The sequence below is a fragment of the Schistocerca cancellata genome, chromosome 2 (genome assembly GCF_023864275.1).
Source record: "Schistocerca cancellata isolate TAMUIC-IGC-003103 chromosome 2, iqSchCanc2.1, whole genome shotgun sequence".
NCBI lineage: Eukaryota > Metazoa > Arthropoda > Insecta > Orthoptera > Acrididae > Schistocerca > Schistocerca cancellata.
The window spans coordinates 851396620-851468708 of NC_064627.1; the positions used below are offsets into that span (position 1 = coordinate 851396620).

At 41.5% G+C, this 72089-nt stretch overlaps 1 pseudogene; it reads left to right on the forward strand.

The window, feature by feature from the left end:
* Positions 1-45553: 45553 nt before the first annotated feature.
* LOC126163405 (5S ribosomal RNA) lies at positions 45554-45670 on the forward strand (annotated as a pseudogene).
* The last annotated feature ends 26419 nt before the right edge of the window (positions 45671-72089 follow it).

Genomic DNA, 72089 nt, shown 5'->3' on the forward strand with positions numbered 1-72089 from the left:
TACATCCTGAAAATGATCGTGCCTTTTGTAGACGTACGGCGTTGTGAAAGAAGTGAAATTTAATGTAAATGATCCGATTAAAATTACTTGATAGTTGACACTTCACGCGCCGAAGCTGGTTTACTCCAATCAGAGCGCTCAACGTCACGCCCGAAGCGTCGAGGCCCGCGAGAAAGACAGGCCGCGGCGCTTACGTCACGAAGGCAGGCCTGAGCGCGCTCGCTCAGCTGAGCAGACAAACTACGTTTCTACACTTGTAACTAGGTGCGTGCGTACAAACGAGAATCGCGTCTTCTTCTAGAATCCGGTATTATGGAGCCTTACTTTTATTAGTCCTACAAAGATAGGAAGTGTATAGGCCTTCTAATAATTTGTTTTGTACTGGGGTACAATAAAATTAAAATCATATCGAAATGATCATCAGTTGCATAAGGCATGACGTCTTATATGAAATGAGCACTGTTACACAGAAGAGACTAAACACTACAAACTAGCCGTTAATCCATTTATGTCGAGAGTTGATTTTAAATTTTGTTGTACGAGTAGTAATTAGTAATATCTCATAATACCAGATTCCAGTAGAAGATGCAGTTCTTGTTAGTATGTACGCGCCCAGCTGCGAGTTAACAGGTTTAGAAACGCATTTTGTCTGCTGAGTTGAGCGAGCGAGCGAGCTCAGACCTAAGTTCGTGACGTACGCGCCGCGGCCTGTCTTTCTCGTGGGTCTCGACGCTTCGGGCGTGACGTTGAGCGCTCTGATTGGAGTAATTGCCCTTGCACTTGCCCGCGAAAGGCAAAGGTCCCGAGTTCGAGTCTCGGTCGGGCACACAGTTTTAATCTGCCAGGAAGTTTCATATCAGGGCACACTCCGCTGCAGAGTGAAAATCTCATTCTGGAGACTACTACTGGATGTTTCCACACAAGACTCGATTCAGTGTCACATATACAGTCTTTATAATCACACAGCTCAGCTTACATTAGATAACTTTTTTGGTAAACATTTTTGGAAACAGTGATCAATTAATTATATTTTGACTAAAGTTCAGTCTTGATCACTCATGTATGTTTTAATGATACAGGTAACCGGTTTCGGTTCTTTCTACAGAACCATCATCAGACCTGTGGATAAATTTTAAGAAATACTAGATACCAATCTTTAAATAAAATGAAAGTATCTAATGATGTTAAAATTTAACAAGATGAGATAAAATTAATTATACCCATGGCTCCCTTAGGATGATAGGCGGAGCTCTCCTCGCTGCTACGCAGTCAACTGATGGTTTGAGTGCTGAGCACGAGCTTAAATATGCAGAGGCTCCGCCTACTTCCTGTCACACTACTTCACAACTGCCAATCAGCGTTCATAATATGACGCCATCGTCAAAGTATAAAAGTAGGAAGTACACTAATAACATAAAATAGATTCATTTAAATGTCTGATTAAAAGATAGTTAGTATATCTACAGCTTATTTATGTTTTGGATAAAAACAGTGAACTACGATGTGTAATAGTTGTGCCCTCTATGGGCAACCTTAGTACTATTACAGTGCCGGTTACATCAAAGATGTGAAAGTCTTTGGCGTTGTGGTATATATCGATTATACCGAGTCGCCTGCATCATAATTACATCTTTGTTGGATGTTGCATAATCGTCTTACTTTAACTGCAGTTTTTATAGCAATATTCTTTATAGTTGTAGGGTAGCAGCCAAGAGTACGTTCCACATTATGTATATCTAAATAACTGATGAGACTGGTGATTAAAATTTTTTTTAAAACATCGATCTAAAAGTTCTTATAATAATCAATGTCAATTTAATATATTTTTTTTATGTTGTGATGTATATTTTACATACATTGCTTTTTCCATGGGTATAACTAGTGTTATATTTTATAAAGAACTAAAGAGTAGATGCTTTTTTTTTTATAAAATTTCGTCAAACAGGTCGTAATAATATTTTTCGCGAAAATCTAATTGTTCATTGAGCAGCACTGATGATTTGGTTTTCAAATGAGCATATATCTCGATTTCTTCTAGGATATTCATAAGTAATCCTTTATTTGCATAATGCAGAACTTGTAAATTCTGTTCTACTGTCCCCTCGACATGATTATTGAATGCTATATGATGGCCAAATACAGACTTTGTTCGTGAAGTACCCGACGTATGTTCTTTGTACCTTACTGCAAAATTTCGACCTGTTTGGCCGATATATATTTTCTCACAGTCTCTACATTGGATCTTGTACACTCCTGATCTGGAAGATTTTCCATTGTCTTTACTTACTGTATGTCTTAATTTTTGTTGTAAAGTATTATCAGTTGTAAATGCTATTGTTATTCCAGTATTTTTGAATAAATTAGTAATTCTATCCGATATGTTTCCCATATATGTCATCTTCATATATTTTGGATTACCTATTAGTGGAGTACTTTGTGATTGTTGTACTTTATTAAAAATGATATCTACCTGTCGTGTGTCAAAAGAGTTGGTTTTTGCAATTTGTTTTAAGATAGTCATTTCGTTTTTGATTTCATTAGCTTCTAGCGGTAATTTTAGTATTCGGTGTATCATAGACTTAAAGAATGCTTTTTTATATTTGTCAGGATGACATGATATGGCATTAATAATAACATCAGTGGTTGTAGGTTTCCTGTATATGGCAAATAAATGTTTCCCATTGTTAGTAGTTATAGTGAGATCTAGGTAGTTGATAGATTTTCGATTTTCATGCTCAACTGTAAATTGTAACTTCGGATGCGTAGAGTTTAATTTTATAGTAAGTTTCTCAATTTCATCTTTTGAGCCATTATAAAGCAATAATGTATTGTCTACATATCGCTTGTAATATATGATTTTATTTGCGATATCAGGGTTATTTTTCAGGAATTGCGTCTCAATGTGGTTCACGAAAATGTCTGCAACTGTCCCAGCCAAAGAATTTCCCATTGCTAAGCCATCTTTCTGACAATAGATTTTAGTATTAAAAGAGAAATAATTGTAATCTAAAGTGCATTCAAGCAGTTCTATAAATTCGATTATTTCGTCTTTAGTCATATTTTTGTGTTGTATTAAGTTATCCCTAATTATATTAATTGTCTCATTAATGGGTATATTTGTATATAAATTTTTAATATCTAATGAGGCGAAACTTGCACTAGTTGGAATGTCTATATTGTGGATTTGTTGTGCTAGTTCATAACTGTTTTTGATACTGAAATTGCTGTCATATGTGCTGCTCAATGAACAATTAGATTTTCGCGAAAAATATTATTACGACCTGTTTGACGAAATTTTATAAAAAAAGCATCTACTCTTTTGTTCTTTATAAAATATAAGACTAGTTATACCCATGGCAAAAGCAATGTATGTAAAATATACATCACAACATAAAAAAAATATATTAAATTGACATTGATTATTATAAGAACTTTTAGATCGATGTTTAAAAAAAAATTTTAATCACCAGTCTCATCAGTTATTTAGATATACATAATGTGGAACGTACTCTTGACTGCTACCCTACAGCTATAAAGAATATTGCTATAAAAACTGCAGTTAAAGTAAGACGATTATGCAACATCCAACAAAGATGTAATTATGATGCAGGCGACTCGGTATAATCGATATATACCACAACGCCAAAGACTTTCACATCTTTGATGTAACCGGCACTGTAATAGTACTAAGGTTGCCCATAGAGGGCACAACTATTACACATCGTAGTTCACTGTTTTTATCCAAAACATAAATAAGCTGTAGATATACTAACTATCTTTTAATCAGACATTTAAATGAATCTATTTTATGTTATTAGTGTACTTCCTACTTTTATACTTTGACGATGGCGTCATATTATGAACGCTGATTGGCAGTTGTGAAGTAGTGTGACAGGAAGTAGGCGGAGCCTCTGCATATTTAAGCTCGTGCTCAGCACTCAAACCATCAGTTGACTGTGTAGCAGCGAGGAGAGCTCCGCCTACCATCCTAAGGGAGCCATGGGTATAATTAATTTTATCTTATCTTGTTAAATTTTAACATCATTAGATACTTTCATTTTATTTAAAGATTGGTATCTAGTATTTCTTAAAATTTATCCACAGGTCTGATGATGGTTCTGTAGAAAGAACCGAAACCGGTTACCTGTATCATTAAAACATACATGAGTGATAAAGACTGAACTTTAGTCAAAATATAATAATTAATTGATCACTGTTTCCAAAAATGTTTACCAAAATTGTGCAAAGTTTGTCTAGTCAGGCAATTGGAAATTACAAAAGGTTTAGAAATATTAGAACCAAAATTATGAAACTTGGTATGAAAATTAAATTTAATAAAACTTGCCTCATGGAACATCTCATACCAAAATATGCTAGAATCAATATCCAATCCAAATCTAGTAATGTAACATATGTACAACAAAAGAGTAGTATTTTATGGATTAAATCTGAAATTAGAGAAGCTTTTAAGATAAAAGATCTTTTAAATGTCGAAATGTATAGTCTGCATTTATTGCTAAGTAATGAACTCTCACCTTTGATATTTTCTATTTTACTAAGCAGCATTGATGAAAAAATAGACTTTTTACGTAAAGCAATTACCCAAAGACATCAGAGAAAAATTGATTTACTCGTAGCTAAACAACAAAATAACCTTTTAGAAAAGGTCAACAATATACATCAATTTTATCCAAGGACAATGAATCTTACAGATCTTCAGTTCACAAAGTCCGAAATGTCGCTACTTGACAAAGGCTTAAAATATAACTTAACTCCCCCACTAAATAATACGAATGTTAAACACATAATTGCTGATGTTATAGCAACAAGCAAAATATCGATAATAAATAAACCCGAAGCATGTAAGATAGCCCTAAAAACGAAGGATTTAATTTTAAAAGAGAAAAATAAACTGCATAGAAGAACTGAAGATAAAACACTTAAAAATATCAATTATAAACTACTAGCAGAGAAAGCAATTGTGGTAAAGGCAGATAAAGGAAATACCCTTGTTATTATTAAAGAAGACGATTATATATTTAAAACACTCTCATTTTTTAATGAAAATGGGATTGTTGAAGTAACTAAAGACCCCACTCCAAAGTTCCAGTTAAAGATCAAGAAATTAGTCGATGAAAATAATCACCTCTTGACCCCTGAATAAAAGAATATGATGAAAAATATGAATCCCCAAATACCTAAATTAAGATCACAGATTAAACTGCATAAAAGAGAAATCTATACGACCTATTGTCAACTACAAAAGCAGTCCTTCATATAAACTAAATATGAAACTTAATAAAATTTTGAAAGCATTCTATACATATGACAGCAATTTCGGTATCAAAAACAGTTATGAACTAGCACAACAAATCCACAATATAGACATTCCAACTAGTGCAAGTTTCGCCTCATTAGATATTAAAAATTTATATACAAATATACCCATTAATGAGACAATTAATATAATTAGGGATAACTTAATACAACACAAAAATATGACTAAAGACGAAATAATCGAATTTATAGAACTGCTTGAATGCACTTTTGATTACAATTATTTCTCTTTTAATACTAAAATCTATTGTCAGAAAGATGGCTTAGCAATGGGAAATTCTTTGGCTGGGACAGTTGCAGACATTTTCGTGAACCACATTGAGACGCAATTCCTGAAAAATAACCCTGATATCGCAAATAAAATCATATATTACAAGCGATATGTAGACAATACATTATTGCTTTATAATGGCTCAAAAGATGAAATTGAGAAACTTACTATAAAATTAAACTCTACGCATCCGAAGTTACAATTTACAGTTGAGCATGAAAATCGAAAATCTATCAACTACCTAGATCTCACTATAACTACTAACAATGGGAAACATTTATTTGCCATATACAGGAAACCTACAACCACTGATGTTATTATTAATGCCACATCATGTCATCCTGACAAATATAAAAAAGCATTCTTTAAGTCTATGATATACCGAATACTAAAATTACCGCTAGAAGCTAATGAAATCAAAAACGAAATGACTATCTTAAAACAAATTGCAAAAACCAACTCTTTTGACACTACAGGTAGATATCATTTTTAATAAAGTACAACAATCACAAAGTACTCCACTAATAGGTAATCCAAAATATATGAAGATGACATATATGGGAAACATATCGGATAGAATTACTAATTTATTCAAAAATACTGGAATAACAATAGCATTTACAACTGATAATACTTTACAACAAAAATTAAGACATACAGTAAGTAAAGACAATGGAAAATCTTCCGGATCAGGAGTGTACAAGATCCAATGTAGAGACTGTGAGAAAATATATATCGGCCAAACAGGTCGAAATTTTGCAGTAAGGTACAAAGAACATACATCGGGTACTTCACGAACAAAGTCTGTATTTGGCCATCATATAGCATTCAATAATCATGCTGAGGGGACAGTAGAACAGAATTTACAAGTTCTGCATTATGCAAATAAAGGATTACTTGTGAATATCCTAGAAGAAATCGAGATATATGCTCATTTGAAAACCAAATCATCAGTGCTGCTCAATGAACAATTAGATTTTCGCGAAAAATATTATTACGACCTGTTTGACGAAATTTTATAAAAAAAAAGCATCTACTCTTTAGTTCTTTATAAAATATAACACTAGTTATACCCATGGAAAAAGCAATGTATGTAAAATATACATCACAACATAAAAAAATATATTAAATTGACATTGATTATTATAAGAACTTTTAGATCGATGTTTAAAAAAAAATTTTAATCACCAGTCTCATCAGTTAATTAGATATACATAATGTGGAACGTACTCTTGGCTGCTACCCTACAACTATAAAGAATATTGCTATAAAAACTGCAGTTAAAGTAAGACGATTATGCAACATCCAACAAAGATGTAATTATGATGCAGGCAACTCGGTATAATCGATATATACCACAACGCCAAAGACTTTTACATCTTTGATGTAACCGGCACTGTAATAGTACTAAGGTTGCCCATAGAGGGCACAACTATTACACATCGTAGTTCACTGTTTTTATCCAAAACATAAATAAGCTGTAGATATACTAACTATCTTTTAATCAGACATTTAAATGAATCTATTTTATGTTATTAGTGTACTTCCTACTTTTATACTTTGACGATGGCGTCATATTATGAACGCTGATTGGCAGTTGTGAAGTAGTGTGACAGGAAGTAGGCGGAGCCTCTGCATATTTAAGCTCGTGCTCAGCACTCAAACCATCAGTTGACTGCGTAGCAGCGAGGAGAGCTCCGCCTACCATCCTAAGGGAGCCATGGGTATAATTAATTTTATCTTATCTTGTTAAATTTTAACATCATTAGATACTTTCATTTTATTTAAAGATTGGTATCTAGTATTTCTTAAAATTTATCCACAGGTCTGATGATGGTTCTGTAGAAAGAACCGAAACCGGTTACCTGTATCATTAAAACATACATGAGTGATCAAGACTGAACTTTAGTCAAAATATACATTAGATAAGTTTCTCACAACATAAGCGAAGCCGAATTTTCGAAGGCTGCCATTCATAGTAGCAACTGGGGTAGCAGTCATAAATGAAACATTACGTTGCATTGTGTCGCAACACAGCGGCTAGCGCATTAGCTTTTTTTTTTTTTGCAGAAGACCGTAGGTTAGAATCTTGTGAAATATAGCGAAAACTTTTTTATTTCTAAGTGTAATCAAAAGATTTTCATTATTATTTTTATCCAGTTACTTGATTAAACGTAATTTTTTTATAATTTATAATACTTTGCCTCGTCATTTTCGTTATCATATTGACTTTTTTATTTGCTAATATTTTTCTTCCTATCATTCTTCTTTCGTTTGGAATCTGCCTATATCGTCAATAGAGATAAATATAATGCTTTTCTCAAGACTTTTCTCGTGCTCTTTGAAAGTTGCTTTCCGTTAGAACGTTCAAAACAGGGTACTAGCACAAACAGGCAGCCTGCGTGGCTGACTGGAGGGATAAGAATATCTTGTAGAACAAAGTGGCAATTATATCAAAGCGTTAGAAACAGTCAAAATCTAAATGCAGCAGCCCATTACAAACATTATTGTAAGGTGCTTAAAAATGTTTTTAGGAAGGCAAAAAGTATGTGGTATGCAGGTAGAATATCTAAGTCTCAGGATAAAATTAAAACCATATGGTCAGTCGTAAAAGAAGTGACTGGAATGCAGAGACAGGTCGAGGATATAGAATCAGTGCGTAGTGGGAATGTCCGTGTTACTGATAAGTCGCATATATGTACAGTATTTAATAATCACTTTCTGAATATAGCAGGTGTACTAAATAGAAACCTAGTCCCAACAGGGAATCATATAGTGCTCTTAGAAAAAGGTTACCTGAAATACTCCCTCCATAATACTGACAAGAGGGAGATTGAGTTAATAATTAAATCACTAAAGACCAAGAACTCTCATGGATATGACGGGGTATCTAGCAGAATACTGCAGTATTATTGTATGTATGTTAGCCCAGTACTTAGTCATATCTGTAACTTTTCCTTTAGGAGTGGTCGGTTTCCTGACCGATTAAAGTACTCGGTAGTGAAGCCACTTTATAAAAAGGGAGACATTGATAATGTTGACAATTTTAGACCTGTTTCTATGTCATCGGTGTTTGCTAAAGTTATCGAGAAGGTTGTATATACAAGGTTAGTGGAGCATTTAAATTCACATAATTTGCTGTCAAATGTTCAGTTTGGTTTTAGAAATGGTTTAACAACTGAAAATGCTATATTCTCTTTTCTCTGTGAGGTTTTGGGCGGATTAAATAAAAGGTTGCGAACGCTAGGTGTTTTCTTTGATTTAACGAAGGCTTTTGACTGTGTTGACCACAAAAAATTACTGCAGAAGTTGGACCATTATGGACTAAGGGGAGTTGCTTACAATTGGTTCGCCTCTTACTTTAAGAACAGAAAGCAGAAGGTAATTCTTCTCAATATTGAGAGTGGTAGTGATGTTCAGTCCCAATGGGGCACTGTTAAGTGGGGTGTTCCCCAAGGGTTGGTGCTGGGGCCACTGCTGTTTCTTATTTATATAAATGATATGCCTTCTAGTGTTACAGGTGATTCAAAAATATTTCTGTTTGCTGATGACACCAGCTTGGTAGTGAAGGATCTTGTGTGTAATATTGAAACAGTATCAAATAATGTAGTTCATGAAATAAGTTTGTGGCTTGTGGAAAATAATTTGATACTAAATCACAGTAAGACTCAGTTTTTAGTTTCTAACTCACAATTCAACAAGAACCGATATTTTGATCAGACAGAATTGGCATATTATAAGCGAGACGGAACAGTTCAAGTTCCTAGGCGTTCGGATAGATAGTAAGCTGTTGTGGAAAGCCCATGTCCAGGATCTTGTTCAAAAACTAAATGCTGCTTTATTTACCATTAGAACAGTATCTGAAATAAGTGACACTTCAACATGAAAAGTAGTCTACTTCGCATATTTTCATACGGTTATGCCGTATGGTATTATTTTTTGGGGTAATTCTTCTGATTCAAAAAGGGTATTTTTGGCTCAGAAACGGGCTGTTCGAGCTATATGTGGTGGAAGTTCGAGAACCTCTTGTCGACCCCTATTCAATAGTCTGGGAATTCTGACATTGCCCTCACAGTATATATTTTCTTTACTGTCGTTTGTTGTTAGCAATATTAGCCTATTCCCAAGAGTTAGCAGCTTTCACTCAGTTAATACTAGGTAGATATCCAATCTGCATGTGGAATGCACTTCCTTGACTCTTGTGGAGAAAGGAGTGCAGTATTCTGCTGCATCCATTTTCAATAAGAACTCAAAAATCAACTCTTTTAAGTCTAAACTGATGAGTTTCCTCATGGCTCACTCCTTCTATTCTGTCGAGGAGCTCCTGGAAGAGCTAAAAATTAAGCAAATTCCAGTGTTACATTGTTGATTTTCTTTATTTAAAGTTACGACTTGTCACCTGAATGTTTTTTTGTATTTCATTTTATCTGTTTCTAATATCGTGTTATAATTTCATGTATTGACTCGTTCCATGACCATGGAGACTTCTCCTTAATTTTGTCCCACGGAACAATAAATAAATAAAATAAATAAATCTACAATCAAGTGCTAACCAGGACTGCTCATCCGTTATAAAGTAGGAGTTCGTGTAGCCAGTGTGAGGATAGTTTCAGGTAACCAATGAATGATAGCGACAAGTTACTGTTTGTTTTCTAGCGCTGAAAGTGAAATTCTTCTGTCCTGAGTTTGCTCGTAGAGGTTAGATTTAATCGCCGTGAACAAAGCGATCGTGACTAGTTCTGCCACTGACTGCTCACCACCGCTTTCTCTGATACATTGCACATCACGAGGTTGTGGTTAGGCTAGGACGCGAGTTTAAATTCAGGGCTACAAAACCTGTCGTCTGCTGCACTTCAGTCATTGGTCACTTAAAATCATTTGTCGACACAGCACCTCGCATTTCCGTCATGCCTCGCGGTGTCCGCTTCCAACATTGCACCGCGTTACACTTTAACGGCATTTGTGAAGTGGATTACCACGTTCATGTGTCACCATAGCCGGTAGTCGATGTGGCAGCTCTGTAGTGGCAAATGACAGGCGTCAACTATCAAGTAATTTTAATGGGATTGTAGTAAAAACAGCTAACGGCCTTACCGCAGTGCTAACACCGTTTCCAATCAGATCATCGAAGTTGAGCGTTGTCGGGGCTGGGTGGGTGGCCATCCAGTCTGCCGAGTGCTGTTGGCACGCGGGGTGCATTCAGCCCTTGTGAGGGCAAACTGAGGAGCTACTTGATTGAGAAGCCGCAGCTCCGGTCTCGGAAACTGACATACGGCCGGGAGAGCGGTGTGCTGACCACATGCCCCTCCATATCCGCATCCAGTGACGCCTGTGGGCTGAGGATGACACGGCGGCCGCTCGGTATCTTTGCGCCGTCGTGGCCTGTGCGGGAGGAGTTTAGTTTTAGTTTAGTTCAATAGTAAACACAACAGCAGATAACATCGGCTCTTGACTTGATTGTCCTTTAGCTCCTACAAAAACCGGTGCTGTATGAAGGTGTCCACATGATTAGCTGCGTGGTAACGTTCTTGCCTTCCGTGCAAGCGGTTCTGGGTTCGATTCCAGGCCAGATTGGAGATTTTTCTCCGCTCGTGGACTGGGGTCTTGTGTTGTCCTCATTACCGGCACGCAAGTCGCCCAATGTGGCGTCGACTGAAATGAGACTTGGCGGCCGGAACTCCCCGGATGGGGGCTTCCGGCCAACAACGCCACACGCTCATTTCATTTTTCTGTATAAGGATGATTCAAATGAAAATCTTAATTATTTACTGTTGCGCAAAAGACTAATGCAGAAAAATTGCAGGTATACAATTTTTCGACATAGTTTCCATGACGTGTAATCCATTCATTCCAAGCTTCAGAAGCGCATAAATATCTCATGCGAAGACTTATTTTGCTTGTGAATGCAAATGGTGCATCGCAGTTTTCACCTCTTCGTCACTTCTGGAACGCTTGCTTCCCAACGCCTTTTTGAGCCATCCCAGTACATGAAAAAAGATTGTATGGTGAGTGAGGCAGGTGTTCGGCACATTCAGACTTCATATCATGAATTGCTGCTATAGTTGAAAGTCTTTCTAGTACGGAGACGAGAAATGTCACTAGTCAGAAGCCCTTGTCCTTTACTCCCGACTGTAGGCCGACAGTGATTTCATACTGGTCACTATTAATCCCCTTTCCGTGTGATATGCTGCAACCCTTTTGTATCCTAAACGACGACGAGGATGAGTTTTCCTGCGAATGACCCTTTTTTTTTTTTTTTTTTTTTTTTTTTTTGCGAAAGCTCTGGCACCATTACTTGCTCGATCTTTTCGTTTCACGTCGAGAAATTCATTATCTTAGAGCTGGAAACGAAGTGAAAGTACCTCACAGACATCGACGCGAGGATCTCTCGATTCAGCAATAAACTGACATTCTACTTTATTAAATCGTAGCAATCCAGAATAGTTATTACTTCGTTTACAGTATTACATGTCTTTTCCTACACAAGTTATAACTTGCGGCAATGCCTTCGTTTGGCACTACGTGATATCACTACGCGGTTGCCGACTGACAATACAAATGAGTGACCCCACATGCAGTAATCAGTGGTCGGCGGGCGTTGTCTTGCTCACCGATGGTACCGATGGTACGACGGCGATTTGGGCTGCGTGTGTGCGCTGCATACTGCGCTTCTCAAGGCCGAGTGAGAGTTCCTGTTAAATCTTCCGAGAATTTCCTTACAGAAAATGGAGCAGACAGTAGTACGTAACGTAATGGTCAGGGGCTCTGTACGAAGTTTTTCATGGTGTACAAGCGCATTTAACTGATTTTGTGTGCGGTTTGTTATACCTCGTTATGAGTCCCCTCACAACAATATTTCTTGCAGCACCAGAAATGGTGTAGGTTGAAGAAAATTAGTATTGCAGTTTTATGATGCACTTGTGTGTGGAAGCTAAAGGCGCTTTTGAGAAAATTAGTCTAATACTGGTGGTTACGTTATTAATTCGGATTATCGTTTCATTTCTCATTTGTGGGTCTGAGCACGACTTAGTAGAGCCAAATTGCAGGGTGTAGATAAAGTCCGGGAACACTTTCAATTATTTATTGCACAAGAACTAAACATTGTACAGACGTCATACATATTACATTTTGAAGAGGAACTCTAAAAGTTTTTTTACAAACATTCGTTATGCGAACCATGAGTGACCCGGCAGACGTCATTACGGTAATCGAATTCTTGCCATACCCGTCCCAGCATGGCGTCGTCGACAGTGGCAGTCGCTTCCCGTATTCTCTCCTGGAGCTCTGCTACATCACTTGGTAGAGGCGGTACATACACCAGATCTTCAATGTGCCCTCGTTGGTGGCTTCTTACCGTACTTGGTTCTAAACATCCGTTGAAAAGCTGTAGCACACTTGTTTTTGTCGAACTCCAACAGCCGGCCGAAGTGAACCGTGCGGTTCTAGGCACTGCAGTCTGGAACCGCGAGACCGCTACGGTCGCAGGTTCGAATCCTGCCTCGGGCATGGATGTGTGTGATGTCCTTAGGTTAGTTAGGTTTAACTAGTTCTAAGTTCTAGGGGACTAATGACCTCAGAAGTTGAGTCCCATAGTGCTCAGAGCCATTTGAACCAACTCCAACACACAGAAGGCTCGCTCCGCACCTGAACTCGCCATGTTTGCGACTAGCGCTGACCATCGGCAAATTACCGAACTACAATGTGGCGGTATACATGAGGAAAAAAAAACTTTCAGGGTTTCTCTTCAAAATGACATATGTATGATATCTGTACAATGTTTGGTTCTTTTGCAATAAATAACTGAAAGTGTTCCGGGACTTTATGTACAGCCTGTATTCTGCGCTATATGTGGTCGAGATTCCCAATGTAATTTATTCTGCTGTTTTTTTGTTGGAATTTTAATATTGGCTTTTTCCCCACAAGGCTTTATTTTGTTCATTGCAGATTCATTAAGAAAACCTTAATTATTTTATGGGAATTGTATAAATTCACTGTAACTCGAGGTTATGCACTATTTACTATCCGTTCTTTAAGAAATTTAATTACTATCATTCATTGTGTATTTATTTTTGTTGGAATCATAGGTGTAATTTTCTCTCACTAAAGGTTGCTACACTCACCGTGAAATTATTTAATAAGCTGTCAATTAAGTGTGTAATTTTAGCATATTTGTTTGTTTGGAATTATTCATTCAGCATCACTAATAAATTGAATGTTTTGATAAGAAAAATGTAGGCCTTCAGTAACTTCAGCTCCTTAGCCCACGCTATTATCAGGCATTACATGTGTCCACCTCTCGCCATGTGAGGATACTTAATCTGCACCGGATAGGCACTTGGTGCATGGATTGGCAACTGACCATAACATAGACAAATGTAATGTATTGCGAATACATAGAAGGATCCTTTATTCTATGATTACATGATAGCAGAACAAACACTGGTAGCAGTTACTTCTGCAAAATATCTGGGAGTATGCGTATGGAACGATTTGAGGTGGAATGACTATATAAAATGAATTGTTGGTAAGGCGGGTGACAGGTTGAGATTCATTGGGAGAGTCCTTAGAAAATGTAGTCCATCAAAAGCAGCTGGCTTACAAAACACTCGTTCGACCTATACTTGAGTATTGCGCATCAGTGTGGGATCCGTACCAGGTCGGGTTGACAGAGGAGATAGAGAAGATCCAAAGAAGAGCCGCGCGTTTCGTCACAGGGTTATTTGGTAAGCGTGATAGCGTTAAGGAGATGTTTAGCAAACTCAAGTGGCAGACTCTGCAAGAGAGGCGCTCTGCATCGCGGTGTAGCTTGCTGTCCAGGCTTCGAGAGGGTGCGTTTCTGGATGAGGTATCGAATATATTGCTTCCCCCTACTTATACCTCCCGAGGAGATCACGAATGTAAAATTACAGAGATTGGAGGCATTCCCGCAGTCGCGACTGGAACAGGAAAGGGAGGTAATGACAGTGGCACGTTAGTGTCCTTCGCCGCACACCGTTGGGTGGCTTGCGGAGTGTAAATGTTGATGTAGATGTAGAATGCACCCAGGAAAATTCTCCAACGTAATCGTTTGAGTGCTCCAGGTGTTAGGGTTTGGGGACGCATAATGTTGCATGGGGGCCTTCTCAAGGGTGCATTCGGCACTGACTTCATGTTTATGCATGACAATCCGCGACAGCATTGAACAGCGCATGTAGAGGAGTTCTTGGACCGAGAGGGTATTCGATGAATGGACTGGCCTGTCCGTTGCCCCCGGCTTAAATCTCATCGAACACGTGTGAGGAACGTTGGGAAGATGATTTGCAACACGGCCACATGTATCAACGACCACTTCTGGAGCAATGGGACGATTTACCACAAGAACTGTTTACCAACCTTGAGGCTAGCACAGCAGCATGTTTCAGGGCACGCATTGCATTCTGTGGTGTTCACATACTTTACCTTATTAAGAACACACCTCGCCTTTTGCAATTACCAGGCGACATTCATAAATCGCGGTAACTTCCGCGTAATTATTGTCTTTGAATTCAAGTGTCATTTCTGTTCGTCTCTTTGCGTATTTTTTTTCATTTACCTTCCGTTCTGTACTGTGCTGTATTGTAGCAGTCCTTTCTATCTATGATCGAACTTTCATTGGGCCATGTCACTTGGCATTGAGACATGATGCAAAACTTACTTTCGTCTTTTAGTTTTGCACACCAGTGTATTGAAGTACGAGGGTTGTTCGGAAAGTAAGGAACGATCGGTTGCGAAATGAAAACCACAGTGAAAATCAAAACTGTTTTCTGTACACATTTAGCTACACGTTCCAGATATTTCACTACATAGTCGCCACTCCGACTTAGGCACTTGTCGGAGCGTTATACCAAATTTCCAACACCATGGTCATAGAAGGCAGCCGCCTGTGCTTTCCGATAATTCTCTACGCTGGTCTATAGCGCTTAGCCTGCGCCCAAGTGTTGTCTTCGTATCCAGCGTTTCATGTGAAGAGAGATGATAATCACGACGAGCCAATTAGGGCTGTGTTGTGGGTGATCGAACACTTCCCATCGGACTGGCTGCAGGAGTGTCTTCACTGCCCCTGCAGAGTGCGGCTGAGAATTGCCATGAAGAAGGAAATGCGTGGCAGTTGTGTAAGGTGGGCTGCATTCATTAAGGCGTAGCCTCACAGTGGGTCCTCCTACTTGGCAGGAGACATCGTTGTTCTAAGCACCTTTACTCGCTCATAGTGCGCTCACAACTGAAAAGAGCATCTTGATGCGATCGACGGGCGTATTAGAGACACTGCCCAAAACGCCTGTGAAAAGCCTTGTCGGATTTTCACAGTGGTTTCCATTTCGCGACCGATCGTTCCTCACTTTCCAAATCGCCCTCGTATATCGATATTCATTTATAAGTAGGACGAGAATCATTTTAATGAGCATCCTTCTTCGAAACTCTCGCGAATACAGGGTTGTGCATAACTATCATTGGCTGGTGTAAAACAGTGGTCTGGTTGTGATCTGGCAATTTATTTATGCATTTATTTTAACTGGGAAAATTAGGTTCTTTAGACCTTCTCTGCATTCGTAACGTCTTGACATTGTAATGTGCCTAGTACAGGAACTGTACTTAATAACGATGACAAAAGCAACAATAATAATAATAATGATAATAACAAATAATTATAATTATAGTAGTTATACTAATGGACGCAAGTGTAAGGCAGAGAATCTCTAGCGACATTTAGAGCAGGTGTCGATGTGTCTATAGTGATCCAGCCCAGTCCCTATGCAAAGCGAGAAGCAAAATAAAATTAAAACTGCTGTTCCAGTCACAGACTCTGGTTCCTTATGCAATTACGAATTTGGTGGCAGTAGTCACAGAGGTGCACACTAGTTTATCCGACGTTCTATTTAATTCGCTTCGTTATACATTAAGAGTAAGTTTCTCAAGCCATCTGCAGCTACAGATAGCTTGCCTCAGCACAGTACTATCAAATGGTGGAGGCTGAGAAATTTCTCGATTCTCCTATCAGTTAATTCGTAAATTCGTCATAACGGCGAAGACTGCAGAAGATCCAGTGGTCGTTGGTTTAAAAAATCCACGCCGAAGCGACGATTGTGCAGAGGGACACTGGCTCTCCGACGGCCAGACGCCTGGCTAGTAATGCCAACCTGAGCGTGGGCCTGACGAACTGCCCCTCAGCTGAAAGTCTACGCGACCGTCGGCATTCCCGTCCTCCCTCATGTTGGCAATAGTGACCTTTTGCTCTCGGAGGAAGCATACAGGGTGCGAAGACGCGGGTTCACAAAACTACTGAGAGACGCCATCTGATTTCGTTGCAGTGCTTGGTAGGTTTAGTTCGTGGCAGTACATTGTAGGCTTTCAGCAGTCGCGCGGTGGTATCAGCCATTTTGCGCTTCATCTGTCCTTTTCACCGCCATGGAAGCAATCCGGCACAGTTATGCTCAGTTTTTATCGAGTCATTCGCAGTATAAAGCTCATAGTGGCTTGGACCGCGAGATATCAGCCTCACGGTTTTATTAATATAAGAATACACTGTCCGTTGAAGGCTGTATTGTACTTCATTCAAATCATGCTGTTAGCTAATTTCGGCCGTGAGCCATTATTAAGCACATCTGCTATATCATGTATTACATACCGTGCACATTACATTCTTTGTTAAGACGTTAAAACTGCACGGTTGGCCGAGGGGCGTGATGAGAATTAGTATGATTTGGCTTAACGACGAAGCCCACTTTCTTTTGGATGGGTTCGTCAATAAGCAAAATTGGGGCATTTGGGGGACTGGGAATCCGCATTTAGCGATCGAGAAAACTCTTCATCCTCAACGGGTGACTGTGTGGTGTGCAATGTCCATTCACAAAATAATCGTTGTGATACTCCTTGATGGCAAGGTGGCTACCGAACGGTACGTGAAGGTTTTGGAAGATGATTTCGTCCCCATTATCCGAAGTGACCCTGATTTCGACAGATCTGGGTTCGTGCAAGACGGAGTTCGACTCCATCGAAATGGGAGAGTGTTTGATGTCCTGGAGGAGCACTTTCGGGACCGCATACTAGCTGTGGGGTACCCAGAGGCAATTGGCAGGGCCCCGATCAGCCGCCATATTCTCCGCATCTGTGCACGTGCGACTCCTTTTGCGGGGCTGTATTACAGACAAGGTGTACGGCAATATGCTCAAAACCATTGCTCAGCTGAAAAAAAGCCATTCAGGAGGTCATCGACAGCATCGATGTTCCGACACTTCAGCGGGTCATGCAGAATTTCGCTATTCGTCTGCGCCACATGATCAAATGGCTCAAATGGCTCTGAGCACTATGGGACTATCTATGGTCATCAGTCCCCTAGAACTTAGAACTACTTAAACCTAACTAACCTAAGGACATCACACAACACCCAGTCATCACGAGGCAGAGAAAATCCCTAACCCCGCCGGGAATCGAACCCGGGAACCAGGGCGCGGGAAGCGAGAACGCTACCGCACACCACATGATCGCCAAGGATGGCAGGCATATCGAATATGTCATAACTAAATCCGAATATTTGTAGTGACGTTCATGTGTTGACTGAAGTATGTAACTAATTTGCGTTTTTCTCATATAGTGCCATAATTGCCACCCTCTACATAAAATCAGAAGTCGTACTCCATCGTAACATACTCTAAGTGCTGCAGCCTGACAACTAACCTTAATTCGGTAGCCTTTTTCATGCTGCCCCTATCCGTGTGCTCGCATCGTGTTGCCATTCATGACTCTTTACCAGAACTTGCGATTCATCTTTGTTAAGCTGCATCAAAACTCTAGCGACTGGAATAGTTATCCTTATCTTTGTTCATGTATTACGCGTTTCCATGTGCTTGTGGATTGGCCAAAAGCGAGCCTGCGGCTCGCCTGTGTAGTGCGAAATTGTGAAGTGGCTAGTTACCACCTACTTGTATCGAGAACTTCTTCCCATTCCATATGTTTACGAGACTATATCTGCATTTCTTTTAGGTGTCTGTTACTGGTCTGTAGTCTGCCACCGTTCTCTTCATAAACCAATCAACTTCAATCCGCAATCGAAACCCCTGCAATACGAGAAGAAGAATCCGAGAAGAAGAGTCATCAGGTAAGGTCCTCATCTGATTCTAGGGAAGACTGTGACAGGCACGACTCATTTTTTAATTTAATTTCGATCCCTCCGAAGCCAAAGGTAGCGAGAAAGCTATGTAGGTATACTGTAATGTAAGTCTTATTAACTTTCTGTTAAGTTTTCGAAAACATGCTGGGCATAGCAACGATCACAATGAACATTCATAAAATATTGTATAGAACAGTGTCGATCGCATAAAAACCACTTTTATTCATAAGTGGTCACCACTTGTGAATGAAAATGCTTTTTATGCAATCACGACTGTTCCATATACACTGAAGAGCCAAAGAAACTGGTACACATGCTTAATTCGTGTAGGGCCCCCACGAGCAAGCAGAAGTGTCGCAACACGACATGGCACGGACTCGACTAATGTCTGAAGTAGTGCTGGAGGGAATTGACACAATGAATACTGTAGGGCTGTCCATAAATCCGTAAGAGTACGAGAGGGTGGAGATCTCTTCTGAACAGCACGTTGCAAGGCATCCCAGATATGCTCAACAATGTTCATGTCTGGGGAGTTCGGTGGCCAGCGGAATTGTTTAAACTCAGAAGAATGTTCCTGGAGCCACTCTTTAGCAATTCTGGATGTGTGAAGTGTCGCATTGTCCTGCTGGAATTGCCCAATTCCGTCGGAATGAATGGATGCAGGTGATCAGACAGGATGCTTACGTACATGTCACCTGTCGGAAAGGTATCTAGACGCATCAGAGGTCCCATATCACTCCAACTGCGCACGCCCCACGTCATGACAAAGCGTGCATCAGCTTGAACAGTCCCTTCCTGACATGCAGGGTCCGTGGATTCATGAGGTTGTCTCCATACCCGTACACGTCCATCCGCTCGATACAATTTGAAACGAGACTCGTCCGACCAGGCAACACTTTTCCAGCCATCAACAGTCCAATGTCGGTATTGAAGGCCCAGGTGAGGCGTAAAGCTTCGTGTCGTGCAGTCAAGGGTACACGAGTGGACCTTCGGCTCCAAAAGCCCATATCGATGATGTTTCGTCGAATGGTTCACACACTGACACTTGTTGATGGCCCAACATTGTAATCTGCAGCAATTTGCGGAAGGGTTGCACTTCTGTCACACTGAACGATTCTCTTTCGTCGTCGTTGGTCCCGTTCTTGTAGGGTATTCTTCCGGCCGCAGCAATGTCGGAGATTTGATGTTTTACCGGATTCCTGATATTCACGGTACACTCGTGAAATGGTCGTTCAGGTAAATCCCCACTTCATCGGTACCTCAGAGATACTGTGTCCCATCGCTCGTGCGCCGACTGTAACACCACGTACAAACTCACTTAAATATAGATTACCTTTCATTGTAGCATCAGTAACCGATCTAACAACTGCACCAGACACTTTTTGTCTTATTTAGGCGGTGCCGACCGCAGCGCCGTATTGTGCCTGTTTATGTATCTATGTATTTGAATACGCATGCCTATACCAGTTTCTTTGGCGCCTCAGTGTAATATATTATTATTGTGTTAAGCACCGGTGATTACTTTCCGGTCGAATGTGTGTAATGACATCCAACAGAAATGTATGGCAGCGGCACCGAAGAAATAAAATATGGAGATGAAGTTAATTGATCAGGAGAAGAGTGAGAAGTAATAGAACTAAGTTAGCAGATGAGACGGAACAGAATAAAATTAGCGGTTGAAACGAAAGAGAAAAAAAGCAGACGTAGATAGGGATGAGGAAAGATATATCAGAATTGACAATGTGACGTAAATACTGGGTCACTGTTCGGCAGAAGGATATCAGCTGAGGTAAACTGAGAGGGAAACTACACTGATGAGAACGGGGTAAGCTACTGTCTCCTCTTGAATGAAGCATGGTTTTCGATAATATGCGGATTGAAGTTTCATAATGCTGGAATAGCAAAGGATATGGAGGCACGGTTGGTGTTATGCATAGGTACAGGCAAGATGTCGGGCGTATCAGATCTTGCATTGGATCTGTGGAATACGATAATTATTTGATATGCGAGAAGAGTTACTGACGATATCAGTTGTAACGTATCGATTATCTCACGCCTACAAATGCGACATAATTCTCCAACTACACGACAAGTGCTATTTCTCCACTTTGAAGTAAATCGGTAGAAAGTACTGACTAAAGTACTAGACAAGGGCTTTTCAGTGCGGCTACACAAGCAACGAGAGACTTGTATTTTAGCGAAATATAATCATTGTTATTTTATTGTGCGTTTATAGATTACTTGAAATGCAAACGATCGCAAACCTACGAGGACAAACGCTAATTCAAACCAATTAGTTGTAAGTGCATTGACAGCGCTACTATAGTTAAAAAATGGTTCAAATGGCTCTAAGTACTATGGGACTTCACAGCTGAGGTCATGTCCCCTAAACGTTGAACTACTTAAACCTAACTAACCTAAGGACATGACACACATCCATGCCCGAGGCAGGATTAGAACCTGCCACCGTAGCAGACGCGTGGTTCCGGACTGAAGCGCCTACAACCGCTTGGCCACCGCGGCCGGCTACTACAGTTCAGAGTTTGTGATCAAAACTACACTGTTCTATGTAAAATTTCTGTAATTTCTAAACTGCCGTTCACTACTGCACTACACTTCGAAAGACACAGACACTTAATACAGATTTCCTTCTTTATGAAACTATGGCTTGTAAGTAAAGAGGGATTAATAGAAAATTTTATTATTGAGCCGTAGATTGTGTCAATTCACGACGTTTTTGTTGTCTTCAGTCCGAAAACTTGTTTGATGCAACTTCCCATGCTGCTCTATGCCTCTTCGTCTCCAAATAACAACTGCAACCTACATCCTTCTGAATCTGCTTGCTGTATTCATCTCTTGGTCTCCCTCTATTATTTTTACCTTCGATATTTCCCTCCAATACTAAGATGATCCCTTGATGTCTCGGATGTATCCTATCAACTGGTCCTTTCTTTTAATCAAGGTGTCCTACAAGTTTCTTGTCCCCCCAATTCTATTCAGTACCTCCTCATTAGTTACACAATATACTCAATAATCTTCAGCATTCTTCTCTAACACCACATCAAAAAATTTCTCTATTCTCTTCTTGTCTGAACTGTTTATCGTCCATGTTTCACTTACATAAAGGTTCCACAACAGACAAATACCTTTAGAAAATACTTCCTAACACTTAATTCTATATTCGATGCAATCAAATTGTTTTCTTCAAAAACGTTTCAGTTGCCATTGCTACTTCGTCCATCGTCAGTTATTTTGCTGCTTATCTACTACTTTAAGTGTCTAGTTTCCTAATCTAATTTCCTCAGCATGACCTGATTTAATTAGACTACATTCCATTAGCCTCGTTTTACTTCTGTTGATGTTTATTTTATATTCTCCTTTCAATAAGCTCTCAATTCCGTTCAACTGCTCCTCCAAGTCCTTTGCTGTCTCTGATAGATTGATAAAGTCATCAACAAACCTCAAAGTTTTTGTTTCACCCTCCTACTCCAAATATTTCTTTGGACTCATTTTCTTCTCTCTCAATGTAAGTAAGTGCTGCAATTCACACTTACCAGGACATGGCTCATGCTACACTTGGAAACTGGTACCTCTGATTATGTCATTCAGCAAGATGGAGCAACAAATAAACATCTTCCAAATAGTTGCATTGGTCATATTGTGCATGATGACATTGTGTTCCGCTCTTGGCCACTTAGATCTCTGTAACTGGCACCAATGGATTTCATTTTTATGAGATTATGTGGATGATCTTGTGTATGTGCTCCTTTACCCTAAAACAATTCCAGAAAAAATGCTCATTTACAATGTGTTGGCGTCGGTGACATATATTCTTTAGAATGTACAGCGTGAACTCCCAAAGAGGAGTCATATAGAACACCTATGAAATATCCCTAAGACTGTTCTTTTACTTTCTGCATTAGAGTCACATCATTATTTCCTTTTAATCTTCTGCCGAATACTTGTGTCGCAACAACGAATCATGTTTATTCGGAAAGGAACAATAATAATATAGGTAATAATAGTGACAATCATTATGATACATTCATGGGGAAATGTAATTGAGTTTTAATGGCGAATCTTTATGAAATGATTTATTTGTCAGTAAGTTCATGCGCATATCGAAGATAAAGTGTATGATATTCAAAGCATGTAAAACCCATATGACTTCAATGCGGTATGAGCATACATGTGTCGACAAATTAATGCCGAAAAAAAATTTCATATTTTCCTGCTGTTTGTAGAGGTAGGACGATGGCGACAAGTTATTCCTTGACACTTTTGTAAGTGAAGTTCTGTAACGTGCGCCAAGTGTAATGCAACTGGAACGACATCCATAGAGTTAATTATTAATGCATAAGTAATTAACGCGACTTTCAAATGAGACCCTTCACGTCACGTACTCGTATTATGCAGGGTTTATTACTTCAGTGCTTGTAATTAATAATATGAATAATTAATTACCTTCCTGGATTTCACGTGGGCGCCTATGGATACACACGAGAGTAGTCCAGTTGAATCGTTCGTGGAAATTCCTCTTGTCTGTTTGTTTACGTTGGGGCAGTAACGTTTATAAAGCACCACGCTCAATTTGCGCCGAGCGTTAATTTTAATTCCAACATGAACAAAAATGTCTTCCTCTACATTTATTACTGTTTGCACTTAAATGAATAGAAATAATTTCAAAATTTATTTAATTACGGAGAATTAAACAACACCCTCTTAATGTTAACTATCAGCCAGTATCTACCAATGTGAAACTCTTACAAAACAGTATTCAAGAGACACGAAACAGACATTTTTTTTAAAGGTGGAAAATATTCTCTCTTATTATTAGAAATGTTGATGACTCCAGAGCACTTGCCCACAGTCTCGGTCCGGCACACAGTTTTAATCTGCCAGGAAGTTTCAAGTTGATGAGTGTTTATATTTTTACTCAACGTGAATACGATGTATAAGGGGCAGTCATACGAAAACGAGACAGACGGAAAACAAGTTAACTGCTTATTATTATTGGAAAATAATCATCATAACTGTTAATATATTTTTTCCACTTTTGGAACCCTGAAGAAAGACATTCGTGGCATTGGATTTGCTTCTGGTTCCTGTTACGGGAATCGATATCCACAAACACGTAGTTTAATGATGAAAATGCATATTGCGACAAAAGAACTATAAGCAGAAAAAGCACCTTTATTACTGGCGCTGAAGGGGCATCACTAGTGAGAACAGCACACTAAAGAAGCAAGAAACCACAAAGGCCAGACCACGTCGCCATATTTTGTACACATGTTGAAGCCCGTTACTTCATCTCTGATGTTCCATGTTTGTGAAGAGGTTAGCTTGATGAAAATGGCTACACCATATACCAGTAACTATGAGCCTATAAATATTATTTGTGAGCAGGTTTTGAGGCGGAACAACCCGAACTACAATACATGAAGTATCTTACAATATCCTTTACCTCTTTTTCATCTTAAGCCAATGTATGACTTTCCGTTACTACTGAGACTGAACTTGGACCAGTAAATTGATTAATTGTATCAATATATTCCCTGAATCCTACACATGTAACAACATTTACAAGACAGTGTTGATCATATAACAAGATTTTTTACCTCGTCGATAAGTGAACCGAGCTTCACTTTGAAGACATTTTGAAGCCTTATCTGGAGGATATAATGTCAATTTAGCGCTATTCTGAAATCCTTGCAAACTTCCTCTTCAATCTCTGATGTGTTACAGTAATTACTTACAAGTGTAAATGTATCCGTTCTTTCCTGTGGAACTTTGATGACAAAAGCGTTGAACAGGATTTCCTTCGTTTGTTTCCAAGTGAAAGTACGAGGGTCTTTCAATAAGTAATGCCACACATTAAAAAAAATATTATTAATATATATTATACATCATATAAATTAATATTAATATACATAGACAAACGTCCTTGATGGTGCTTCACATTTGACGTTTGCTCTGTGCGCCGGTGAAGTTTCGAACCGTTCTGGCAGATGGCAGAGCTCTAGTAGAGCGTCAAAATGGCGTCAACATACGACTCACGGTGCAAGCAGCGTGCTGTTATTGAATTCTTGTGTGCAGAACAAGAAACCATGGCGAACACCTATAAACGTATGTGTGCAGTGTTTGGCGTTGCTGCAGTTGATAGTACAGTTGGGCGATAGGTAAAGAAAGTTACAGCCTCAGGAAATATAGAAACAGAGCTCCATGATCTGCCGCGCTCGGGACGTCCTGTCACAGCTACTGCTCCAGACGTGCTGAATCGTGCGGATGCCATTATTCGTGTCGACAGGCGCATCACAACTCGACAATTGGCTCTACAGTTGCCAGTCAGCAATGGAAGTGCGTCTGCAATGATCGAGAATCTCGGATATTCAAACAGGTGCTCACGGTGGGTTTCACGAATGCTCACAGCGGACCACAAGATTCACATACAGGCCATTTCATCTGAATTGTTGGAGCGCTTTGAGAACGACGGAGAGGCTTTTCTGTCACGGATCGTTATGGGGGACGAAAGCTGGGTGCACCACTTTGCGCCAGAAACAAAACGGCATCCTATGGAGTGGCATCATCCTCATTCACCACAAAAGAAGAAATTCATGACAACCCCCTCTGGTGGAAAAGTCATGGTGACAGTCTTCGGGATTGTGATGGCGTCATTCTCGTGGATGTGGTGCCAAGAGGGTCAGCCATCAATACAGAGGCATACGTGAAGACTCTGAATAGACTCAAGAACCGCTTCTGGCATGTTCAATCGACAAGAATACAGCAGAAATCTTACTCCAACACGATAATGCACGCCGAAGCGCAAGTCTGAGAACCCGGGAACACATCGCCAAATTGGGTTGGACTTAACTGCCTCATCCACCCTACAGTCCAGACCTGGTACCCTCGGACTTCCATCTCTTTGGGCCGCTTAAGGATTCTCTAAGGGGAACACACACTGAAGAGGACGAGAGTGTAGTCATATAGTGAAAAACTGGCTACGCCTGCAGTACAAGAGCTTTAACTAGCAGGGAATACATGCTCTTCCAAAACGTTAGCGTACGGCCATAAAACGTGATGAACACTCCGTAGAAATATAGGACATGGACAAGACATGTCGATGTATATTGTCACCAAATTCTGACTCTTAACAATGAATATGTTCTCAGAAAAAAATGTGGGGCATTATTTATTAAACGACGCTCGTAGTTAAGACTGAACTGTTAGTACATGGAGTTCATGAAAAATATCTGCTCGTTTCCTTGCAGTCAAAAGTGAAGAATTTACTGAAATACAAGTTATGGTGCCGCCATGAACCATGGCCGTTGTCACTAGTGTGGTGGCTTGCGTGCCTCAGCGATGCAGATAGCCGTACAGTAGGTGAAACCACAACGGAAGGGTATCTGTCGAGAGGCCAGACAAACGTGTGATTCCTGGATAGGAGCAGCAGCCTTTGCAGTAATTGCAGGGGCAACAGTCTGGATGATTGACGATCTGGCCTTGTAACATTAACAAAAAACAGCACAGCTGTGCTGCTACTGTGAACGGCTGAAAGTAAGGGGAAACTGCAACCCTAATTTTTCCCGGGGGCATGCGGCTTTACTGTATGGTTAAATGATGATGGCATCCTCTTAGGTCGCAGTTTGGAGTCCTGCCTCGGCCATGGATGTGTGTGATGTCCTTAAGTTAGTTAAGATTAAGTAGTTCTAAGTTCTAGGGGACTGATGACCTCAGAAGTTAAGTCCCAAAGTGCTCAGAGCCATTTGAACCATCCTCTTAGGAAAAATATTCCGGAGGTAAATTAGTCCCCCCATCTGGACCTCTGAGCGGGGTCTGCTCAAGAGGATGTCGTCATCAGGAGAAACGAAAATGGCGTTCTAATGGACAAGAGCGTGGAATATTAGATGCCTTAATCGGGCAGGTAGGTTAAAAACGGAAACTGATAGGTTGAAGTTAGATGTAGTGGGAATTAGTGACGTTCGGTGGCAGGAGGAACAAGGCTTCTGGTCAGGTGAATACAAGGTTGTAAATACAAAATCAAATAGGAATAATGCAAGAGTATGTTTAATAATGAATAAGAAAGTAGGAATACTAGTGGGTTACTACGAGCGGCGTAATGAAAGCATTATCGTAGCCGAGATAGACACGAAGCCCACACCCACCACAGTAGTACAAGTTTATATGCCAACTAACTCCACAGATGACGAAGAGATTCAGGAAATCTACGGTGAGATAAAAGAAATTATTCAGATAGTTAAGGGAGACGAAAACTTAGGTGTGATGGAAGAATGGAATTCGATTGCAGGAAGAAAAGGACTGGGGGGAAAGTTCTGAAAGAGGAAGTCGCCTGGTAGAATTTTGCACAGAGCATAATTTAATCATCGCTAACACTTGGTTTAAAATCATGAAAGAAGTATGTGTACATGGATTTGATCTGGGGACTGCGGAAGGTCTCATAATGATTATATAATGGCAAAACAGACATTTCGGAAAGATATTTTAAATTATAAGACATTTCTAGTTGCAAATGTAGAATCTGACCACAGTTACGAACTGTAGATTAAACCTAAAGAAATCACAAAATGGTAGGAAATTACGGAGATGGGACCTAAATAAATTGAAAGGACGAGAGGTTTTGAGGATTTCAGACGGAGCGTTAGGCAACGATTGTCTAGGTAAAGAGAAAGGAATACAGTAGAAAACGAATGGGTAACACGAATGGGTAACTTTGAGAGATGGAATAGTAGAGACAGTAGACAATCAAAGAGGTGGCGTAGTAAAAATTCTTGGATAAGACAGGATAAACTGAATATAACTTGTGAAAGGAGAAAATATAAAAATGCAGCAAATGAAGCAGGTGGAAGAGAATACAGTTGTCTGAAAAATGAGACTGACAGGAAGTGCAAAATGGCTAAGCAGGAACGGCTAGAGACAAATGTAGAAGCATATATAGTTAGTGTTAAGATAGATGCTGCATACAGGAAAATTAAAGAGACCTTTGGAGAAAAGGGAACCTGTATGAATATCAAGGGATCAGATGAAAAACCAATTCTAATTAGAGAAGGGAAAGCAGAAAGGTGGAAGGTGTAGGAGAAGATTAGTGTTTAACGTTCCATCGACAACGAGGTCATTAGTGACGGAGCGCAAGCCCAGATTAGGGAAGGATGGGGAAGGAAATCGTCCGTGGCCTTTCACAGGAACCATCGCGGCATTTGGCAGAAGCGATTTAGGGAAATCACGGAAAACCTAAATCAGGATCGCAGGATGCGGGTTTGAACCGTCGTCCTCCCGAATGCGAGTCCAGTGTGTTAACCACTGCGCCACCTCCCTCGGTGGAAGGAGTATATAGAGGGTCTATACAAGAGCGATGTACCTGAAAGCAATAATATAGTAGAAATGGAAGACGACGTAGATAATGAGAGGGGAGATATGATATTGCGTGAAGAATTTGACAGAGCACTGTAAGACCAAAGTCGAAACAAGGGAGTAGAGAACATTCCATTAGAACTACTGATAGCCTTGGGAGAGACAGCCATGACAAAACTGTTCCATCTGAAGAACAAGATGTATGAGACAGGTGAAACATCCTCAGACTTCAAGAAGAATATAATAATTCCAATTCCAAAGATAGCAGGTGCTGAAAGGTGTGAAAATTATCGAACTATCAGTTTAATAAGACACGCTTGCAAAATACTAACACGAATTCTTTACAGACGGATGGAAAAATTGGTAGAATCTGACCTCGGGGAAGATCAGTTTGGATTCCGTAGCAACGTAGCAACACGCGAGGCAATACTGACCCTACGACTACTCTTAGAAGGTAGGTTAAGGAGAGGCAGACTTGCGTTTACAGCATTTGTAAACTTACAAAAAGCTTTTGGCAATGTTGACTGGGACAATCTCTTTGAAATTCTGAAGATAGCAGCAGTAAAATATCGGAAACGAAAGGTTATTGACAACATGTGCAGAAACCATATTGTAGTTATAAGAGTCGAAGGGCATACAAGGGAAGCAGTGGTTGAGAAGAGAATGAAACAGGGTTGTAGCCTATCCCAGATATTATTCAGAAGAAACTGTTACCTTACATGTGGTTACATGTAAGGTAACAGTTTCTTCTTCTGAAGGTGCCCCTAGGTGGCGATGAAAACAAGTTAAAGAATTTTAAATTCTATTTCCAACCGGTTGGCTGGAAATTTGTGACATTGTAGTATTCCAGAAGGTATCACAGCCTGTATCTGAGCGTCGAAGTAATAGATATGTCACACAAGCCTCTACGTATGTTATATATACCCACACTGTAGCTACGCTTTGATGGCCTTAAGCCGTTATTTTAATAAAAATAAACTTTAATTAGTTTCATTCAAATATTTAAATATTAGTTATAAAAAAGGAACGCAGTGTAATCCTAACAGAGTAAAGGAGTAAGAATACTCTAGATTATAATTCTTATTTTTGTATTTATCAGTAATACAGGCAATAGTGTCTCGCCCTCACTATGTTCAGATCTGTTCTGTAAGAGCCTTAACCGTTATCACTAATCGGTTCGATGTGCTATGTAGTTGTGAACTGGAAGTTTAAACAATATATCAGTATCGTTTGAGCAGATTTAGCCAAAAAGCGAATTCACCATATGGTCGGCACTGATTCCAAAGATCACGAGTTTTTCCCAAGTGTGATAAATCAATTAAAGAAATAGAAAGTCTTGTTTTCGGAGATAGTTCAAGAGACTGAACTTATTAACAGATAAAGAATACGGACAGCAAATGGAATAGAAGTGATAATACTTGATATTCATTTTTCTGAAATTTTAACGCAGCGAACATTGCGCTAAGCGATAGTCCATTTTTCAGTAATCAGTCAATGTTAACCATCAGTCTAGCATCTCTGGTCGCGGTAGGAAGCAAGCATTGAAATCATTTTTGATACGAAAAAGTGGTTTCAGAATATAAACAAAATACATTTCATTTTGCTAGGCCCAAGACTGTAAAACCAGATAATGAAAATTTCTTTACCTCTAATTAATTCCTGTCAGAGAATTGAATCAACGAACTTGAGCTCACGGCCGGCCGATGGTGGCCGAGCGGCTCTAGGCGCTTCAGCCTGGAACCGCGCGACGCTGCGGTCGCAGGTTCGAATCCTGCCTCGGGGATGGATGTGTGTGGTGTCCTCATGTTAGTTAGGTCTAAGTAGTTCTAAGTTCTAGGGGACTGATGACCTGAGTTGTTAAGTCCCATAGTGCTCAGAGCCTTTTTTTTTTTTTTTTTTTTTTTTTTTTTTTTGAGCTCACGGTAAAAGTAAACTGCATTTAACCTGGACAGTGTTTTCTTCCACGTTCCTGAGATACATCGATGTGTGCTTCATAATATAGTCTACTGCTAGAATTTAACAAGAAAGAAAGTACGTAAGCACACAGAACTTTTAATACGACCTTCAATAAAAAATAGCCAGGAGAACACGAGATTAGATACAACATGCAGAGATTTGTGATATATTGTGGAACTCGTGAACAAAGGAATATGTGCAACATAAACTCGCGAAAGAATACACATGGAAAATGTAATATACTAGCTGAATTACGTAATACGCACAAAGTTATCTTTCAAGAATAAATACAATGTATCAGATCAAATGGTGGACATGGACATCGTAGCACAAAGAAAATTCAAAATAAAGTTTCGAACTTCTGTAAGGTGATCTCACGAGTGAGAGAAACTGCAAGTCACTTGAATCCAGTGATGGCTAAAGTAGAAAAGGATACTATCGCCACATATTGTCCTGAAGTCACAAAAAAAAACAAAGACAAAGTCCATTACGGTAAGTTAAAATACACTCCTGGAAATGGAAAAAAGAACACATTGACACCGGTGTGTCAGACCCACCATACTTGCTCCGGACACTGCGAGAGGGCTGTACAAGCAATGATCACACGCACGGCACAGCGGACACACCAGGAACCGCGGTGTTGGCCGTCGAATGGCGCTAGCTGCGCAGCATTTGTGCACCGCCGCCGTCAGTGTCAGCCAGTTTGCCGTGGCATACGGAGCTCCATCGCAGTCTTTAACACTGGTAGCATGCCGCGACAGCGTGGACGTGAACCGTATGTGCAGTTGACGGACTTTGAGCGAGGGCGTATAGTGGGCATGCGGGAGGCCGGGTGGACGTACCGCCGAATTGCACAACACGTGGGGCGTGAGGTCTCCACAGTACATCGATGTTGTCGCCAGTGGTCGGCGGAAGGTGCACGTGCCCGTCGACCTGGGACCGGACCGCAGCGACGCACGGATGCACGCCAAGACCGTAGGATCCTACGCAGTGCCGTAGGGGACCGCACCGCCACTTCCCAGCAAATTAGGGACACTGTTGCTCCTGGGGTATCGGCGAGGACCATTCGCAACCGTCTCCATGAAGCTGGGCTACGGTCCCGCACACCGTTAGGCCGTCTTCCGCTCACGCCCCAACATCGTGCAGCCCGCCTCCAGTGGTGTCGCGACAGGCGTGAATGGAGGGACGAATGGAGACGTGTCGTCTTCAGCGATGAGAGTCGCTTCTGCCTTGGTGCCAATGATGGTCGTATGCGTGTTTGGCGCCGTGCAGGTGAGCGCCACAATCAGGACTGCATACGACCGAGGCACACAGGGCCAACACCCGGCATCATGGTGTGGGGAGCGATCTCCTACACTGGCCGTACACCACTGGTGATCGTCTAGGGGGACACTGAATAGTGCACGGTACATCCAAACCGTCATCGAACCCATCGTTCTACCATTCCTAGACCGGCAAGGGAACTTGCTGTTCCAACAGGACAATGCACGTCCGCATGTATCCCGTGCCACCCAACGTGCTCTAGAAGGTGTAAGTCAGCTACCCTGGCCAGCAAGATCTCCGGATCTGTCCCCCATTGAGCATGTTTGGGACTGGATGAAGCGTCGTCTCACGCGGTCTGCACGTCCAGCACGAACGCTGGTCCAATTGAGGCGCCAGGTGGAAATGGCATGGCAAGCCGTTCCACAGGACTGCATCCAGCATCTCTACGATCGTCTCCATGGGAGAATAGCAGCCTGCATTGCTGCGAAAGGTGGATATACACTGTACTAGTGCCGACATTGTGCATGCTCTGTTGCCTGTGTCTATGTGCCTGTGGTTCTGTCAGTGTGATCATGTGATGTATCTGACCCCAGGAATGTGTCAATAAAGTTTCCCCTTCCTGGGACAATGAATTCACGGTGTTCTTATTTCAATTTCCAGGAGTGAACAAAGAGGAACGTGAAGATGAAAACAGTTATGCATAACCTGAGAGCACACGTAAATTCCAGCAACGAAAATACAATCGCAACACACGGTCCTTGCTGCAGTCTCACCGTATTCCTGATTGTTGTCGGTAGAATGTGCCCGTCTCGAAATCAGAAGCCAAGTGTGTAATTTACTTCCAGCAGGAGAATCAGCAGAGCAGAGTGCTTTATGCATAGCTTCACGAGGCGTCCAAACCGAAATTTTCGCGATCAGCCCCCTGAATACCTGACAGCAGCCGAAATTTACATTTTCTACTAAGATATACTCTATAGGTCTTTGCAGAGATGCATCTCGCAATCAGACACAGAAGGCTAAGCGTCGATCGTCTTTGAATTGACAAGTGATGGGCGAATACGCGATATGAAAGACGTTCGCGCGAAAGCTGATGTGGTTCACAGCGTGAGGATTCTTGTTTACGGAGAGAAATTTTGTGTACGGCTGCAGCCTTTCTTGGCGTTCGTCACTGAAGGTAAAATCTTCTATGGAGTAAGGCCACGTCGTGTCCCTCTTGAATTTCTTCTATGCAATCGTCGTTTCGACCCCTCTGCTGGCATAATCTCCGAAATCTTGTAGTGTTCAAGGTTAGCGGAGTACAGAAATTCTGAAGATTGTATCCTATACGCGAAAAGGAAAGTAAACATTCCCTCTTGTCATACGAAATTACGACGTGACATATGTGAGAATAGAGATAACATCTTAAGTGAATTTTTCGATTATAGTTACGATTTTTAGGTCGTACTGTGTGTCTTGATGTCCTTACTCGCGTAGAACTTGTTTTTGCGATACGCTATTCGTTTTATTTCCAAGAAATGTTTCTCTTATATGTGTGTAATTGATCTTAATAGTTGCAATTCCGTGTTAGCACATTATCGTAATCGAAACTGCCTGCGTTTCTTATGTTTCAAGATATTGACAACAATATGACACTACAGTTTCGTAGTTTTTCATGACTTTTGTCTCATGTTGACTGTTGTTATATCACCCGTCCTTCCTTCTTCCATTTATTGTCCACATTAAACAATGCCCAGTTCACGTAATTAATAAGCAAAGTCTTTTATGCAGATCTGAGAGGAGCGAAGATTACAATAAGCTTTTAAGTTTACTTAGCTTGTCATGATGAGATGTCTCCAATTCTTCTTGTCTAGGGGTCTGATTCCTGAAACTGAAAATCTAACTGCGCGTCCTCACAGCTGGTTTGAACTAAATAAATTGGAAGATTGTTGTTGCAGAATTTATTACGTAAATAAATGTCCCACTGATTTTCTCACATTTTAGTATATCATACGGTAGTTTGATTTTTCACATTAACAAAGCCGAAATTACATTATTCGCACCTATTAAACAAAAACACATCCGATCACATCAGAGACGAGCTTACGACTCCCCCACTCCGCGGAAATAACAATATTCCAAAGGGTTTACAATCTTTCTTAACAAATGAATTCCTATTAGTTTTCGTTAGATTATTAACTTCGATAATTATTTCATAAATGAATCCAGAAATCAACATAGTAAACAGTACAGGATTGCGTAGTTAATAATAGAAATTTTAAGTATGCAAAAAAATTGTAATTTCAAATGTTTCTAAACGAAATAATTTGAACTGTACAGTCAGAAGTAATACTTATCGATTATAACATCGAAACTAAAATATTTTATAAAGTAATTCTTTTCATAAATTTTAGCTTTTACCATGTATAAAGTTAATCAAAGTTCTCAGAAAATCAACTGAGATAATATTGACCTGTTCAAAATTCGAAAAATAATACTGGTGTCGACAATTACTGTTGTGGAAAAGTAATGTTAGAGGAGACTGTCCCGTCACACTATTTCGGCGCTCAAATATGCTGCTGTGGAAAACCAAAGGACGAGATGAATTAAGTAACGTACTATATTAACAACTCGGTGGAAACCAATGAAATCGCCGAAGCATGTTGCCAGCGGTCTCCTAATCGCGCGCAGAAAGCCACGCGTCACATGGCCTGAGGTCAGCATCACTAGCTCCGAATTGGGCTGGCCCCAAAACTCAAGGCAGTTGAAGGAACGGGAAAAGATAGCGTGTGTCAATCAGGGAACAGTTACCGTGCACTGTGGCGGTTTTCTTCATTAGAACATGGCCGGAAGATAACATTTGGATGACTTCACACGGGGAAGAATCATCGGGAAACTGGAAGAAGAACAAAGTTGACGAGTGTGAACCAGGAGTTAGGTATTGGTCACAGAATTGTTCACATGTATAGGGAGCACTATGGGACTTAACATCTGACGTCATCAATCCACTAGAACTTAGAACTACTTAAACCTAACTAACCTAAGGACATCCCACCCATCCATGCCCGAGGCAGGATTCGAACCGGCGACCGTAGCGGTCGCGCGGTTCCAGACTGTAGCGCCTAGAACCGTTCGGCCACTACGGCCGGCGGTGCAGCAACAACCATACAGCAGTTGTCAACCGTACTCGTGGAGGAATGGAACGCCCTGTCACAACAACTCCTTACCAACCTTGAGGCCAATATGGGAGGACGTTGCACAGCATACATTGCCATCTGTGGTGATCAGAATCTTATTGAGAACAGCGCCTTGTCGTTTGTAATCCCCATAACGTCGATATGCAGCAGGAGTTTAGAACATACAGGTATATTGTGTTAAGACATTATGAATTACTTCGAAGAACACTGTCTATTGACACACAGTCAACGTGGGTTTAGAAAACATCGTTCCCGTGAAACACAACTAGCTCTTCATTCACATGAAGTGCTGAATGCTACTGACAAGGGATTTCAGATCGATTCCGTATTTCTGGATTTCCGGAAGTCTTTTGACACTGTACGACAGAAGCGGCTCTAGGAAATTGCGTGCTTATGGAATATCATCTCAGCTATGTGACTGGAGTTGCGATTTCCTGTCAGCGAGGTCACAGTTCGTAGTAACTGACGGAAAGTCATCGAGTAAAACAGAAGTGATTTCTGGCGTTCCCCGAGGTAGTGTTATAGGCCCTTATCTACATAAACGGTTTGGGAGGCAATCTTAGGAGCCGTCTTAGGTTGTTTGCAGATGACGCTGTCGTTTACGGACTAATAAACTCTTCAGAATATCAAAACAAACTGAATGGTGCGAAAAGTGGCAGTTGACCCTAAATAACGAAAAGTGTGAGGTCATCCACATGAGTGCTAAAAGGAACTCGTTAAACTTCGGTTACACGATAAATCAGTCTAATCTAAAAGCCGTAAATTCAACTAAATACCTAAGTATTACAACTACGAACAACTTAAATTGGAAGGAACACATAGAAAATGTTGTTGGGAAGGCTAACCAAAGACTGTGTGTTATTGGCAGGACACTTAGAAAATCTAACAGACCTACTAAGGAGACTGCCTACACTACGCTTGTCTGTCCTCTTTTAGAATCCTTACCAGATAGGACTGACGGAATACACCGAAAAAGTTCAAAGAAAGGCAGCACGTTTTGATCAAAATGTTCAAATGTGTGTGAAATCTTATGGGACTTAACTGCTAAGGTCATCAGTCCCTAAGTTCACACACTACTTCACAAAAATGGTTCAAATGGCTCTGAGCACTATGGGACTTAACATCTATGGTAATCAGTCCCCTAGAACTTAGAAGTACTTAAACCTAACTAACCTAAGGACATCACACAACACCCAGTCATCACGAGGCAGAGAAAATCCCTGACCCCGCCGGGAATCGAACCCGGGAACCCGGGCGTGGGAAGCGAGAACGCTACCGCACGACCACGAGCTGCGGACCACTACTTCACCTAAATTATCCTAAGGACAAACACACACACACCCATGCTCGAGGGAGGACTCGAACCTCCGCCGGGACCAGCCGCACAGTCCATGACTGCAGCGTCTTAGCAGCACGTTTTGTATTATCGCGGAATATGGGAGAGAGTGTCACAGAAATTATACAGGATTTGGGCTGGAAATCATTAAAAGAAAGGCGTTTTTCGTTGCGACGGGATCTTCTCACGAAATTCTAATCACCAACTTTCTCCCCCGAATGCGAAAATATTTTGTTGACACCGACCTACATAGGCAAGAACGATCAGCACGATAAAATAAGGGAAATCAGAGCTCGTACGGAAAGGTACAGGTGTTCATTCTTTCTGCGCGCTATACAAGATTGGAATAATAGGGAATTGTGAAGGTGGTTCGATGAACCCTCTGCCAGGCACTTGAATGTCATTTGCAGAGTATCCATGTAGATGTAGATGTACGGGAGCGTTATAAATCGCGGTGGCTTCCTTGCAATTATAAAGTGTCATTTCTTTTCGTCTCATTGTGTATTTCTTTTAGTGACATTCTGTACTATACAGCAGCAGTTCTTTTATTGTGCGGTCAGAATTTGATCAAGCTATGTTACTTGGAGAGAGACACCATGCGAAATCACTTTTGTCCTTAAAATGTGCACGCGAGTGTATGATGGCGCCCCGAACGGCGAAAGAGCCCGGTGTGGGTGTGACGCGGACTAGACGCCGTGTCACTCAGGGCCCGGAGCGGGTGTAAGCGCCAGTGGTGGGTGAGTGGCGCCAGCGCCAACGCTTTTAGTAAACACGGGCCCCCCGCAGGCGTAGATAACCCGCGACCCCTGATAAGCCACAGCTGGCCGCGCCGTTGCGTCAGCTTAGCAACCTGATGGAGCAAGTTTCATCACGGCTCGGCGACACTCTTGCGTCACCACGCCTTGTCCTGTTGCCGAGCGACGTATGCTGCGCTCCTAAATTTGTACCCCGCTTATCCGAGCCGTGATTATAATGAGCTAGTTTATCTTTTCCGAGATATTTAATGCTTGAAACTCAAGAACGTTTCCTACGTGTTTTAGGGTACGTTTACGCTGGTGCTTCGTTGCCCACTGCTGCCCATCGCTAATCACGCAGTCTTCTACAATGGTTGGACAAAAATATGGGAACTCCGCAGGAAATGCACGTTTGAACATAAATGTAGATGACAGAAAAGGCGGCAGGTTGCGCTGTTTACAGCATCGCTTCTTGAAAAAAGTAATGTAAATCAACTTATTGATATGTAACTACAATGGAACCGCTATACGTGCTTATAGAATTGTAATTACTATTATCTTTGTATCGTAGTATATAAGAAAAAGATTTCTTTGTTTCACGCTCTTGTCTTCTCCTTTGTCTTCTGTGTCTGGCTGGTTCTGATATCCTATTTGACAGTCGCTTATAGATCACGGTCTGTAAATAATTGCCGGCCGAATTGGCCGAGCGGTTCTAGGCGCTTCAGTCTGGAACCGCACGACCGCTACGGTCGCAGGTTCGAATCCTACCTCGGGCATGGATGTGTGTGATGTCCTTAGGATAGTTAGGTTTAAGTAGTTCTAAGTTCTAGCGGACTGATGACCTCAGATGTTAAGTCCCATAGTGCTCAGAGCCATTTGAACCATTAATTGTAAAAAATTATTTCGATTATATGTAGTGTCACGATAATTTTTGTTAAATATATATGCAAATGGCTTGGTAGTAAGTGTTTTTTGTTAGTAGCAGCTGGCCGGAGTGGCCGTGCGGTTCTAGGCACTACAGTCTGGAACCGAGCGACCGCTACGGTCGCCAGGTTCGAATCCTGCCTGAATGGATGTGTGTGATGTCCCTAGGTACCTTAGCAAAAAGTACCTTCTCTGACCCATAATTATCATTTACGTAATAATTAAATGTTGGCCTGGCTTTTTTGTGTAAGTCCATTGTTGTAGCGACGCCATTGGTGTTCAAAAATGATAAAACTATTTTAATAATCATTTAATTGCAAAAAATATCAACGACAATAATCTAAATAAAGGCAGAACGGCGTCTTGTAATATTTTTCATTTCTTTTTGTAGACCAGAGGTACAATTTTATAAAAAACAATTATTTCAATTGTATACGCTGCCTTTGCACATAGGCAGCTATACTGGAGCATCAAGCCTCACAGAGAAAAATAAATAATTAATTGAGTATTATATTTAATTTGCTTATCGCGTAACATTAAGGAAAGATATTTTTTTAATCCATCGTGAGTAAGTCGGATGTCTTCACGTTGGAATACGTATGATTTTTCTGGCGATAACGCCCTGAGAAAGTTTAGCCGTGACTTTTAACGTACATAAGAGATTTTTTAACAAAACATTTCATTCCAAATTTAACAGGATATTTTATTTCATTCACTTTTCCAAGAAGTTACTCCATATGTTGTATTTGACCTCAGCGGCACCTGTCCAAAGTTCTCAATATGTTGCGAATGTCAGTCGTGGTCAGAGTAGTATTTCGTGTAGTTATGCGCTACGTCGGGACTGAGTGAATTAGAATGTGACCAGATGTTTGGTGCTCTATGGCAGGAATGCAGAAGTACTTGTAACTTAGGAATGAAATAAATAGATGTGCGGGGATCAAAAGGCAAATGGCTGCAGGAAAAATGTCAAGAAATCGAAAAAGAATTGATTGTCGGAAGGAATGACTCAGCATACAGAAAATCTTCTGTGAAATTAAAACCAAGAGATGTAACATTAAGAGTGCACTGTTAAATGCATAGGAGAAGGTGAATAGGTGGAAAGAGTACACTGAAAGCCTCTATAACGGGAAGGGCTTGTTTTATGAGGTGTTAGAATAAGAAACAGAACTCGATATAGAAGAGATAGGGGAGCCAGTATTAGAATCAGAATTTTAAAAGTCATCGGAGGACTTAAAATTGAATAAGGCAGAAGGGTTAGAAAACATTATGTAGGAATTTCTAAATCATTGTGGGAAGTAGGAACAAAACGACTATTCACGTTGGTGTGTAGAATGTATGAGACTGGCGATATACCGTCAGACTCTCGGAAAAAAAAATCCTTCCCTCTATCCTGAAGGCCGGCCGGAGTGGCCGTGCGGTTCTAGGCGCTACAGTCTGGAACCGAGCGACCGCTATGGTCGCAGGTTCGAATCGCCTCGGGCATGGATGTGTGTGATGTCCTTAGGTTAGTTAGGTTTAATTAGTTCTAAGTTCTAGGCGACTGATGACCTCAGCAGTTAAGTCGCATAGTGCTCAGAGCCATTTGAACCATTTTTTTCTATCCCGAACATAGCAATAGCAGACAAGTGTGCAATCAACTTGACAGCTCATGCACCCAAGTGGCTGACAAGAACAATATACAGAAGAATCTAAAAGAAAATTGCATATGTGATAGATAAAGATCAGTTAGGAAAGGTAAAAGTAACATTGAGGGACTTCTGACGTTGCGGCTGATAATGGAAGAAAAACTGAACAAAAATCAAACGCGGTCATAGGATTTTTCGACCTGCAGAACGCGTCCGACAAAAGAAAATGGTGCAAATTGTTGGAAATTCTGAGAGAAAAGTAGGGATAAGCCACAGGGAAAGACGGATAATATGCAATATGTACAAGAACCAAGAGCAAACAGTAATAGTGGAAGACCAAAAACGAAGTGCTCCTGTTGAAGACGGTGTAAGAGACGATGTAGTCTTTCGCCCCAACTGTTGAATCTATACTTCGAGTAAGCAATGATGGAAATAAAAGAAAGGTTCAAGAGTAAGTTTAAAATTCAAGGTGGAAGGATGTCAATTTTAAGAGTCGCTTATGACATTGCTAAGAATTACAGGAATTGTTGAATGGAATGAATACAGAACATGGATTGAGAGTAAATCGAAGAAAGCCGAAAGTGATGAGAAGTAGCAGAAATGAGAACAGCAGCAGACTTAACATTAGGATTGGGGATGACGAAGTAAACGAAGGTAAGTAAATCTGCTACTTAGGCACCAAAATAACCCATGACGGACGGAGCAAGGAGGGCATAAAAAGCAGATTAGCTTCGGCAAAAAGGGCACTCCTGCCAGGAGAAATCTGCTGCTGTTAAACACTGTTCTTAATTCAGGAATAAATGTCTGAGAATGTTCGTTTGGAGCACAGAATTGTATGGAAAACGGACATGGACTGTGGGAAAACCGAAACAGAAGAGAATCGAAGCTTTTGAGATGTTATGCTACAGAAAATGTTGAAAATTATGTGGACTGATAACATAAGAAATGAGGAGGTTCTCTGCAGTATCGTGAGGAAAACAAGAAGAAGGGACAGGATAATAGGTCATCGGTTGAGATACGGGGCATACATCCAGAAAATAATGGAGGAAGAAGGTTACAAGTGCTACACTGAAATAAAAAGTTCAGCACAGGAGTGGAATTCGTGGCGGGTCGCATCAAACCAGCCTGAAGACTGGCTGAAAAACATCTTTGAAGAAGACTGTGACGAATAATAAGAGCACGAAAGCTACAGGAGAACTGAATGTCGCATTCACGAACCCTGCCAGCACCAAAATAACACGAGGAAAGCTCCATAAGCTGGGAATTGCACGTCGAGCTGGAATTTCAAGACCACTCATCACTGATGTAAATGCCAGTAACAGGAAATCATGGTACCGAAGCCTTAAAGACTGGACTAAAGAGCAACGGAGGAAAGTCATTTGGTCGGGTGAGTCTTATTTCACATTATTTCCAACTTCTGGCCAAGTTTATGTGTGAAGAGTGAAGTATGGCGGGGGTTCGGTGATGATTTTGGCTGTAATATCGCGGTATTTCATGGGCCCCTTGAGTACTTTGATAGATCGCGTTAGTGCCAGGGATTACCTGACAATTTTGGCTGATCATGTCCATCCCTTGGTCCAGTTTATCTTCCCTAATGGTGATACTGCGTTCCAAGACGACAGGGCCCTTGTTCAGAATGCTCACATCGTCCAGAATTGGTTTTGTGAGCGCGAGGACAAATGGTCGTATCTTCCCTGGGCACCAAAATCACCAGATCTCGATATTATTAAGCCTTTGTGATCTACAGTAGAGAGAAAAGTGCGTGACTGCTCCATCATCGTTAGCTGAATTTGCCACTATTTTTCCGGGAGAATGGTATACGATTCCCATAGAGCCAATCCATTACGAGACGACTAGTAGTTGTTTTGAATGCCCACGGGTTTCTACGCCGTATTAGGCATGGTAAGGCGTTGGTTTTTGGAGTTTCGGTATTTTTGTCCACCTCGTGTACCTTCTAATTGGCAGCCTTTATCCTGCCGCTGTTCACTTCGCTAGTTGAATTTATTACTTGCAGTTTGTGAAGCAAAAAATATCCTTCCGACATCGTCTGACGACTGTCCTAGTGGTTCGTTCAAGCCAAAAATATCGTTCTAGAAAGGAAAAAGAAGAAGATATATGGATGCACCCTTTGAATGTAGACCGTCCACACCTTCACCGGAACTAACAATTGATCAAAAATTATATAGCACAGACCAAACAAATGTGATGCTGTTCCTGCAAGCCTGGCGTCTTACGATCGTGATTTGGGACCTGGCGCTCATCTGTGGTGAGTGCCTACCATATACTGATTAACTGATGCCGTAGGTACTGTTCACAGGCACACCACGTCTGATCAATGTGAGATCATCTGTAGATGAACCTGATGACCCAGGTGCCGAATGAGTACGTTATCAGACTGCTGGGACGTCGTGTAGAGGGGGTGCACCACTCAAAGGTACTCACGACGTTCCAGGGCTGCCATGGGTTGCTACATCAGCCGCAGCAGCTGATGATATGTCAAGTGGCTCATTAAGAAGCCGAACTGCTCATATAGGATGAAGGACTTGTCAGCAATGTAACGAAGAAGTTGACTGGCGAGAAGCCTCTCAAATGGTTTGGAGAAGAAAGGCAGCAAGTTTATCGGCCGGTAGTTATGCAGCAGCTGACGATCCTTGCCGCCCTTCAGAATGGCCATCACTTCTCCATGTTTCCACATGGCAGACGCTGGACTGATGGAGATGGTGGTCAGCAGGCGATAAGGGATAGGAAGCAGTTGCTGCAGAATCACTTTGTCATGCCCATCGGAACAGTGTACCTTCTTTGGATTTAGGTTTAGGAGTCGCAGCCCCATCTCCTCCTCCTTCGCATCCACCTCTTTTCGATCACGTTGTCGTCTTCTATGGCTATCAGGAACCCAGGCAGGTGTCCCTTTATTAGACATATGTGCTCACAGTCGACTGGATCCATCGTCGGCGTTGTTGTCCATGAAGGCATCAGCAAAGGCATTGGACCTGGCATCACACTTGCTGGCAACATCGCGTCCCGTTTGCAGGCACGGAATCCACTGCTGCCATAAGAGAAACTGCTTCGTCATTCTTCGATGCTGAGGGTGGCAGTCTTGCCCACCCAAGTAGCAGTAGGAGTGCTTGTCCACTGCTTCTCGGATGTCTCGACGCAACTGGTTGAAGAGATACTTTATCGGTGGATGATGGGTCAACTGCAGTTGGCGGAAAACCCAGTTCTTCTGGCTGATAGTCCGAGGATGGGAGGAAGCAGCTGTCTCGAGGTGTCTTGTGCCTGGGGCAGACGCCTGGGGACGGGGCGTCCACTTTTTGCAGCATATGTTGGGTGAGGAAGTCCAGTGCTGCACTGGCATCCCAACAATGGCTGGATGCGGCCCAGTCTCGATATTTCGAGCACCTGAGCCTGGAAGTGCTCCAGTCAATACTGGAGGGAGTGGCAGGTGCTACATGTTGCTGTGCTGTGAACATTGTGAAAAAGTCCGGCACATGGTCAGAAGACAGCGTACAGTCCATACAGGCATCAGCAAATCAAGTGGCTAGCACACTGGACTAGCATTGAGGAGAATGTCTTCCATCAGGGCTCCAAAAATAAGGCAACTGCATGGTCAGAGATCTGAGCTGTATGGAGGATATGTAAGGGATTCCCAACGAAACCACTGCAGAATACTCGTAACAATCTTGGCTGCACAAGCGTCTTCTAACCAAACTCCGTGCCTATGGAATATCGCCTCAGTTGTGCGACTGGATTGGTGATTTTCAGTCAGAAAGGTCACAGTTCGTAGTAATAGACGGAAAGTTATCGAGTAAAACAGAAGTAATATCCGGCGTTCCCCAAGGAAGTGTTATAGGACCTCTATTGTTCCTGATCTAGATTATCGATATAGGAGACAATCTTAGTAGCCGCCTTAGATTGTTTGCAGATGATGCTGTCATTTACCGTCTTAAACAGTCATCACATGACCAAAATGAATTGCAAAATGATTTAGATATCTGTATGGTGCGAAAAGTGGCAATCGACCCAGTATAAAGAAAACTGTGAAGTTATTCACATGAGTACTAAAAGAAATCCGCTAAATTTCGATTTCGCGATAAGTCACACAAATCTTAAGGCTGTAAATGCAACTAAATACTTAGGGATTATAATTACAAATAACCTAAAGTGGAACGATCACACAGGTAATGTTGTGGGTAGAGCCAACCAAAGACTGCGATTCATTGGCAGAACACTTAGAAGATAGTAGTGGCGTGTGACGAGGTCCTCCCGTCTGGTAGACCGCTCTCCTGGTGCAAGTCTTTCGATTTGACGCCACTTCGGCGACTTGCGCGTCGATGGGGATGAAATGATGATGATTAGGACAACACAACACCCAGTCCCTGAGCGAAGAAATCTCCGACCCAGCCGGGAATCGAATCCTGGCCCTTAGGATTGACAGTCCGTCGCGCTGACCACTCAGCTACCGGGGGCGGACACTTAGAAGATGCAACAGGTCTACTAAAGAGGCTGCTTACACCACGCTTGTCCGTCCTATTCTGGAGTATTGTTACGCGGTGTGGGATCCGCATAATGTGGAACTGACGCATGACATCGAAAAAGTACGAAGAAGCGCGGCTTGTTTTGTATTATGGCGAAATAGGGGAGATAGTGCCACAGACATGATACGTGAAGTGGAGTGGCAATCATTAAGACAAAGGCGTTTTTCGTTGCGACGGGATCTTCTCTTGACATTTCAATCACCAGTGTTCTCCTCCGATTGCGGAAACATTCTGTTGGCACCCACCTACATAGGGAGAAATGATCATCACGATAAAATAAGAGAAATCAGGGCTTGCACAGGAAAAAGTGCTCGTTTTTCCCGCGCGCCGTTCGAGAGTGGAACGGTAGAGAGACAGCTTGAAGGTGGTTCACGTGGATGTAGATGCGCATGTGGGTCCACATATTGGCAAGGCTGTTTTGACTATGCTACAGAAATTTCGCTGTGAAGCCCTTACGCATCCTTCGTTATGTCCCGGTCTCCCTCCAAGCGATTTCTGGATTTTTGGAGCCGTAATGAAAGACACTCGTGACCGTCGTACTTTGGATGAAGAGGTGCGTGTCTGAGTACAATCGTGGTTCAGTAGGCAGCCAAAAACATTTTTCCATGAAGACAACACTGACTGGTTTGTCTCAGAATTACGACGATTGCTTTTGAAGTAATAAACAGTATGCCTGATTTTTCTATCTGTCGCATTTTCATTTGGCTGCCGCTTGTAGATCATAGTGCTGCTACCAAATATTTCCCTGTCAATACAGTTGTTATAGCAGTTCACTGCATGTACAGTAACTCCCGGTTTGAGGAGTCGGAAAATCTGCGACTGCTCCTATTTTCTCTGGATCGGGGTGGATTCCATCGACATTCACTAGATGATCCAAGATTTTTGTTTCTTGGTCGACGAAGAGGCTCTTTTTCCTAATCAGGCTACGGCTGCAGTCTGGACACACTTCAACACATTTGTCAGTCGGCTTAGATGTTCTTCAAATGTCTTTGAAAAAACTACAATGTCATCCAGATAGGAAAGACACGGCGTCCACTGAAGGTGTCGAAGCAGGGTATAACTCAGTGCACAAGGCATAAATTTAAAATCACACAGATCGTCAGGAAAAACTTTTCTTGGTCAGCCCAGTCAGCCTCGATTTGCCAGCAGCTTGTCTGCATGGTCACAGTTGAGAAATTCTTTGCTCCTTTAGTGGATCTCTGAAGGTTCAATGGCGTCATCTTGTAGCATATTCTCCATTTCTGATTATCCGTCATTCCATCGGCGACGCTCTATATGAGCGCTGGATTAATAGTAAATGATCCCCAATGTTTCATGGAGTTTTACCATGGGCCGCTTCGTCTATCTTTTCTCCACTCTGGATTTTAAAGCATCTTAAAATTTACGCATAGTGGCTATCACTTGCTGATGTTCTTCCTCAGTCAGGCCAGATCCTATTGGTAGTTTCATAATGGCTTCTCCTGTCTGTGGTGGTATCTGAGAACTATTCTTCATCGATGACACGAAGCTGCCCGTCCTGGACTTGTTCTACTGTCTTTGTACACGAACCCTTGGCAAAGAGTTGTGACTGCTTGTGACAATAAGTGATCCAAAGTTTTCCTTGAACACCTTCAACGCTTACGACGGTCGGTGTGATGTAGATTTCTTTTGTGAGCCCAAGTGGCTTTTTGCAACCGACGAAAGCTTCGCAGTTTAACTGAGCATCTCTGTTGACTGCTGGAACTTACCTTGTTGATGACGGGTGGGATAACAGCCTCTTCAATGGAAAAAAAAATAGTTCAGAGAAATCTTTGTTGCGTGTGCTTACTGGAATAGCTTCATTAATCTGAAGCTCTGGTCTTCCACTGTGTGCGACTGCGTAAGGAAACAGCGTTACATTTAAATTTCCGTATTGTGTTGTCAATGTCTGAGCCAACGGCCTTGCCGCAGTGGTAACACCGGTTCCCGTCAGATCACCGGAGTTAAGCGCTGTCGGGCTGAGGTAGCACTTGGATGGGTGACCTCCAGTCTGCCGAGCACTGTTGGCAAGCGGGGTGCACTCAGCCCTTGTGAGGCAAACTGAGGAGCTACTTGATTGAGAAGTAGCGGCTCCGGTCTTGTAAACTGCTGACCACATACCCCTCCGTATCCGCATCCAGTGACGCCAATGGGCTGAGGATGACACGGCAGTCGGTCGGTACCGTTGGGCCTTCCAAGGCCTGTTCGGATGGAGTTTAGTTTTTTTTATTTAGTTGTCAATATCTGCTATAATTTATTAATAATCATTTAAATATGAGTAAGGGGAGATAAATGTTATAAAATGATTGTGAAAGTGTGTTGTGATTAGAAATCGAACCCTTCTATTTCAACTTATGTTTTAATACAGTCTCCTTCTGAGGAAGAACTAATTTATTATAATGGAAAGAGTGATATTCAGCTAACGAAACTAGGGAGCCATTTGGCCTGTGAAGTAACATGTTTCTTCCCCGGTCATTTCCATTTCTGGGACGCCTTTTATTGTCGAGAAATGCGCGGTAGACAAACCCAGAGGACGTTTCCAGAATGAGGTTTTCACTATGCAGCGGTGTGTGCGCTTATATGAAACTACCTGACAAATTAAAACTGTGTGCTGGACCGAGACTCGAACTCGAGACCTTTGCCTGTCGCGGGCAAGTGCTCTAGCAACTGAGCTACCCAAGCAATACTCGCGACCCGTCTTCACAGCTTCAATTCTGCCAGTACCTCGTCTCCTACCTTCCAGCCTTTACAGAAGCTCTTCTGCCAACCTTGCAGAAGTAGCACTTCTGGAAGAAAGGATATCGCGGAGACATGGCTTAGCTTCTGTCAAGTTTGGAAGGTAGGAGACGAGGTACTGGCAGAATTGAATCTGTGGGGACAGGTTGTGAGTCGTGTTTGGGTAGCTCAGTTGGTAGAGCACTTGCCTGCGAAGGGCAAAGGTCCCGATTTCGAGTCTCGGTCTGGTACACACTTTTAATCTGTCAGGAAGTTTCGTACCAGAGGACGTTGTCGGTATGGTGTTAAAAATGGCCTTGTCGTTCTTGTTTATGGGACCCCTTTGCTTTGGAACGAGGAGTACGACAGACAGAATGAAGTGGAAAAGTGTACAGATAGCAGTAGTCGAGTGAGGTCATAGAATGATGCACACTTCATGATTTTAACATAAGTGCATTTTATGGAGGAAGGGGATGATGAGTACAAGGTTGTTCTGAAAAGTAATGGCTCCGAATTTTTTTTTTTGTGAAAACTCTTGAAACTTTTTAAAATAAAACAAACGTTATTAATATTCTATATCTTTCTATGTCTTCATATTTATTCTTACGTAGCCACCCGGACGAGGTGACGACGAACATATTCCTCCCAACGAGAGACCAGTTTGTTAATACAGTCACTCTAAAATGTTTGACTTTGTTGATTGGAGCCACAGGCTCATCTGCTAGTACCGCTTCATCACTATCAAAGTTTAGTCCCCGAAACTGTTCCTTAAGTTTTGCAAACAGATGAAAATCAGATGGGTCCAAGTCGGGGCTGTATAGAGGATGACTGATGACAGTGAAGCCAACGTGTCGGAGTCGCAGCGCTCGTGTGTGGTCTGGCGTTGTCGTGAGGCAGGAAAGGCTGCTGCAAGTGTGGACGAACTCGATTACAGCACGCTGTGTCTCACACAGTTGCGTTACACGCCGCCACGTTACACACTATAGTTCGGAGACCTTTAGCGGCAGAGATCGGCAAATATGTAGACAAGAAGAATAAAGATGTAGAGTGTTAATAACGATAATTTATTTAAAAAGTTTTAAGAATGTTTACATAAAAATTTTGGAGACATTACTTTTCAGTACGTCCTCGTACTTTCGCAGTAATAAGACGTCTCATGTAAATTGTAGCCTTAGGTGCAAGATATTTCCAGGCAAAGTTATGGTCCAGCAAGAAATGTGCCATCTTACTTGAAGAGTGGTTGCTAGAGGTAGACAATATGTCGTGTTTGGTTATATATATATAAAATTATTTGTTTTCAGAAGGAAAGTTCTCAGTGGTAAATATTGGAGTTGTGTCTTTCAGAAACACTAATTATCAAAATGATAACTAAAGCTAAGCAATGAAATGAAGTCTTAAACACCTTTTTTGGTAGAACGACCCTCTAGTTTTACACTAAACGTTCCAGAATAACTAATATTCAAACAGGTTTACACGTGGTTAAAAGCTGTAAGAGAGCTCTCAAAGGTTAAAATTTATTATTCTTTGCTACGGAACCATTCAAGGTTGTGGGAAGGTCAAAAAATGGTTCAAATGGCTCTGAGCACTATGGGACTTAACTTCTGAGGTCATCAGTCCCTAGAACTTAGAACTACTTAAACCTAACTAACCTAAGGACATCACACATATCCATGCCCGCGGCAGGATTCGAACCTGCGACCGTAGCGGTAGCGCGGTTCCAGACTGTAGCGCCTAGAACTGCTCGGCCACCCCGGCCGGCTGTGGGAAGGTCACGCAGTCTTCTAAGCGCGACCAGCCATACTAATAAAAAATAGCAGAAGTAGACTATAATTAGAAATCCAGTACAGAGGTGTGGATCGTGTTGCCTGCAAGAGGTCCGAGCCGAGAATAACATTACGATTACATTCTGTTAAAACGACACATTCGATGCGCTGTGTTCTGTCATTGATAGTTATTCTTGCAATTCGTCATGTTCGTCAGCTGGACGTGCCGGCCGCGGTGTCTAGCGGTTCTGGCGCTGCAGTCCGGAACCGCGGGACTGCTACGTTCGCAGGTTCGAATCCTGCCTCGGGCATGGGTGTGTGTGATGTCCTTAGGTTAGTTAGGTTTAAGTAGTTCTAAGTTCTAGGGGACTTATGACCTAAGATGTTGAGTCCCATAGTGCTGAGAGCCATTTGAACCAATCAGCTGGACGTATTTTCCATTTGCAACTTTTGGTACAATGTTTTCGCAACACAGAATACAGTCTTTCTTAGCTGACACAATAAGCATTCGACATTACAGCGCTGGAAGCCCCTGAGTCGATGATGACGTCAATGAGGTTTCCTAACATCTCGGTGACTGTTGTCCATGGAGTATTTGCATCTGTGGCGTCCCTGTCTCCGTAGATGGTCGCCTTGGTAAGTTTTCCTGAAGTCGCTGCTAGGCGAGCGGCAAGTGCCTCTATACGGCGATTGGGAGTGGCTACGACGGGTTGGAGAGTGACCTCGCCCAGAGTACGACGATGGGCTTCGGCCCGCAGGTCGACTATAATCGTCTGCAGTCGGCTGGCGGGAATCGATCATAATTGTTGGCGTCTAATCGCGTAATAGTCGTCGAGAACTCGCCTTCGTTCTGCAGCAGCGCAGAAAGTGTCCAGGGCGTCGACAGTGGAAACATACTGGCGCATTGTCCTCTATCCTCAAAATATCTGTTTTCACTGGGCGCTGTTTTTCACTGGGTTATCGTTTGATGGCTGCAGCGACAGTGAGAGTTTCTGAGACCGATCTTCCTGGCGCGTTCGGCGGGTGGCGGGTGCTAAACATTGAGACATCTCTTCTTTAGCATTCTCTATTACCTCCAGACATAATGGGCCTTGGGTCGACATTCATGGCCGCTACCTCTTGTTTACTCGGTTGGACAGTTGAGGTTGCCATAGAATCGTGTATTTATTCCGTTGCCACCTGGCGTATGAGAAATCCGAGGTCGTGGTGGTCTTCCACAACTATCGTAGGGACCGGATTCGGAAGTTGGCCGTACTTCTTTTCTGTTGCATTTCCTCGATTCAGTGGCACCACTCCATGAATTCCTCGGTTAGTGTGGTATCCCTTTCCAGGAGAGCTTGATACATGTTTTCTGCAACTCCTTTCATCAACGTCTGATATACTTGGATTCATAATGTGGCATACGGCCAAAACATTCCATACGCACGGTCGTTTCCCGATGACCTTGGGCCTTGATATTCGGTTGTTCTTCATGTAAGCGGACGTGTTGCAGATTTTCGTCAAAGATTTTCATCAGTTCAGCTTGGAATTTATCCCAACTATTGGTATGCTCTTCGTCGTTCGCGAACTACAGCAGTGTTCTGCCATCCAAGTAAAAGTACCGATTTGCCGAACACACCATGTCATCCCATATGGCGACTTGGTCAAATCTTTCAAGCCATTTTAACGAATCTTAACCAGCATCACTGGAGAACACTGATGGATGCCTGATGTGCAGCTGACGTACTGTTGGCTTGGAATCCATTCCTCTCCCGAATATACGAACCGTGGGTACGATGTACTGCTTGTACACTGGTTCATGTCTGTGATGACGACGACATTTACCTTGTGCTGTTTAAGACTTTCCCGACGTAGTAACTGCTTCCACAGCAGCTGAAGATGACGAGCAGCTGTCTCGTCGATATATTGTGCAGCTTCCACAACATTATCCGATGCGACGCCCGTGAACCAAGGAAGACATTTACCTTGTCAGATTGAAGTGAACTGCGCCGCTTCTTCATCAAGATGTCTCACTTGCTAACCACAATCAAGTCCAAATCGAAAGCCGGGTCGTCTATGATGAACAACACTTAGCACTGGAAGCACATTTATTACGAATAACCAATGTACAATCACCACAGAACTGACCTCCTGTTCGAAGAGCGGTGCTACTTATATAAACATCGCTATTCCGGAATACACAAACATAAGAAGTTTCGGAAACCTTCGAGGAATTAGAAATACTAAATTACAAATAACTCTTGCTGTTCAACTTCGAACTGATGATACACAGCACTTAGACAGCGACGCTCACCGTTGCGCCACACTGCATGTACCTCTGGTCGCGCCAATATTTCAAGTGTTTTGGAGGGTACTCTTTTGCGCGGTAGTGTGTATGCGTGTATGTACATGCTCGGGGGGTATTCACTGCAAAATCTGGAAGTCATAACATAGCATTCGTCTGGGTTATACGAATACTTTAGTGCCCATCGCTGGTTAGGCAGCTTGCAGTGTATCAGAGGGCAGCAATTTTTCTCGTTGATGCTACGTTCATACGTTCCCAAAAGTTTCAGTTTGACAGCTCGTACCGCAGCGTTTATTTACATTCTGACGCGTCATTTATCAGTCCTTCCGAGGCAGTGGTCGAATCTGTACAATTTTCAGTTAATTTGGATAATCATTTTTACGTAAATTTCAAATTTCTTTCATTTTCATTTTCTAATTTACATTTGTGTTTTCTTGTATTCGGGTCCGAGATTTCTTAAAATGCATGGGCACTAGTTTTTGGATAGTTCACTTCATCAGGTTTTTCTGAGAGGATTTAGGACCGAATGTGAAGAGACATTTTCTCTACTTATAGGAGAAGAGCAATGCTCGTTACTCCGAGCTCGTTAGACTAAAACAGGAACAAGGAATGGTTATTAGGGGAGACAGAGAAGATTCAAATGAGTGCGCCGTGTAACGACAGCTGAAAGCTAATGAAAACAGGAAAATGGCGATATGTTTGTTATTATTTCCTGTATTTTAAGAATTAGTGAAGAACGTAGATTAAGTGGGGAGCTATGGAAGGAAAATCTGCCATTGTGGGAGAAGTTCTGCCCCATTACCAGTAGCGTACCCAGCGGGAGTTAGAGGAGGCTACTAGCTGATTAACTAAACCTGCGATACCACTTACTCAACTCAAAATGACACTGTCGCCTACCAATATACCTTAGATCTTGGACTGCACTACAGATATGTCTATCACCACAATCTTCATTCCCAAAAATAATATGGACGCAAAACAATATCGACATTCTTCTGTTCTTTTCCTGTTTGCGCACTTATGATGTTGCACACCGCAAAATCATGACGTCACGGGGAAGAGCCTATATTGGATATCACTAGGTTCAATTGCTAAATCCCTCCCCCTACAACCCCACAGGCTATCTAGGGGTGCCGAATCGTGATTGTAACAACAACGAACTGTACTATTGTACATATAAGTAATTGTTTTTCTTCTGATTTATCGATAAACTTGTGTAATTGATGTTCTGATTTCATTTCTTTTTTGTTTCATGTCATTATGTTAATAAGTTTCAATGTGAATATTAATGTTTATGTCAAATGTCAAGCAATATTGTGATAGAATTGAAATGTAACAAAATTTGGAACTGTTGTAAGATGTTTAAAATTGTAATTGTGCGTCTGGTCCATACGTAGGCAATGTGTTAGGATATGTAGAATGCAAAACCTCGGGTGAATACCCGGCCTGTCAGGGAGCGGTAAAAGGTGGATGGCAGGCGAGCGCGGGAAAATGCACGCGGGCACTGCACGGCACAACGGGCTCAGCAGTTAGTTGGAGTCTGGCATTGGTTTGAGCAACACCATCTGGAGCGAGGAGGCTCTCCTGGGAGACGTAGTTTCACTGAGCCTCGGGTATGCCGTTCCAAATCCCACACAGCATGGCAAAATTCCATAGGCACTAAATGGAAAAGTATTGCGACGCTACGAAGAATTAAAGTGCCGATGCGTCAAGAGCCATAGCTGTGGTTATATGTGTGCTCTGTGCCTCGCCATCTCGCTGCCCGACAACCGCCGCATCGATACAAGCAGGTTGAAACTTTTAGTACTGTATTCGTATGGACCAGAGAGTGAACTGTGTTATAATAACCTAAATTTTACCAGAACTTTCCCATCATTTAATTATCCTCACAACTAACCTAGACAGGGTCCTTTTCAAATGTTGTGCAATCCGAGTGTCCCGAAATGAAAAATTAAATTTTGTGTTAATAATAATTACTTGCAGACCTAGCTATGTTAGAATGGTGTTTAAAGAACTGTTTTGTTAATGCACCAATAAATGAATAACGAAGGTTTAACGAAGTTGAAAGATAACTTTAATATATTGATATAGTAATGAAGTTTAATTATTTCGAGACAGATATAAAGGTATTTAAATGAGCAGTAAATAAGATAAAAAGAGTAGTAACTTATATACTGGAAATCTTGAACGCATAATAAATTCAGTAATCATTTTTTTTAATACATCGATCATAACAGTTTCAGCCCCCCCTCCCCTTTTATTCATTTGAATTCTGAAGTGTTCTAAATTGGTTTGACCAGCAAAAGTTAAAGTCAATATAAAAGTCAAAATTTATCAATGTTTTATCTTTATCAAAATTGACATTTTGTGTGTGGCTCGAAAGTGCTATTTCTAGGGTAACCTATGCCCGATTTTAATCAGGTTAATAGATAGTATAAAGTTTTGTAGTATACATTATAGTGTAGTATTATGTATTCATGGTTTTTCCATATCAGTATAGAACGTGAAACTATCAGTTCAATAGATTTTCTGGTTCTAAAATTCTACTATATTATGCAGTGTTACTACGTGTTGTTTTGCATGAATATATACCAACTTGTACAGGGAAGAAACTCAGTTAATGCCTAATTAGGCTGGCGATCGTATTATTATCAAATTGGTAGCATCTTCAGTGTTGCTTTTGGTCCATCCTGACGTGTAATTGCATTTCGGACTTGCTTGACGGATCATTGTTATTACAGAGTGGGTGTAAGTCTGATTTGTCTCCATTCAGGTACACGCGGTCGATATCTATACGAAAATCATTTCTCATAAGGCGAACCCCGCTCACTTACCATAGTACAGGCTTTAATGAGTATTGTGTGCCCCACGCGCACGTTAGAAGTGGCTTCCCGGTGACAGGACATCCAGTTGTTGTCGGGCTCAAATTAACGTGAATACCGAACAGTGGATGTTCAGTGGCACGAATTGCAATAACATTCAGTAATGTAAATAGCAGTGAACGTCAAGTATGGTAGTGAGGCGTAATTTGCGTTCAGTATGGACAAGAACGTAGACACAGTAGATGTGCCGAGCGTAATGGAAGATGCGGCTGGCAATGACAGGAGTTCACGCGGCCAGATAACAGATGGCATTAGCGGTAGACAATTGGCGTACATACAATGCCACGAACATGTTAACGAACAGATTGAAATGTCGAAATCGCCTCTAACACAGCAAGGAATAAAACAGGAAATAGAGGATGACTTTGTAGATGATAGTGGGTATGTGAACGAATCCACTGACATGTTTGATTCACCACAGATAAAGAAAGAACCGAAAGAAAATTTTGAAGTAGGATCGGAACGCACCGATTCCATGGAACAAGACAGTATGAAAATTTTAAGCATGAACGACTTATTTGAACGATTAACCAAACAAATTGCAGGACAGAATGATCAGCTTCAAAGATAAGTCAGTAATCAGGTTAATCAGCTTAAAACACAAAGTAATCATCTCAGAACACAGAATGATCAGCTTAAAACACAAGTTGGTCAGCTTAAAGCACAGGCCGAAGAACAAGGAATTAAAATTAGTAAACAAATAGAACAGGTAGAAAAAAAAGTGGGTAATTTAAGTTCTGCAGTAAATACTATGAAGTCTGAAATTGACACAATTAATAAAAATATGAATACTATGCAGGGGGAATTGACGACATTAACAGTAGGTTTGATGTTGAAATTCTCAACATCCAAGAGAAAGTGGAGCCTCTAGTCGGAACACAAGTAGACGAAAAAGTTTTCGATCTTAAAACTGAGATCGTAAACGAATGCCAACATGGAATCTCACAGTTGAAAAAGGCAGTTTCAGATACTGAAAGAAATTTAGACGAAAAAGTTACTGGATGTGTACAAAAGTGTGAACAAAATACATCGAAAATTCAAGGCAAAATTTTCGATCTCGAGAGTAAAATCAAAGATATGCCTGGTGTTGTCTGTAATGGCACGCCACTTACGAAGCTGTTGGAAGGTGAGGAACTCTACGATCCCGCCAAAAAACATAACGGATGGCATCAGTTAGATTTCATCAAATATTGCGAGAGGATGTTTCCTAAACACTTGTCTGGTCAGGAAAAGATAAACGTAGTAATTAGCGCCTTAGCAGGTGACGCTAAGCGCTAGGGAAATAACTTGAATACCGAACTAATGACGTTCAAAGAGTTTAAACAAAAGTTTACGGAAGAATACTGGTCCGAACAAACACAGGATCGTTAGTGGCGCGAGTTTATCATGGCCAAACTTCATGATAACAGGGGCAGGAATTCTTTGAAAGGTTTCTGCGAATATTGTTACCGAGAGTTGACACATTTAAGAGGGAGAAGATCCGATTCTGAAATCGTATGGGAGCTATATAAAAAGCTTCCAGAAGATTCGAAGAGATATGTGGGAAGCAATCATCGCAGCTTCCAAGCGTTTCTCGAAAGGGTCGAAGACGAAGACCACTGGCGCGAAAGTCATGCCAATTATCAGAATTCTAGTAACAGGAATAACCGCAATAATGACGAGAGAAATGACGGCGATGGTTTACGCATCAACATGATACAGAGAGTTAGAGGCAGAGGAAGAGGAAGAGGGGGCTATCCAGGTCGCGGTAGAGGGTACACCTCGCAAAATAATAACGACGCGGGAAACTGATTTCCGCGAACGTTGCGGGCCAAACGGAAGTGGACAGAACATACCGGCCCCAATTTAAGAAACATTACCAGACTGACAGTAAAGTTATGAGACAGCTTAGAGACAGGCGTGGAACGACGCAGCGGGTTGTTGTGAAACAAACGTCAGGTGTGTGCGCAGATGATTCATCTTCACCGCGCAGTGCGATACATGTTAACAGGCGAGCGGAGCATCAGAGTGCAACGGCCCAGCCTAGCAGATCAGCTGTTCAGAGAGAAGCCGTTAGCAAGGTGGCAGAATTAGGTACGAACATTGCCGTAAGAGCTGGCGAATACATTATGAGTGTTAATTCTGTGGCGAAGGAAATAGTAGATAGAATAGTGGACACACAGAGAGGTGCGATTAGCAGTGTTAGCACTGAAGTAAATGGCGAGAATGAATTAGCAGAAGTAACTGATTGGCGTGTGCAGATCGACGATCTGTACAAGGGCCTCAAGCAATGTGAGTGGGAGGATTTTAAGAAGGAATATGAGGCAAGTAGGTTAATTAGTGAAAAAGGAAACAGTAGGGACGTCGATAAGGTGACGTGGCCCGAATTTGAAGAGGAGAGAGTAAATAGCGCCGCGCAAAGTATGCGTGCTGCCGATGGGACGATGGTTAAAGATAGGAATGAATTGGAGGATGAAATCCTAAGCATTGACGAGGAAGTAACTTCTGTTAACGATCCGCCAACAGTACAAGCTGTTACTGAAAGGCACCATGGGGAAGGGGCAGGTAATTACCTAAGTGTAATTGAAGTCCACGAGGATTACACTAAATATGAAGTAACAGTGGATGTGAGTAAAGCTGATAATGAGGTCGTTTTGCCTAAAGAAAATATTGAGTTAAAATTAAAGCCTGACGAAAAGGCAGAGGAAGAACTTAGTGCCTGTCTCAGAAAAGCTTTTATGTTAGAACCTGAAAGCGATCCAGAATGGTCGGATTCTGATGATAGTTCAGATGACGAGTATATCGGTAGTAGTGAAAATAATGGGAATACAGCTACATGCGATATTGTACCTACTGATGACGAAGTTTCAAAACAAAACCCAGATGTTGAGACTGAACACAGAAAGAAAGAGCCACCTGACGACTCAGTGTCTATTTTGCAAAGCGTTCAAGTAAGCAAAGACTTTGAACTCCAGAAACCAAGAAAGCCACCAGATATAAATGGTTCACCGGTCAGGAACGTATCTTGGGACAATGTCACAGTCGACAAAGGTGCGTTGTGGAAAAAACAGGAAGGGACATGATTTAGAGCCTGGGGCAGATTTATATCGGACTTTGTGAATGTCATGAACACCTTACATCATGAATCTACTGGGTTTCCACCGGAAGAAATTTTGTTAGGCAGCAGAATTAAAAGTTTAATTGAGGAAAAACTAGAGTTTCCACCTTGTACAAGCTTGGGGTTGAGTCAAAAGAAAGAATTAGTCAGAAAAATGACAAAGCAAAAAGCTGAATTTAGGTCTAAAAGACATGATAAAAACCTGAAAGTTTCTAAATTTAAAATTGGGGATTATGTTCTTTTAAAAACCCACGAAAAATCTAAAGGACTGACCCATGAAATTTCCAAATTTAAATATATTTATAATGGACCGTATATAATACAGAACATTCCACACGATAATGCTTACTACCTGATCTACCCAAAATCCAAGAGACCTTTAGGTGTAAGAAATGTTGTGGACCTGAAACTGTATGTTCCTAGGAGTGAGTGACCTAAGTACACTCAGAAAGAAATCTGCAGTAAATGTGCTGTATCTAACGATGAAATTATTTTATTCTAAATGTAACAAGTATCTGTAAATGTATGTATACCATTGTCAGTGTGCTAATGTACTTATGTAAGTTTCAGATTACCAAATGTACTATAAATATAAAGGTACATGGAAAAAGGGCTGAAAAGAAAATAACAAATGCTGCAAGCCAAACATAAGATGGGACTGCCAAAAATCAAAGTGGGCAGTACGTGAATCATGATATAAATGACTGCCAAACACCAAAGAGGGCAGATAAATAATCAAAGGAGAATTGTAAGTGTGGTACAGGTGATGTGATAAAATGATGCGAAATGGACTGCCCAAATCTAAATAATAGTCAGCAAATATGTGTAGTGATTTTTCGAAATAGTATTGTGTGTTTATTAATAAATAAGGGAATGGACTGCCATTCAATGCAAGCAACAACAAATTGTTTTATAGTGTATTTAGGTATTTGTATCTGCTTTGTAGTTAAGTGTTTGTGTTCCATATTTTGATTTTATTTACCTGAGAAATTTAATAATAATGAGTAATTTGCAACTTAAATCATGTTGTGATAGGAGGCTGGACTGTGGCAAAGGCACTTAAGTAAATGATAGGTAAATGTTCTCAATATATTAAAAAGTATAGACCTCTATAATGTGAGTGAAAGGAAGTTTAGTGATACAAAATTTTATGATGGTACATCCACACAAAGAATGAGAACCCCTGTATAAATATAAAGTTTAGTGTTCCCATCAAATTTGCACTTAGTGAAATTTACTGGAAACAGGGGCATGTGTAACAACAACGAACTGTACTATTGTACATATAAGTAATTTTTTTTCTTCTGATTTATCGATAAACTTGTGTAATTGATGTTCTGATTTCATTTCTTTTTTGTTTCATGTCATTATGTTAATAAGTTTCAATGTGAATATTAATGTTTATGTCAAATGTCAAGCAATATTGTGATAGAATTGAAATGTAACAAAATTTGGAACTGTTGTAAGATGTTTAAAATTGTAATTGTGCGTCTGGTCCATATGTAGGCAATGTGTTAGGATATGTAGAATGCAAAACCTCGGGTGAATACCCGGCCTGTCAGGGAGCGGTAAAAGGTGGATGGCAGGCGAGCGCGGGAAAATGCACGCGGGCACTGCACGGCACAACGGGCTCAGCAGTTAGTTGGAGTCTGGCATTGGTTTGAGCAACACCATCTGGAGCGAGGAGGCTCTCCTGGGAGACGTAGTTTCACTGAGCCTCGGGTATGCCGTTCCAAATCCCACACAGCATGGCAAAATTCCATAGGCACTAAATGGAAAAGTATTGCGACGCTACGAAGAATTAAAGTGCCGATGCGTCAAGAGCCATAGCTGTGGTTATATGTGTGCTCTGTGCCTCGCCATCTCGCTGCCCGACAACCGCCGCATCGATACAAGCAGGTTGAAACTTTTAGTACTGTATTCGTATGGACCAGAGAGTGAACTGTGTTATAATAACCTAAATTTTACCAGAACTTTCCCATCATTTAATTATCCTCACAACTAACCTAGACAGGGTCCTTTTCAAATGTTGTGCAATCCGAGTGTCCCGAAATGAAAAATTAAATTTTGTGTTAATAATAATTACTTGCAGACCTAGCTATGTTAGAATGGTGTTTAAAGAACTGTTTTGTTAATGCACCAATAAATGAATAACGAAGGTTTAACGAAGTTGAAAGATAACTTTAATATTGATATAGTAATGAAGTTTAATTATTTCGAGACTGATATAAAGGTATTTAAATGAGCAGTAAATAAGATAAAAAGAGTAGTAACTTATATACTGGAAATCTTGAACGCATAATAAATTCAGTAATCATTTTTTTTAATACATCGATCATAACAGTTTCAGCCCCCCCCCCCCCCTTTTATTCATTTGAATTCTGAAGTGTTCTAAATTGGTTTGACCAGCAAAAGTTAAAGTCAATATAAAAGTCAAAATTTATCAATGTTTTATCTTTATCAAAATTGACATTTTGTGTGTGGCTCGAAAGTGCTATTTCTAGGGTAACCTATGCCCGATTTTAATCAGATTAATAGATAGTATAAAGTTTTGTAGTTACATTATAGTGTAGTATTATGTATTCATGGTTTTTCCACATCAGTATAGAACGTGAAACTATCAGTTCAATAGATTTTCTGGTTCTAAAATTCTACTATATTATGCAGTGTTACTACGTGTTGTTTTGCATGAATATATACCAACTTGTACAGGGAAGAAACTCAGTTAACGCCTAATTAGGCTGGCGATCGTATTATTATCAAATTGGTAGCATCTTCAGTGTTGCTTTGGGTTCATCCTGACGTGTAATTGCATTTCGGACTTGCTTGACGGATCATTGTTATTACAGAGTGGGTGTAAGTCTGATTTGTCTCCATTCAGGTACACGCGGTCGATATCTATACGAAAATCCTTTCTCATAAGGCGAACCCCGCTCACTTACCATAGTACAGGCTTTAATGAGTATTGTGTGCCCCACGCGCTCATTACAAGATGAGCGGAGACACCTCTACAGTGTCAGGATGGTGTTGTGGAGCCTGTGGAGTGTCTTTTGGAGCTAATAGAACGTGATTAGTAAGTTAATATTTATTCATTTCTAACGCCTCGTGCCATTGACAAGGAGGAGTACCACCGACTCCTGTTTTCGGCTACGCTGCTCTGTTAACCAAGGTCGCTACGCCTGCATTTCGGCCGAAGTGTTGCGGGCTGCCACCTGGTAGGCGAAGCTGTCGCTTAAGATTATGCTCCCACGCTGCGTTAAGCTGTCCGCACACGGACCGTGCATTTGAGTGTGCCGAGTTTCTGACGTCATAGTGTGGAATAGCACGTTCAGGAGTCTTTCCAAACGTGCAGAGCAATATCTAGCGTGTCAGATATTCTGAGCGTGCGTCTGAGTGTTGACCAGTGAGATGGCACAACGCCACCTACGTCACACGCACGACGTCTCCATTCAGCACAGAGTTATGAGGCGCTATATTGGCATTCATTTCAAGCCTTATACGTATACAGGGTGCTACAAAAAGGTACGGGCAAACTTTCAGGAAACATTCGTGTCTCCACATGTCTCAAATTTTTTTCCTAAAATTCGCGTTTTATTAGGTTTTCATTCTTTATTATTAGTTTAATATAAGTATATAGTATAATATTTGATGTTACGTAAATGTAAGTTCGCCTTTGTTTGAGGAGTGAGTTTGTTCGATTGGCTTAATCTACAGGTCAACTTGTGCTACTTGTATAAAGATATTTTGCTCCTTTTTCTTTTACGTTTGGTAATTCACATGTTGCAAAGATTCTGCTACTGTGTAGGAACAGTGATCAAGTAAGACTGACCTTTAGGTTTTACTATAGTGTGGGAATGATGAAATAATGTTGATCTTATGTGGAAAAGTATTGCAAATTTGTATCATACTGTTTCCAATGGAACGGTTATAAGCCTGTGTCCTTATTGATTGGACATGGTACTTTCCTTTTCGTCTTAAAACATGTGCATGGATATTGAAGTTTTTATTTGCGCATATTACATTGTGAAACCTGGTAATTAAGGAAGGCAGGATTGGGTTACAATTGGTGACGGGGCCCGAATCAATTACTTTTGGTTTGCTTTGCAATTTCACTCATTTATTTTAATAAATCATTTTTGAAAACAAGTCAATGAGGTCGCACTCAGACTTTTAAGGCAAGTACGACAATCATGGCCGAATGTCTTTAACGCCAGAACGGCAATTATAAAAAATTTAACCAATATACTGTCAAACGGTGAAAGGCGTAGCAAAGGTGAATTTAAAAAGACAAACAACAGCTCACCAAATAGGTGAGACAAATGATGGTAACTTAATAAAACAATAATAAAATCATAACACATTAATAAAACACAAGGGCCAGTGACAGACGATGCTCCAGGAATTGACCTCTGAGTAGGTCACACCAAAAACACTTTCGCGAGCGAAAAGAAAGGCAGCCCAGAGTTGCATTCAGATCACAAGATGGTAACTCGGACTAGTGGCAGTCTAACGAGCGACTAATGATAATCTTTGTGAGGCTACCTGACATCCAACAAAACAAATGCAAGATGTAAAACTGCCACACTCACACCACACGGAAGAAGCACGAGGTCGCCCCAAAGATAGGGCAGCAGAAGTCAGTATCGATAAGCGCCGCTGCTGCCTCTAGCGAACAGGCAACGCTTCCGAAACCGAGAAGAAGGCAAACAACGCAAACATGCCAACTAAACGATACGGTCTGGCAGAAACCTACACACGGCACCAACGCGAGCTGCAGCACGGCTCACACACAGAACAACGTGACTACCATATGGACAGTGGAGGAAATGTGCGTTTTACAAGAGCTAACGTGGGAATTCTACGCCCACCGTTTAGTAAACAGTGTGATTTACGAACTAGAAACATCCCACAACTGCAGCTGGAGTGCGTTGTGATAGCGTATACCACGTTGGGGCCCTCGTACCGTATGCACAAATCGCATCGTTTCTGAGCGTTCACCAGCACATTGAACTCAGTACGCTCAATGTTGACGTTCGACAGCTCGGTCCGTGTGCTGATGGATTTATAGTATCCTCGATCACACTCTGGAAGATGATTACTGGCGCTGACCCATCGTGATGTATCACATTGTCGGAAGTCATGTAGTCGGCTGATCCTGGCCCCACCAGCCAGGTAGACGTTGGCACCCGGGAGGACCTGCAGCGATGACCAGAAAGAGAGGCATCAGCTGGCGCTCTCACTCAGCAATGACGCTGATGTTAGTGCGATAAGTGCTGCGACAGGTAACGGTGTTGGGAAGCTATCAGGCTCCCCATCAGCGATGTGCTAGGCGGCAACGCAAAGTCGCACAAGTGGCAAGTACACTACTGGCCATTAAAATTGCTACACCACGAAGATGACGTGCTACAGACGCGATATTTAACCGGCAGGAAGAAGATGCTGTTATATGCAAATGATTACTTTTCAGAGCATTCACACAAGGTTGGCGCCGATGGCGACACCTACAACGTGCTGACATGAAACGTTGTTGTGATGCCTCGTGTAAGGACCAGAAATGCGTACCATCACGTTTCCGAAGGTCGGATTGTAGGCTATCGCAATTGAGGTTTATCGTATCGCGACATTGCTGGTTGCGTTGGTCGAGATCCAATGACTGTTAGCAGAATATGGAATCGGCAGGTTCAGGAGGGTAGTACGGAACGCCGTGCTGGATCCCAACGGCCTCGTATCACTAGCAGTCGAGATGACAGGCATCTTATCCGCATCGCTGTAACGGATCGTGCAGCCACGTCTCGATCCCTGAGTCAACAGATGGGGACGTTTGCAAGACAACAAGTATATGCACGAACAGTTCGACGACGTTTGCAGCAGCATGGACTATCAGCTCGGAGACCATGGCTGCGGTTACCCTTGACGCTGCATCACAGACAGGAGCGCCTGCGATGGTGTACTCAACGACGAACCTGGGTGCACGAATGGCAAAACGTCATTTTTTCGGATGAATCCAGGTTCTGTTCACAGCATCATGATGGTCGCAACCGTGTTTGGCGACATCGCGGTGAACGCACAGTGGAAGCGTGTATTGCTCATCGCCATACTGGCGTATCACCCGGCGTGATGGTATGGGGTGCCATTGCTTACACGTCTCGGTCACCTCTTGTTCGCATTGACGGCACTTTGAACAGTGAACGTTACATTTCAGATGTGTTACGACCCGTGGCTCTACCCTTCATTCAGTCCCTGAGAAACCCTACATTTCAGCAGGATAATGCACGACCGCATGTTGCAGGTCCTGTACGGGCCTTTCTGGATATAAAAAATGTTCGACTGCTGCCCTGGCCAGCACATTCTTCAGATCTCTCACCAATTGAAAACGTCTGGTCAATGGTGACCGAGCAACTGGCTCGTTACAATACGCCAGTCACTACTCTTGATGAACTGTGGTATCGTGTTGAAGCAGAATGGGCAGCTGTACCTGTACACGCCATCCAAGCTCTGTTTGATTCAATGCCCAGGCATATCAAGTCCGTTATTACGGCCACAGGTGGTTGTTCTTGGTACTGATTTCTCAGGATCTATGCACCCAAAATTGCGTGAAAATGTCATCAAATGTTAGTAGTAGTATAATATATTTGTCCAATGAATACCCGTTTATCATCTGCATTTCTTCTTGGTGTAGCAATTTTAATGGCCAGTAGTGTATCTGTATCTCTCTCTTTCTCTCTGTGTCTCACTCAATCTCACCCAGTGGACATTGTGCTGAGAGTGTAACTTGTGCCTGGCGATTGGTGTCAATGTAGCAACGTGCGCTCATGTCCACGACCGACTGACAGTGTTGACTGTTTCTTTCTACTGCATAGAAGTAGCAGAAATTAGAACAGCGAGCAACTTACCGTCGGGATTGATGGTTAGGAAGTAGATGAATTTAAGGAATTCTGCTACCCAGGCAGCAAAATAACCAATGACGGACGGAGCAAGGAGGACATCAAAAGTAGGCTAGCACTGGCATAAAGGGCATTCCTGGCCAAGAGAAGGCTGTTCGTATCAAGCATGGTCTTAATTTGAGGAAGTAATTTTTAGAATGTACGCTTGGAGCACACAACTGTATGGTAGTGAAATATGGACTGTGAGAAAACCGGAATAGAAGAGAATCGAAGCATTTGAGATGTGGTGCTACAGATGAATGTTGGAAATTAGATGAACTGATAAGGTGAGGAATGAGGAGGTTCTGCGCAAAATCGGAGAGGAAAGGAATGTATAAAAACATTGACAAGGAGAAGGGACAGTTGATAGGACATCTGTTAAGGCAACAGGGATTGATTTCCATGCTACTGGAGGGAGCCGTAGAGGGCAAAAACTGTAGAGGAAGACAGAGTTTGCAATACATTCAGCAAATAATTGAAGACGTAGGTTGCAAGCGCTACTCCAGGGCCGGCCAAACGCTGCACAGTGTGCAGACGGGCGGAAGTGCTGCACATGTGCGGAGGTGTGCGACAGGGAGCGACAGCGCCATCTGTTATTAGACATGTGTCCTAAATGAACTGCGGCGGCTCGACTTCCTGTTTATGTGGTGCAAGCAAGAGCGCAACATACCCAGTCTCGTTTACCCCTGGTAACTGTAACCTTAACAGAGAAGTACTGAGAAATGCCAGGTACTGTGAAAAAGCGAAGGACGGGAGATCTACGTTCTTAGTCGTTTAAAAATGACTGGGAACTGCAATTCTTTCTTGTATCCGTCGGTGAAAACTCGCAGTGTTTGCTGTGCCGCCGAATAATAGGCGGCCAGCGTAAGTTTTCAATTGAAAGACACTACAATAAATATCACAAAGACGAATGTAGTGTACTTAACAGTGAAGAGCAGCTAGCAAAATTAAATGTCCTTAAGAAAATGGATGAGACACATCTACTCGATTATCAATTCTCATGATCAGTGATAAACGTGTTTGGATTTATTCCTTTCATAATTAAAAATTATTGTTTACTAACTGTGCATTATTCCCTCATTCTGCCCCATGTTACATTATTATCAGGAAAGTTGGTCACTAAATCGATTGTTCCAATGTATACTTACATATAGGGATTTTTTTTTAATGTGTGAAGGGCTACGCTCAGCTGAAGTCGATAAAACATAACATTCATCTAATTGTCGGTTATTATGCAGATTTCAGACGTAACTGATGAAAGATGTAGCAATAATGGTATTGAAATAACAGGTGATCATCGAGAGGACTGCGGTTATCATTCTGTTCAGAGGTCAGTGAGACATAAATTGTGTGGGTGTAACTGAGGGCACTGAGAATTAGTTATAGGAAACCTTGCATTAGTTTAATGTTGTTTGAAATCATGAATAAGGTTCGTTGGAAGTCGGTAAGTGCTCTCTTTCTTAAATACTAGATCAAAATCATTACGCATATTTACGTGCCGTCAGTCAGGCTGCCTTAATAAAAACCCACGTTTGTTAACTGTATTACTTGTCTTACTGGGTTAAACTGTTAACATAAAAGTAGACGTCTCAATGAGTAGACTGTGACAGTATTTTAAATGTTTAATACACGAAATACCTTCCCATGGTTGACTTGGCTTGCAAGCTGTGGAAAGAGCACTAGAATGCGCCGGTACAGAGTATCACACACATTTGATTTTTTTTTTTTTTTTTTTGGATAAGGAGTTTCAGTTTGATGAAGCAATCCGAAATCGTTGCCATATGCTATTGATGGAACAGATGTGGGGCATTCCAAAATTGCGCCATCTCTAACTGTTTGAATTTCCTGTATGGTGCTTATGCATTTGCTCCCATTGGCGGAAATGGAAATGCATGGCCACTGTCTGCTTTTCATCAGTGAGTGCTACATGCCTCAGCTAGTATTTCTGTACTTTCTAAATTATCATGCAACGGTATTTATGATGTTTTGCTGACGCTTTTAACTTATACGCTGCAAGTTGTCGGAAATTATGTTTATCAACTAACAATTTGCCTCTTGTGCCCTAGCGCCGCACGGCAGCTTCTTCCAGTGTATTGTTTTCGGCCATTTAAAAGATCTGTTACTCATTATTCTGTAAAACAAAAATACGTTTTTGTAAAATGTTGTAAAGTGATTTCCATGAATTGTTTACTGATAAAACTGTTTTATACGATGTATCGATGAAAAATGTAGCTGTGAACAAACAAATACAGCGGGTACCGCGTATCCACCGTCGCCTAGCGGTTTAGTCCACTTGGTTTCCAGTTCGTTCCTTGACAGTAGTTTGTATTTGTCTCGTGACCAAGAATGTTGAGGGGATACAATGTACCTATTGAACAATTTTACATGATGACATACAACGGTAAAGTAGAAAGTCATATTCGAGTCATTACACCATGTCTCCAATCAATGGTGAAATGAAACACATTTTCATATAAAATTTTGTATTTGTGGGGATCCACAGCCTCCAGATCCTTAATAAACGTAAACATGCTCCTTGGTAGGCTGTAAAGCGATTTTATTTAGTCGTGCAGTTATCTAATTTCGACAAAGCGTCATTGTCAAGTACGTATGTAACGTTTGTATTTCAGGTCATTTTCAAATCACTCTTAATTACAAGCAAAAAGTAGGCATATTGCGTCATTTTATGAAAGGATCCCACTACTATCTCAAAAGGTGTCACTGTAGTGTGGATCTTTTCGTAAAATGGCTGAATGTGGCTAACTTTTACTTGTAATTAAGAGTTATTTGAAAATGACATGAAAATGTGCTTGACAATGACACTTAGTCGAAAATAACTAATCGCACGATTAAATAACCATAGCATCACAGCTTACTACGGAGCATTTTTACGTTTATTAAACATTGTCATACCTTTGATGCCGTTTTGTATTGTATTGTATTTTATAGCCTTTGAAAATGACGGAATGTTAAACTTAAGGCGATTTTGAAAATAATAAGAAATGTGGTCAAGAGAGAGAGTTGTTGGTAGATTTTTTCTTTTTTTATGAGCAAGGTTTCTACAGCTGCCGCCGCCTCTCGCATCCCAATCTCCATCGTTCACGGTCGGCCCAATCTCCTTCATTACGACTTCTCGCCGCCATTGCTTCGTTGACGTCGTCTTTCCAGCATCTCGCAGGTCTACCGCGTTTTCTTCTTTGATGTGGAGTCCATTGCCATACACGTTTCGGCCAACTTGTGTCTGGCATACGCTATAAGTGACCATACCAGAGTAGGCGCTTCCTTTCTACGTAGTCTAGGATTGTGCTTTCGACATTCATAACTTCTCTGATCCTATCATTTCTAATATGATCAAGCCTGGAATATCCACAACTCGTTCTCCAGAAATCCATCTCGACAGACAGAGGCGATCTTTCTGCCTCTGAGTTAGTTCCCACAACTCTGCACCATATGTTGTGATACTTTCAACAATTGTGTGGTAGATGGTATGTTTTGTTCTGCGCGTTATGTTTTTGTTCCAGATAATACCATTTAGTTGTTGTATGGCTCGCTTGCCCTGGCCAATTTTATTGTTTATATTATCCATACTTCTTCCATTGGACAACAGTGTCACTCCCAGTTACTTAAAATTTTGGCACCCTTTACCGTTATCAGCACCGAGTTGTAAGTATTCTGTTTTAGATACGTTTATGACAAGACCCCATTTCTCATATTCTTCTTTTAATTTGCGGAGCATGTAATTTGCATCTTCTTCATCTCCAGCTACTAACACTTGGTCGTCAACAAAAAATAAAGTGAACAGGATCTCATCGTCTATGGAGATAACCATTCCTCCGCATTTCCTTTTCCATCTCATCTAGGCAAATCTTAAAGAGTGTAGGGGCGAGTGTGCATCCCTGGTGTAGTCCCTTTGTCACCTCAAACTCTTGAAATAGTTGATTTCTCACTTTTACCATTTCCGTACAACCTTGATAGAGGAGTCTGACAGCTTTCACATAGCTCGGTGACATACCATTATCAATTAGACTTGTCCATAGCTTATTCTGTGGAACTGTGTCATAAGCTTTCTGGAGGTCTAAAAATACAAGATGGGTTTTAAGGCCCCTTGTTATCCTTTCCTCCACATGTTTTCTAGGGTAAATACTCCATCAGTACAGGAGCGACCAGATCTGAATCCATTTTGTTCTTCAGATTGAGTTATTTCTTCTACTATCCTCTTTTTTAGGATACGGCCGTAGACTCTCGCCAAAGATGGCATCACACTAACACCACGATAATTCGCACAATTTCTTCTGTTGCCTTTCTTAAATATTGAAGTAATTGTTACCTTTTTCCACTCTTTTGGGGCTTCGTCATCTCTAAGGAATTTGTCAAAAATCACTTCCAATACCTCAAAGAGTTTTGACGGTGCTGCTGGGTCTATATACATTAATCCTGGACCTGGCAACGTTCTGTTTTTCATGGCATTAATTGCATTTTGGACTTCCTTCGGGGCTATCGGTGGTATATTATCATTACTGATTTCAGTGTCTGGTGGGTTCTCAGTGACTGCCGCTCTGTTATAAGTTAATAGTCCTTGGTAGTGTTGTACCCATTCCTGCATGCTAACGAGGTTTATACCTGCTTTATTTTATTCTTTGTTCTCATTGGTTTTAATACCTTCCAGGCTTTATTTGCTGGTGTATTCCAAACGCTTTTTTCTATCTCTTCACCGGTTTTCTGCCAGGTCTCATTTCTTGCCTTATTTACTATTACTACATAATGGAGCTTTAGGAGCAGGTCTCTCCAACCAGCTCGGGATTTTGACGACCTAACACGTCAGTTGGATAGAATGTGGCGCGACATTCCTGTGGAGGACATCCAACAACTCTATCAATCAATGCCAAGCCCAATAACTGCTTCCATAAACGCTGGAAAAACTCAATATTGTTTCTCAACTCGTGAAGCTCTTTCTCTTGACTAAATCATCCAGTTTTTAAGAAATTTTAATCATTTGCTTTTCTGTACGTGTAAACCACATCTACCGATTTTCGACTCATTCGGATAGTACCTTCGTGGTGAGTCTTTTTTTTTGTCTTAGAGTGTACATCACATAATTCTTACTGTGCTAATTCACATTTTCAAATCATGCTTATCTGGCGTGAATACTGATAAATAAATGAAATATGTAATAGATGTCCGATTTACAGCTGGAGCATATGGGTTTCTACTCATTTTACCTGCTGCAACCGTTGGTGCAATGGGTCTCCACGTATCTTAAGCCGTTTTTAAATAACTACTATTGTTTAAATAACAAACTTTTCCACTTGCATATTAGGCAATAAAAAAGGAGAGCACTAGGAATATTGGGCTATTACACAGTAGAACTATCCTATTCTGACACATGCTGCGCTGACTGCATTGTACAATGTTGGCTGCAAAACTTGTGAATAAATCTGTTTAGTGTCGTTTACAGCCTCTGACGACGATGTTTCAGTATGTACAGAGTTGGTACTAAAGTCAAATGAAAGGGCTCCTCAGCGGCTTTGAGTCCTAGTATGGACCAACTCAGGACCCCGTGCCAATTTCAGTTCCTCATTAGTTACATTTTTCTTTTTTGTCTGTATTGTTTCATCTGTTCCCTATGTTTTCCCTTCTTTCCTTTTAACCACTTCAGGCCAATTTTTTTCACTCTCCTACACTCTCCCATCCAGCAGTCCTTTCACATTCAACACTTTATCCTTTAACACTTCTCTGGCAGTTGTTTCTTCAGCTTTTATGTTATTATTTTCTAAATCATATTTTACGCTATGGACCCAGTGTTTGGTTGAATATATATGAAGGTCTTTTTGTGTAATCTACCGTTGTGAATTCGATATAAATGTTTGAAAAGCACCAGTCTTCTTTTTCTCATTGTTCCGGTATTCATTTCCTTAATGATCAGATTTTCTAATATTTCTAAATTATCTAAATTCTCTTCCATTCTGACTTTACTACTGTATTATGTGAACCTATTTTTGCGTTTTTAGTCAGGTATTTTCTATTCTATAGGTCTTTCACTCGTATACCCTTCCCATTTTATGTGTGCTCTCCTCTACAGCAATTTTTCCCAAACCATTTTGTGGATTGTCTCCCCACCATATTTAAATTTTTAACCTTCTCTATTTGACAAATATTTTTTGAAGAAATTTCGGTGCATTTTTAATGTTTCTTTATTTTTTTGCTGCCGAAATTCTTAAGCTGATCCTACTGGCTATTTCTTCTAAAAGAGTGTATGGCAGCAGATGTCAAGTATAGCAAGACAATTCATTCCAGTATTTTTGTTTCCTCTTCCCATCATGTTTGGTGAAATCTTGTGTTCATTCAAGTCCCACTGTTTTTTCCCTTCTTCTAGAACACATTTAAAAAGACATGGCGATAGGCCAGTCACCTTGCCGCACACCTATGTTTATCTCGAAGGAGTGAGATATTTCTCCCATAAATTTCGCTTTAGATGCTCTGTCTGTAAGTGTTCAACGAATTAGATTTGCTAATTAACACTTTACACCACATTCTCGGATTATTCAATCTGCAGTTTCTCACTGAAAAGAAACATAGGCCCCTTTTGAAATCAACGAACATTGCTACAATATCTTTTGAATTCACCAGTATGTTACGAATGATGGACTTCAGATTAAATGTTTGTCAGAATATGGTCAGTGAACCACTTTGATATTCACCTAAATGCCTGTCCAGTGTTATTTCTACCCTGTTTAGTAGACCCTGGAAAATATTTTATATACAACTTGCTACAAAGTAGTTGTTAACATCCTGTTTATTGCCTTTCTTATGTTGTGTATCTATAAAGGCTACCTTCCACTATCCTGGGATTTTTTGTCATCACCACTTCATTATATGAATTACTATTAATTTTACAAATAAGATACAAACTCGTCGACTTAACTGCTGATGCAGCTGGACAGAACTGCTGATACTGCCGACTTGAGGTGCAGGCGTTACTGACTTTTCCCTGTCCAGAAGAGGCCTAAATAGTCGGGAGCAGATGAATATCCACGGGGCGCTGCGAGGGCTCGTGAATCGGCACATCAGAACAGTGCTCTGGGAGCAGCCTTTCTGCTGTGACAGGTACACTGCCTGTCGGCGAGGTTGGCACCCCCAAACGCTATGAAGGCGACGTGTAACTCCGCGGTAAACAGATCAGGCCATACAAGGAAATATCTCGTTGTTGATGAAAGCCGTTTACCCACAGCCTCCTGGTGCGGCGGCTGCCCGCACGGCCTGCCTGGTGTGCAGACGAAACGACTATTAGGCGGATAAAGCGAATGTTTTTCTTGAGTAATCGCCATTCGGGCAGCCTTAGACAGACCATCGACTGGCGCTAGGGCCCAAGCTATGTGGGAGACGTATGACGCTAGCACTTGCAGTGCGGAGCCTGTCACACTGCGCCGATCAGTGGAATTTGTCGCTATCGCTGCGGGACCCACAGATTTCCTTTCGCGGACTGACTGGCTGTAGGCGACCGCTCGGTTCGAACGGAGCGCCTGGTCTTGTAATGCCATACCGTTCGGTCCTACCTGCTAGGAGCCCATCACACGGTTGGCCCAATATACCTAAACCTGGTTTTTTTTTTTCAAAATTACTAGTACGGTGATAAGTACCCTCTGCCACTTACATTAGAGCACGGGTGGGCAACTGGAGGCTCGCGGGCCGGATTCAGCTCGCGATTGTTTTCAATCTGACCCATGGAAGAAACTCGTGGAAGAGAGCACGACACTCGCTTTGTACACTGCCTGGAAGGAATTTTCGCATCTTTCCACCGATGCTGTGCTCTTTTCGTGTTTGCAACTCATGACGCGGAGCAGTGAAAGTTTTGCTTACTCAGTGCACGTTCAGTGCCATTTCGCGCCGCTGGATTTGAACAACAAAGAAAACACATATTCAGTCTGTACGAGAAATTATGGTCCATGTTCTCAAGTGCATGCGGAGAGTGTGAGAAACATCTCACTACCACCTTGAAGGGGTACGGGGCGAAGCATTTTTGCCCCTGGATCAGTGGTTACAACAAAACTCACACTATTTACTGCTTACGTTTGCGATACATATTGATACATCACAGATGTTGATGGTAGGCGACAATGACACGAAAATTATCGACTACTCGTGAAATACGCCGATTTGAACGGCAGCAAGGGTCATTACTTGGTGAGGAAACTACTTATCTCTTGTCTGGGCTAACTTTTAATTTCGTGCTAGTGTTTCTGTGCGTGATATTTTCACATATAGCCTGTTATTAAGAGGAGAGAGCCGGCCGAAGTGGCCGAGCGGTTCTAGGGGCTTCAGTCTGGAACCGCGCGACCACTACGGTCGCAGATTCGAATCCTGCCCCGGGTATGGATGTGTGTGATGTCCTTAGGTTAGTTAGGCTTCAGTAGTTCTAAGTTCTAGTGAACTGATGACATCAGATGTTAAGTCGCATAGTGCTCAGAGTCATTTGAACTATTTCTTTAAGAGCAGAGAGATGAATGTCGCGAAATACAGGAGACATGGACAGAGGATTATTCCTTTACCATGTATAAAGACAAACCTGTTTGCTTCTTATGTTGTGAAAGACTATCTGTTGTGAAGAAATACACAGAGGTGACACATGTTATGGGATAGTGATATGCACAAATAAATATGGCGGCAGTGCCGCGTATACAACGTATAAAATGGCAGTGCATTGGCGGAGCGTCACTTGTACACAGAGATTCATGTGAAAAGGTTTCCGATGTGATTGCGGTCGCGTGACAGGAATTAATAGACTTTG